This window comes from Gymnodraco acuticeps, unplaced genomic scaffold (genome assembly GCF_902827175.1).
Source record: "Gymnodraco acuticeps unplaced genomic scaffold, fGymAcu1.1, whole genome shotgun sequence".
In the NCBI taxonomy this organism is placed as follows: Eukaryota; Metazoa; Chordata; class Actinopteri; order Perciformes; family Bathydraconidae; genus Gymnodraco; species Gymnodraco acuticeps.
Window position 1 is genome coordinate 229,867 of NW_022992313.1, and position 71,102 is coordinate 300,968.

The 71,102-nt window shown below is 41.7% G+C and overlaps 4 protein-coding genes across 8 annotated transcripts in view; 1 reads left to right on the plus strand and 3 right to left on the minus strand.

The window, feature by feature from the left end:
• Positions 1-441: 441 nt before the first annotated feature.
• Positions 442-14,324, plus strand: fam151b (family with sequence similarity 151 member B). Of its 2 annotated transcripts, none has more exons than XM_034208330.1 (5): positions 442-908; positions 6,277-6,436; positions 6,512-6,729; positions 7,447-7,582; positions 9,296-14,324. In XM_034208330.1, exons 1-5 carry the CDS (start codon positions 788-790, stop codon positions 9,450-9,452), a joined length of 792 nt encoding a protein of 263 aa, XP_034064221.1. In that variant the 5' UTR covers positions 442-787; the 3' UTR covers positions 9,453-14,324. The 2 variants fall into 2 exon arrangements, with proteins under 2 accessions (XP_034064221.1, XP_034064223.1); XM_034208332.1 differs by having other exon boundaries at positions 442-853.
• Positions 14,325-14,994: 670 nt separating this feature from the next.
• Positions 14,995-36,306, minus strand: dhfr (dihydrofolate reductase). Its single transcript, XM_034208333.1, has 6 exons — positions 36,031-36,306; positions 35,857-35,906; positions 28,673-28,778; positions 19,056-19,179; positions 18,126-18,241; positions 14,995-15,114 (listed from the first exon to the last, which is right to left on the minus strand). Exons 1-6 carry the CDS (start codon positions 36,120-36,122, stop codon positions 15,024-15,026), a joined length of 579 nt encoding a protein of 192 aa, XP_034064224.1. The 5' UTR covers positions 36,123-36,306; the 3' UTR covers positions 14,995-15,023.
• A 56-nt stretch (positions 36,307-36,362) lies between these two features.
• Positions 36,363-47,346, minus strand: gtf2h2 (general transcription factor IIH, polypeptide 2). 3 transcript variants are annotated; one of them, XM_034208328.1, is made up of 15 exons: positions 46,939-47,343; positions 46,679-46,758; positions 46,516-46,593; positions 45,516-45,552; positions 44,970-45,056; positions 44,829-44,879; positions 44,252-44,306; positions 43,624-43,729; positions 43,449-43,539; positions 43,130-43,325; positions 40,108-40,171; positions 39,908-40,011; positions 38,475-38,577; positions 38,352-38,391; positions 36,363-36,922 (listed from the first exon to the last, which is right to left on the minus strand). In XM_034208328.1, the coding sequence occupies exons 2-15, from the start codon at positions 46,732-46,734 to the stop codon at positions 36,812-36,814; spliced, it is 1,179 nt and encodes a 392-aa protein (XP_034064219.1). In that variant the 5' UTR covers positions 46,735-46,758; positions 46,939-47,343; the 3' UTR covers positions 36,363-36,811. The 3 variants fall into 3 exon arrangements, with proteins under 3 accessions (XP_034064219.1, XP_034064220.1, XP_034064218.1); XM_034208329.1 differs by having other exon boundaries at positions 38,475-38,543; positions 46,679-47,346; XM_034208327.1 differs by having other exon boundaries at positions 46,679-47,343.
• Positions 47,347-54,513: 7,167 nt separating this feature from the next.
• Positions 54,514-71,102, minus strand: part of oclnb (occludin b) — an 18,193-nt gene continuing 1,604 nt past the window's right edge. For both annotated transcript variants that reach the window (XM_034208318.1, XM_034208319.1), the window contains exons 3-9: positions 69,102-69,813; positions 68,478-68,642; positions 56,595-56,710; positions 56,193-56,297; positions 55,858-56,029; positions 55,401-55,442; positions 54,514-55,303 (exon numbers count right to left, since the gene is read on the minus strand). In XM_034208318.1, the coding sequence (XP_034064209.1) occupies positions 55,205-55,303; positions 55,401-55,442; positions 55,858-56,029; positions 56,193-56,297; positions 56,595-56,710; positions 68,478-68,642; positions 69,102-69,813 (1,411 nt within the window). In that variant the 3' untranslated portion in view covers positions 54,514-55,204. The remainder of the gene's footprint in view (positions 55,304-55,400; positions 55,443-55,857; positions 56,030-56,192; positions 56,298-56,594; positions 56,711-68,477; positions 68,643-69,101; positions 69,814-71,102) is intronic.

The following is a 71,102-nucleotide window of genomic DNA, read 5'->3' on the forward strand; positions in this document are numbered from 1 at the left end:
TAATGAGATAATGGATCATTTGCATATTTAAACATGCTATTTCAGAAAACTTGTAATACAAAAGACAATTGCCTTATTGTAAGTAATTAACTGGAGAAATTTCTAGCTGATACCTTTAAGTTAAAAAAATTACCCTATTCACCTGGGGTGTCTCACCTTAAACAGTGAGAGGGAGGGGCATGATCGGGTTTTGTCCCACATGGCTCTAAACAGCTCAATAGGCACACACTGTAGACACTAATTAGAAGAACACAGACTAAAACAGCAATGTACAGACGAGTCAGATGATTAAACATGATCTTAAAATATAAAAACATTTCCCCCCCATTTTTTTGTAATTATTATTTTTAATACTTTCTGCTGACACTAGTGGCTGTGCCACTGGGTGGCGGTAATGCACCTTTCTCCCTTTAACGCTGGCTGCCACATAACACCAGAAGAAGAAGAAGAAGAAGAAGAAGAAGAAGAAGAAGAAGAAGAAGAAGAAGAAGAAGAAGAAGAAGAAGAAGAAGAAGAAGAAGAGCAGTTGTGACATTAAGAGAGGACTATTTTCTCTAACTTGAGTAGTAGGCTACCACGATAGTTTTAAACCGCTGTTTTACAGTGTACGTTGTATGACATGTTAATGGTAAAGATAGTGAGTGAACGTTTCCTTTAATTGCGCTTTCATAGCAATCTATCTGGCTTACATTACACTGCCATCATACACACCTGCACGTTTACGCAAATCATACTGTTAGTGCACTAATAAGGCGGCGACATTACAAGTTTTTTTTTCGTAAAGAGAATGTCTGAGCAGACGCTAGAGTATTTCTGGAGCCGGAGAGAAATAACGAAGAGGAACGCTGCCGAGGTAAGATGGTCGCACGCTGTCAACAGCAGGAGCAGGCTGACGGAGGCTCTCACAGGTGGGTGTATACAGTGTGTACTGTGTAGATGTCTTTTCATTCTATAGCCCTTTCCTTTCTCAATTCGAATTTCCCCCTCCTCGACTCCTCTCTTCGGCCCAATTCCAAATGACACCCTACCCACTCCGTGACTGAACTCCGTGTCGTAGTGACACTTGCAAGCTTACAGAGGCAAGCTTTGGAACAAACTCCCCTCTCTCCATCAGAAACAGGAAATGACATAACTGTATGTAACAACGGGTTCAAATCAGCATATCTTGGACAAAATTAAATAAAAAAATTAATAACTAAAATAAAACTCCAAACATCTTCAATTGTGTTGCTTTTTTGTAAAGCTCTTTTGTTTTAAACATGATGTTTATAAGCTTCTTAGTTTTTGCAACAGTCTGTAAATATACACAACTTTATAATAAAATGCATAGCCTAGGTATGATGACTAAACACAGGTCTGATCCTAAGTAAAGAACATATGAGGTTATCATGCGGTTGTTAGCATCGCAATTTATCAGTGAATGTTTGCAGGAACTGTTTGTAAACAGCGTGTTTCCTGACGGACACACACAGCGTTGAGTCCGGTCAGGTAGGGCAGCAGGTGAAGTCAGGTGCGATGCAGACTCGCTGTTGGAGGGCTTGATAACCCACTCCCCCTCCACACTCGTTGGTTTGGAACAGCACTTAATGTGGCGGACTCTCCGCGCAAACGGAGGGGTAGGGTGTAGGGGGTTTATTGGAATTGGGCCTTCGACTCCTATCCTCGATACTTAGTCCCTCCCGCAGGAGATGCGAGCGGAGGAGCCGAGGAGGGGAGCCGAGGAAAGAGGAGGGGAAGCAGCAGGTGGTTAGAGAAATGAGAACTCCTCTCCTCTGAGCGGTCATTTTAAAGAGACGTCCATTAATGATGACAGGAGGCACAGCAGCCCTCTGTCTGATGGACAGATGTGTTCATGACGACTTATATATTTACTTTGATTCATTCACAGTGCGGTATAATGAGACAATAACAGGCTACAGATGCAGACACATACACGTATATATATATATATATATATATATATATATATATATATATATATACACACGTGTATGTGCATGTCCTCACTGTTATTTTTTTTCACAACCTCAGATTTCACAATCAAACAAGTATGAGAGCACTCTCATAATAACGTGACACTATCAGAGACTGGATATATCCCCCCCGTCTCTCTGGTCGCTGAAATGGGGAAATCAAATGACGGGCCAAACGTTTTATTTACAATTATTAAAAGTAAGCAGAGGACACCAAACCAACTGAGACCTGTCTGTCCGCCGAATCTACCACAATCACACACCTACACCTCCTCTCTCCTCTACATCAGTGTATCCTGGGTTAGAGCTCCTCCAGAGAGCCTCCTCTCTCCTCTCCCCTCTCCTCTCTCCCCTCCTCTCTCCTTCCTCTCTCCTTCCTCTCCCTCTCCTCTCACCTCTCCTCTCCCCTCTCCTCTCTCCTTCCTCTCTCCTCTCCTCTCCCTCTCCTCTCTCCTCTCTCCTCTCCCCTCTCCTCTCTCCTTTCCTCTCTCCTCTCCTCTCCCCTCTCTCCTCTCCCCTCTCCCCTCTCCTCTCCTCCCCTCTCCTCTCTCCTCTCCCCTCTCCTCTCTCCTCTCCTCTCTCCTCTCCTCTCTCCTCTCCCCTCTCCTCCCCTCTCCTCTCCCCTCTCCTCTCCCCTCTCCTCTCTCCTTTCCTCTCTCCTCTCCTCTCCCCTCTCCTCTCTCCTCTCCCCTCTCCTCTCTCCTTTCCTCTCTCCTCTCCTCTCCTCTCCCTCTCTCCTCTCCCTCTCCTCTCCTCTCCTCTCCTCTCTCCTCTCTCCTCTCCCCTCTCCCCTCTCTCCTCTCCTCTACATCAGTGTATCCTGGGTTAGAGCTCCTCCAGAGAGCCTCCCCTCTCTCCCCTCCCCTCTCCTCTCTCCTTTCCTCTCTCCCTCTCCTCTCCCCTCTCCTCTCTCCTCTCCCCCTCTCCTCTCCTCTCCTCTCCCCTCTCCTCTCACCTCTCCTCTCCCCTCTCCTCTCTCCTTTCCTCTCTCCTCTCCTCTTCCCCCTCCTCCTCTCTCCTCTCCCCTCTCCTCTCTCCTTTCCTCTCTCCTCTCCTCCTCTCCCCTCTCCTCTCCCCCTCTCCTCTCCTCTCCTCTCTCCTCTCTCCTCTCTCCTCTCCCCTCTCCCCTCTCTCCTCTCCTCTACAATCATGTATCCTGGGTTAGAGCTCCTCCAGAGAGCCTCCTCTCTCCTCTCCCCTTTCCTCTCCTCCCCTCCTCTCTCCTTTCCTCTCTCCTCTCCTCTCCTCTCCTCTCCCCTCTCCTCTCTACCTCTCCTCTCCCCTCTCCTCTCTCCTTTCCTCTCTCCTCTCCTCTCCCCTCTCCTCTCTCCTCTCCCCTCTCCTCTCTCCTTTCCTCTCTCCTTCTCCTCTCCTCTCCCCTCTCCCCTCTCCTCTCCTCCCCTCTCCTCTCTCCTCCTCCCCTCTCCTCCTCCTCTCCCTCTAGCCTCTCCTTCCCTCTCCTCTCTCTCTCTGCCCCTCTCCTCCCCTCTCCTCTCACCTCTCCTCTCTCCCCTCTCCTCTCATCCTTTCCATCTCTCCTCTCCTCTCACTCCTCCTCGTCCTCTCCTCTCTCCCTCATCTCTCCTCTCCTCTCTCCTTCATATAGCATCTCCTCTCCTCTCTCCTCTCCTCTTCCTCTCTCTCCCCTCTCCTCTCCTCTCCTCTCCTCTCTCCTCTCTCCTCTCCCCTCTCCCCTCTCTCCTCTCCTCTACATCAGTGTATCCTGGGTTAGAGCTCCTCCAGAGAGCCTCCCCTCTCTCCCCCTCCCCCTCTCCTCTCTCCTTTCCTCTCTGCCCTCTCCTCTCCCCTCTCCTCTCTCCCTCTCCCCTCTCCTCTCTGCCCTCTCCTCTCCCCTCTCCTCTCACCTCTCCTCTCTGCCCTCTCCTCTCTCCTCTCTCCTCTCTCCTCTCCCCTCTCCTCTCTCCTTTCCTCTCTCCTCTCCTCTCCCCTCTCCTCTCCCCTCTCCTCGTCCTCTCCTCTCCTCTCTCCTCTCCCCTCTCCCCTCTCTCCTCTCCTCTACATCAGTGTATCCTGGGTTAGAGCTCCTCCAGAGAGCCTCCCCTCTCCCCTCCCCTCTCCTCTCACCTCTCTCCTCTCCTCTCCTCTCCTCTCTCCTCTTCCTCTCCCCTCTCCTCTCTCCCCCTCCTCTCTCCTTTCCTCTCTCCCCTCTCCCCTCTCCTCTCCCTCTCCCCTCTCCTCTCACCTCTCCTCTCCCCTCTCCTCTCTCCTTTCCTCTCTCCTCTCCTTTCTCCTCTGCTCCTCTCTCCTTTCCTCTCTCCTCTCCCCTCTCCTCTCTCCTCTCCTCTCCCCTCTCCTCTCTCCTCTCCTCTCCCCCTCTCCCCTCTCTCCTCTCCTCTACATCAGTGTATCCTGGGTTAGAACTCCTCCAGAGAGCCTCCCCTCTCTCCCCTCCCCTCTCCTCTCACCTCTCTCCTCTCCTCTCCTCTCCCTCTCCTCCTCCTCTCCTCTCCTCTCCTCCTCCTCTCTCCTCTCTCCTCTCCTCTCCCCTCTCCCTCCCCTCATCCCCTCTCCTCCTCTCCTCTACTCAGTGTATCCTGGGTTAGAACTCCTCCAGAGAGCCTCCCCTCTCTCCCCTCCCCTCTCCCCTCCCCTCTCCTCTCTCTCCTCTCCTCTCCTCTCCTCTCCTCTCCTCTCCTCTCTCCCCTCCCCTCTCCTCTCTCCTCTCTCCTCTCTCCTCTCCTCTCCTCTCCTCTCCTCTCCTCTTCTCTCTCTCCTCTCCTCTCCCCTCTCTCCTCTCTCCTCTCTCCTCTCCTCTCCTCTCCTCTCCTCTCTCCCCTCCCCTCTCCTCTCTCCTCTCCTCTCCTCTTCTCCTCCCCTCTCCTCTCTCCTCTCCTCTCCTCTCTCCCCTCCCCTCTCCTCTCTCCTCTCCTCTCCTCCCCTCTCCTCTCCCCTCTCTCCTCTCTCCTCTCCTCTCCTCTCCTCTCCTCTCCTCTCTCCCCTCCCCTCTCCTCTCTCCTCTCCTCTCCTCTCCTCTCCTCTCCCCTCTCTCCTCTCCTCTCCCCTCTCTCCTCTCCTCTACATCAGTGTATCCTGGGTTAGAGCTCCTCCAGAGAGCCTGCTCCATGCTTCATCCTAGATCCTCGATGGGCATTTAGAGAAATTAGATGTCCTTCAACACAAATTTCCGGGTCACTACCGGAGGACCGAGGAGGCGAAAATGTGACAATTGAGAAAGGGCTTATATCTTGAAATAGTCTATGATGTATAAACAGCTTGTGGGTCACTCTACACACAGTGTGTAGATGTCTTTACATTCTATATCTTTATCGTCTAAAGATGAAAATGCATTCTGTGGATTTTCGTTTTTTTACATTAAAGTAAACTCCGCACGATCGTTTTTTGATGAAGCTGTGCCACCAAGTAGTGCTGACTTAGCTGTTTTCGTCATTTGTCACTACATTTTGTGAGTGAAACTTAGTTCATTCATCGATTACTTGAAGTTTGAGAATAATTTCTGTGACTTTGTGTTATTTGTGTTTAATACCATTGCAAATCTAAAATCTTAGCGTCTTCAACTGTCTTGACTTTAAGAGTTGTTAAGACATCACCTTGGGCTCTTTCAAAGAATACCAAATATCTCATTTATGAATCAAGGAGATCTGCAGATGAGTCAGTTGTTAACCCGAGTGTGAAGGTTTATCAAAGCTCACTGGGACATGATTGATTAATAAGGTGATCCTGCTGTCACTTACAAATACAAATATATGGCTCATTCATGCTCAGATGCTTTGCCAGTCTTTCTTGATTTTTACAGAATGAAGTTTCTCCACCCATAATGCATACATATTCATTAAGAAAACATTCAACAAAGCTTTTAATCAAGTTTACTGGACTACATATAACACTTGAGTACCATTGTCCTCCAATAAGTGCTAGTAATTTGTAATGTCCATTTGTTGTTGAGGCGCTCCTAGAGATACATAGATTTTATTCCATGGTCATTTGTCAGGCTGAATTTGATTGCATTCCAATACATAAGCTATCATGTTTGATTGGTCCCATAAACACTCAGTTTTCCAGTTTGCTAGAAACACTATCCAAAACTAACATTGATTGCAATATGGTAGACAGAATATTACAAACATCTCATCGCACTGAAATACAATTCAAAAGCCTCCAAAATATGCATAAGGTTTCATTCATGCTTCCTTAAAGTGTAAACGTTAGAACCTTCATGAAGGGAGAATTTAGACATTATATTTATTGTTTAGTATATAGAGATTTTACCTTTGTGTTGACAGAGTTCTTCACTAACTTTTTTGACCATCAACTTCCATTCTAGGTCACACACATATGATTGAGGCTGACATAGTCATGAGAGGCCGGGATCCTAAAGAGCCCATCATGGCACATCCACCTGACACAGAGAGTGACATCACACTGAAAGAGTGGCTGGAAAAAGTGAAGGAGTATAACAAGGGAATAAAACTAGACTTTAAGAGGTAAGATGTTACTTATATCCCTTCTTTATAATATGTGGTTGTCTGTGATGTAAGCACTGTGGTGTACTCCAACAGCATGGAGGCGGTATTTCCGTCTGTCGTTCTTCTGGAGGAGATGCTGACTCAGCCAAGCTGCCCACTGTGGATCAACGCAGATATCCTCTCTGGTCCTGGGGGAAAGGCCACACCTCTGGAACCTCAGGCCTTCCTTTCTGCTGTGAGAACTCTTCCCACTCACGCTGTGCTCTCTCTCGGCTGGACTACAGGATGGACTGCTGGGATAGATAATGCAGGTGATGACACTTTCGTGCCACTGGCTGTGTTTATGTGGAGGTCTTGTTTCTATTCATTATCGAAGAATTTAGGAAACCTGAAAACCAACAGAAGGCAATCAAAGTCAAAGGTGAATGAAACTTCCCCTTTCAGCAGGACAATGATTCCTAGCACAAAGCCACAGTTAGGTTAATGTCCTAAGTGCCAAGTCAAATCCATATCTCTATCCCACCCAAAATCTGTGGCACTGTTTGAAAGCTGCGGTTCACAAGCATCATTCAACCAACCTGAACAACCTGGAGCAGATCTGCAGAGGTCATGGTCGGAAATCACTTTAACGACCCGGTAGATACTTACCCAAAGATACTTCAGGCTTTTGTTGAAGTTTAAGGTTGCTCTACCAAATTATAGTGTGTGAATACTGCAAGTAGCTTTTTCAATTTTCTTTAAAAGATCTCCTGATGGATAATTATCTTTGGCATTGGAAATATACTGTTTGAATATGTGAGTTGGCTATTAAAATACTGTTAAGTACCTAAGTAAGTCATGTCTTAAGTTTGACTGCACTACAGTTTGTCTGTTTATGGGTTACGTATTGCAACCGCGTGGCCCAAACTCACATGTTTGTTATGCTTTCATAATGATATCTTTATAAGCACAGATGAATAACATATATTAGAACATAGTTACATCTCAAATAAATTGCCTTTTGATTTGTTTTGTTTTAATATTTTCAGGTTACAGCTGGAATATGGTGCGTGTGATGGAGGAGATTTGTAGAGACCTTAAACATCCAGTAACCTTCGCAGTGCGTGCAGCTTTGCTGGCCCAATCGCTCTCACAGCTCACATGGCTACTGCAGCAGTCACACAGGTAGGGGTGTAACGGTTCACAGAAGTCACGGTTCGTAGCTCGGTTTGGGGTCACGGTTCGGTACGGGTTCGGTACAACAAGGAACAGCTCAAAAAAAGTCCCAAATGCATAATTCCAGGTTTGTTGTTATTTATTTTTGAACAGTAGTGCAAGTTTCAGTTTCAAAATAAGGAACTCTGACATATTGAATAATTAATTGTATTACACAGTTACAAACAAACCACAAACAGTAACACACACACTCAGATGCCCAGATTATATAATATAAATTATATATATATATATATATATAATAATAATAATAATATATATTATATAAAGTGTTTCAAGAGCGCAAAGTCGTTGAAAAACATATGCCAATAGCTTCCGTTATTTATTTTGGTCTCTCGGCTCTCATGTCTCTTGGCTTCTTAAAAACAGCGGGGATCAGCTGTTGAACTGCTGTTGTCTTTTGGGCTCCGGTGATTGGCAAATCTGGGTGATGCCTTCTGATATGATTTAGCATGTTTGGCGTGTGTCACCATTAGCATACCGCACCGCTGTCCGCCGACACACCGTCCTCGTCCGATCCACCACTCGCACTTCATCGTTATTGTAGTCCACAGGGAACCCGAAATGTTCCCACACAGCTGATTTAAAAGAAGCAGGTGGGTCTTCTAGCTCCTGTGTGTTATCTGAAACTTGTGTGTGAACCTGAGGTTGAATTGCTTACTTAAGAAATGCCATGTCACCTGGGAACTGTCATGGTGTTTTTGAGCAAGGCACTATATTCAAATTAAATTCAAAATTCTGATTCAAAGGCTTTATGTCATATGCACAGTAGCTACATTTTTGTTATGGCAATGAAACGTCCCAAGCTCTTCCAACAATGCAACATAATTATATATAAGACATAAAACAATAAAACAAATAAAAAAACAATAATAGTGCAAGAAAAAACAATACAAATAAAATAGTGCAAGATAATGTTGCAAGTAATGCAGGAGAAGTGAAATATATGCACGTAAAATAGAATAAGATGAGCTAAAAATGTCAAATGAGATAAAATACTGCTCATTGAAACAACAAATGAATGTGTGCAATGCAGACAGAAGAATGGAGTCGGAGAAGTCTAATGCAAGGCCGGATGTATAGACAGGGTTTACCCATTCAGGCTACAGAATGTTTTCGTTGGAACCATTATAGATGGGTGGGGGGGGTCTTTTTTTAAGAGTCTTGAAAACGCCTGTTCTCCACAGTGACGCACACTCAAATGTTTTTTTGTTTTAACATGTAAACAACGCATTCTGGTAAGAAAATAACAACATTTACTTCATGCAAAAAGGCCAAGCAACATTGCCGCATGTTTTTGGGTAATTTTAGAGTCAGTAGAATCAGGAGGAATTCTTTTTAGTTGACATTTATTCAGCAGGAGCAATGCTAGTTTTTACATGTTCTATTCAAAGTGTACTAACATGTCCAAATTGCACATCTTGACACTAAACCAGTGTTCTTGTTTATTACATTTCTTGTGCACGCCATTTTTCAAATACACAAGGAGTTCCATTTGTCACAAATATTGAGAATTACAAAACTAAAATATATAGTGAAATGATGTAGTTGCTCAACTAAGTGATCAGTTTATGTGATAGAAGATATCATTGTGTTTATTATTTTTCAACTGCACAAACCTACTATTTAATAAATGCTTATGTTTTATCATGTTCTACACAGGTACACTCTAACAGTATGGACGGGCCAGGAGGATACGTTAATACTTCAGGACTTACTGCCCTACAGAAAAGAATTTGACATCAGTAGGATCTACTATGACCTGCCAGACTCCCAAAGGACAGAGCTCAGTATGACACGACAAGACAAACATATTTGAAATGGTCTCGCTGCAGCAGGCCAAAGCTAGATAGATGAGAAAGAAAATAACTCAATAGTTGGTTTATCTGCAGAAATTATTCTTATGATTTTTGCATTTTAGTTTAGGCCTAGCAATATACTTCTTCTGGGCTCTAAAGTTTGAACAAAAATTCTGAAAATGGAAAATGAAGTCTGGTGGCGTTGCAGAGAGCATAATTGTAGTTTTTTTATGTTAATAAATTACAACACTTCCAAATCCCTGTTTTTATTTTTATAAAAGTCATTTGTCCCACCGCCTAATGCTGACAAAAGACCGATGTCAGTGTGTTTTTGTTTGGGGGGGGAATGGCTTTGTAAGAGGTAAGGAGTAGGCCTAGCTAATGATACAAAATGTCAACTAGCCACAAAAGTTTGAAATAAACTGTAACAGCTGGATTCAGAAAAAGGTGAAAACTGGCATACATTATTGATGTCTTGTTATTCTATTTAAATAGGAAGAAGTTAGCATGGCATTTTGTTAGTAGTCCTCAAAAGTCCAAACTATTTTGGGGCGGCAGTTGGCTCAGTGGTTTAGTGCGCTCATCTTCAGATCAGGGAGTACCGGTTCAATCCCCCCTTGACACACACTGCAGTCGCATGCCTTGGGCATACATTTTGCCCCAAATTGCTCCTGTGGGTATTGTCCACAGTATTGAGAACGGATTTGAGCACCTGTAAAAGCGCTATAAAAAATACCATGTATTATTATTATTTCATATAAGTAACAGAATAGTTTTCAGATCCCTTTCTTAAATAAAGTCAGCAAAGTGTCAAGGTTTTTCCACCTCTGTCATGACCCAGCATTACTGTGATGTGCTCTGCCTTGTGATTTGTTGACAGTTCCGGACCTGACTTGTTTTACCACTTTTTTTTTTTACTGTAAATGTTTTCACTTTTTACGACAGGTCGGACCTGTCCTTTTGCCACTTTTTTTGAAATCCAAAGTTATTCACATGTGATCACATGCACAGTGGAGGAAATTATTATTTGTCCCTTGCCGATTGTGTAAGTTTACCCACTTACAAAGAAATGAACAGTCTATAATTTTAATGGTAGGTTTATTTTAATAATGAGACAGAATATCCAGAAATGTACATCATGTAAGAGACATAAGGCAAGGCAAGGCAAGTTTATTTATATAGCACTTTTCAACACAAGGCAATTCAAAGTGCTTTACAAAAAATGAAAGAGACATACATTGATTTGCATTTGATCCTCTTGCAACCAACAACAGTCACTGTAGACAGTTAAGCCTTCTAATTGGACAGTCATTTCCATCCGATTGGAAGTCTACAGTCGTACTGTCCAATGGAGTTTGGAGGGGGGACTCCGACTGTAGACGTTTGGCAAATCAGAAGGGTTAACCGTCTACAGTCACTGTACTCGCATGTGATTGGAAGTCTACAGTCTTACTGTCCAATGGAGTGTTTGGAGTGGGCGGGCTGTCCGAGCGTAGAGAAACAGCGGCTCTCCGGAGACTGTCACTGTACAGTGTTAACAAGACATAATAAGCCATTTTTCTTAGAGAATTTGTGTGCAATGTGTCTTTTATTACTACCCGACAGTATTCATTCGTGTGTTTTTCGCTTTCAACTGAGTTTTTACCCCACCACTTCGTCGCTCGTTTGCTGGTGTATCGCTAGCGAAGACTTGGGTTGACAGGTACGCTTTCTTGTCTTTTTCTGTTTGAAAACTTCTTTAAAGTATACTTTACACGCCACATACTTCGGCAACATTTCTGTTGCGTCTTTCAGTGAAATATCCTTTCTAAGTCCTTCCTAAAGATCTACATGACAAACATTGTCCCACTGTACTCCGTACATATAAAAGGTAGGCCTACTTATCATCAAAAGCCTTGGATAACCAAGGGCTTACAAAATGCTTGCAAGAAGAAAAATAACCTTTATAAAGACTTCATAACATTTAGGACAAAGGCAGTTGAAAAGCAATACAAGGCATATACAAATAAATTGACAGTTCTAATGAGACAAGCAACAAGAGATTATAATAATATGTTAAAAGAAAAGAAAAATGATATCAAGGGCACATGGAAAATCTTAAATAATGTTATGTGAAATAAATCTGTATCCACTGGCCTGCCCAGTCACTTCATTGATGACTAAGGTTGTAAAAAACATGAATGAAGTGGTTCATGAATTCAACTCTTGTTTTGTAAATGTCGGACCTAATCTTGCAAAGACTATTCCAAAACAACACGATGGGCAAAAAGAGGATGGCGGAATTGGGGGAAGTAAAGTGTTGCAGTCAATGTTTCTGGGAGAGATAAACGAAATTGAAATTAGATCCATTGTAGACAAATGCAAAAATAAGACTTCGACAGATAGTGATGGGATCGACATGACAATAGTGAAAACGACTATTGACTGCATAATTAAACCGCTAAGCTACATCTTTAATCTTTCATTTCAGGTATTTTTCCAGATAGCATGAAAATAGCTAAAGTTATCCCACTTTTTAAAACTGGGGACAAAAGCCAATTTACCAACTACAGACCAGTGTCCTTGCTTTCACATTTTCAAAGGTCCTTGAGAAATTGTTTGTCCAAAAATGTGATAATTCTATTTGAAAAAAATGAGTTATTGAGTGAGTCAGTATGGATTTAGGAAGAATCGATCTACAGCTTTAGCTTTCATGAAAATAACAAGAAATTACAACAGCTATAGAAAGAAATACACAATAGGTGTATTTATTGACTTAAAAAAGCCATTTGACACCATAGACCATTACCTATTAATTTCAAAATTACATAGATACGGAGTGAGAGGAGTATTTCTAGATTGGTTAAAAAGTTATTTAGATAACAGACAACAATATGTAGAATTTGCTGGTAGTACATCGGAGTGTATGAACATAGAATGTGGTGTCCCGCAGGGCTCGGTTTTAGGGCCTAAACTTTTTATTTTGTACATCAATGACAAATGTGAAACGTCAACATTATTGCAATTTGTGTTGTTTGCAGACGACACTAATTTATTTTGTTCAGGAGATGATTTAAACATTTTAGCAAAGTGTATTGGACATGAAATAGTCAAACTTAAAAGATGGTTTGATGAAAATAAGTTAACCCTAAATTTGAATAAAACGAAGTTTATGGTTTTTGCTAATAGAAAAAAAGATGAAAACATTTCACTGTCCATTGATGGAGTTTTTATTGAAAGGGTTTCTGAATTTCGATTCTTAGGTGTGACGCTGGATGAAAACCTGACATGGAAATCACACATAGCACATGTTAAAACCAAAGTGTCTAGGAATATTTCTGTTCTAAACAAGGCAAAGTATTTGCTAGATTACAAGGCATTGAGGATGTTGTACTGTTCACTCATTTTGCCATTTTTCATGTATTGTATAGAAGTGTGGGGCAACACGTATATGAGCAACATAAAGCCATTGTCAATATTACAGAAAAAGGCAGTAAGAATAATTCATAAAGCTGACTCAAGAGAACACACCAACAGACTGTTTTTTAAGTCAGGACTCTTGGAACTCAAAGACAGCTGAGCTGCAGACATTATCAGTAATGCACAGGGCAAAAAGCAGAATGTTACCAGCATATTTACAACAGTTGTTTGTTTTTGGATCAGACAAGGAAGACCACAGAAGGAAATTAAATGTTAAGCATCCATATGCAAGGACTACTCTTAAACAAATGTGTATTTCGGTGGTTGGTGTACAATTGTGAAATTCTCAACACAAGGATCTAAAGACTTGTATATGTATTTTTCAGTTAAAGAAGTTGTATAAATGAAGAAAGATGGGACTATATGAAGCAGAATGTGAATAAGTCTATGTACTCTGGTCCTGCATTGCTAAATGTTTTTGATGTGATGTCTGTTCTTTATTTGCAGGTCCCATTGTTATTGTTGTTATTGTTATTATCATGCACCGCTTTCCACCTTCTTCTCCAGTAGGACTCAGATGAGGGTGTTGCACTTTTCTTTTCCTTATACATGTGATGTTTTGGTGTTTTGTTTATTTCCGTTAACCGTCAAGTGGGAAATAAGTATTTGTTTGTGTTTCTCTTAGTATCCTAAGATACTGTTATGTTTGGCTGTAAAAAAAACATTATGAAGGGCAGACCATCTATTTGTATTTATTTTTTTAGAAAGGGGCAGGTCACATGAGACTGTATTCTTCTCCCTGCTCCTTTTCGCTCAATGGTGTTTTGGTAGTCATGTTTTGTTGGCAATTATTGTACATTTGGTTTTGCGTACCATGAGCGGGACAAATACAAATTAAATGATATATATTCAAAATTAACCTGGAAATATAACGTAAAACTCTAAATAAATGAAATGTATAAGTAAAAGCCTCCCAGTAAGATTATTATGTAATCCGTTAGTTTAAACTAGTATAAACCGCTAGCTGATACTGAACTCATATAGACGCTCAGCATTAGCCATGTCGTTGTTATTGGTTACCTGCTTGCCCAAAATAAACTATTTTGCCTATTCGGGGCCCGTTGAGTCAAATAGTATGTGTTGTGCTTTTGCTACAGGCACTGTCCCTAATATCTCTGTATTAACTGCTAAGAAGCTCATTTTAATCTTGTCAATTAGGAGTAAGTGCACCCCCTTTTGTAATAACAGTATCGCAAAATATGTTTTAGAGCCCATTGATTAAATGCTGACCTTTTCAATTGAAAACTTTGTAATAGTAATAATGAACTTACCTCCAAGTACAAATTAATTAATTAATTGTTGAATTGAAGCTTGATTTAGATTATTTAACTTTATTATCAATTTAAAAATGGAAGTCTTTCAAAACAAATGCTTGAAATTGTATAATCTGAACTAAATCAGTTAAACCATTTTAACATTTTCCACTTTTCATTGTAAAGTTGGACTAAGATTCTGCGTCTCTTTTAGTTGCTGAATTTAGGAGTAAATTAATTAACCGAGTTCAACTCCAGCCCATCCTCCAGAGCCGCCTCGCCGTCCTGCAGCCCGGCATGTAAAGGGGTCCCGCCGTGGCCTCCCTCCAGCCAGGCCTCCAGAGTGGTCCCGACGTGGCCTCACTCCAGCCAGGCCTCCAGAGTGGTCCCGACGTGGCCTCGCTCCAGCCAGGCCTCCAGAGTGGTCCCGACGTGGCCTCACTCCAGCCAGGCCTCCAGAGTGGTCCCGACGTGGCCTCACTCCAGCCAGGCCTCCAGAGTGGTCCCGACGTGGCCTGAGTTCAACGATTTTTCCCTCAAAATGTACTTTAACGGGAGATTGTTTAGATATTTTCTTAGATTTTTTGTAGCAGCTTTTGCACATGACATGTGGACTGTAGTGTCTTGATTGAAAATGCATGCAAAGACTCTTTGAATCCCAAGAGGAGCAAAGCACTTCTTGAATATATTTTTCAAGATCAGTATTGATTTTATGATTTGTTGAAGATTCAGATGGTCTTTCATATTTACACAATTATGATCATCATAAGGATAACCCCAAACAAACAGTACAGGTGTTTTTTTAGATTCCCCCAACTGTAAACAACTACAAATAAAATAACTCAAAGTCTAGGATTAACATTGTTTGGTTTTATTTGTTCAAATGCATAGTTCATCAATGCTCTCATAGACTTCAAATCTGTACTGGATACCATTCTCCTCCTGTAGCTCGTGTGGCACTCCTGGAAACCTGAAGGAGAGGCAACATTTACTTTACGTCTCATCTGGTACATGCATGTGTAAAGCTGCCTTCACATGATACGATTTGCCCTTTTACTCGCCACAAAGCAGGGCGCAGGCAGTAAAACACGTCAAGTCTCGTTTCTCCTGTATGGTTACCTCACCTGCTGCTTTATACAGTTGTTGACAGAAATGGTTCAAAGTTTAAATAATTTGATCTGAGCCCAGTGCTCGCCGACAATTTGGAGCGTGTGTGACGCCAAGGGCAGCGCCTTCGCCTAGTAGGGCAGCACCGCACTCTCTATGAAACCAAAATGGAACTGCCAGCGCAGAGCAGTTTAACTGCTGATCATGTAAAGGCAGCTTAAGAGATGAGCTTGTGAGAGTGCAAGTTACAACTCTACAAGCCAAAGCCATATATCAACAACACCCAGAAACTCCTCTGGCTCCTCTGGGCTGAGCTCATCGGAGATGGACTGACACAGAGTGGAGAAGTGTGCTGTGGTCTGATCAGTCCACATTCCTAATTGTTTTTCATGGACGTCGTGTCCTCCGGGGTAAAGAGGAAAAGGACCATCCAGATTGTTATCAGCGCAAAGTTCAGAAGCCAGCATCTGTGATGGTATGGGGGGGGGGGTGTTAGTAGGGATGGGTATCGTTAAGGTTTTAACAGTACTACTACTTTTATCGATAGCGCTTATCGATCCGGTCCTTTAACGGTACTTTTGGAGAGAAAAAACAAGGTAAACTAACTAAACGGGCGGTGGTGGCGAAGTCGATAGAGACTTGGCTTGGCAACTGGAAGGTCACCAGTTCAAGTCTCGGCAAGACCAAGTGCTACCGAGGTGTCCCTGAGCAAGGCACCGTTTCCCACACTGCTCCCCGGGCGCCGTTCAAAATGGCAGCACACTGCTCCTAACACTAGGGTGGGTCAAATGCAGAGAAACAATTTCCCCACGGGGATTAATAAAGTATATCAATCAATCATTTAAACAAATTGTGAACAAAACTAACATTGATTTTTATTTAAATAAAATAAATAATATTTCACATCAAAAGAAACGACAATGTTTTAACAAATCGTATTATAAATAATCTGATGACGGAACTGTAAACAGAATAGCTGAAACTTTCACAAAATAAATAACTCAGTTTCCTCTAATCATTAACCCATGTTTGTATAATGTAGTTAACTGCGTGTGTTGCTGCTAGCATACATAACACCTGACGTGGAAACGTTACTCGTGGATGGGGCTACAGAGCTACTAGAAAGACAGTCGAAAACTCTTATTGCACTTTTGGTAACGAGCATTGTCCACATCGAGACGGATAAAGTTTAACCACACTTCGGAGCGCTTAGTTCTCTCCGCTATCTCCACCGTGTGTGTGTTGCTGCATGTAGCAGCTGCGTGTGTGTAAACTGCCCCGCCCCGTCGCACACAGACGGGGGAGAGAGATCTCGCCTGGATTGGAAAGATCGAAAATACATCATAGACGCATTTTGCAGTCATTTTTGCGTATTAGAAACGGAGTTGGCGAAACTAAAACTGCAATATGATGTTTATGTAGCAATAATACATATGACGTATATTTTGTACATGTCTCCAGTACCGATAAAAAGAGCGATAACGTCGGAGCTTAACGGTACCACGGTCTTTAATAATTCAGCCCCGGGGCCCGTTTAATACCGGGCTCAGTACCCATCCCTAGGTGTTAGTGCCCATGGCAACTTGTACATCTGTGAAGGCACCATTAATGCTGAAAGGTACATAAACGTTTTCAGGGACGTCCCTGCTTATTTCAGGAAGACAATGCCAAGAGAAAGAGTGGGGGTACATCCTCCCGTCAAGTTTGCTTTTTATAAATCGCAAAGATTGCTTAAAAATTGGCGTACGCCGTCTTTTGAGCGTACGCCACGTTTATAAATGAGGCCCCTGGTCTGTAGAGTGTATTCAATCGAATATAGGTATTTCAGCGGTCAAGCTGTCAGATGTATAGTAACTAAGTACATTTACTCAAGTACTGTATTGTACAATTCTGAGGCACTTGTACTTTACTTGAGTACTTCCATTTTTTGCTACTTTGTACTTCTACCAAACTACAGTTCAGAGGTACATGGTGTACTTCTACTCCACTACATGTATTTAATACCTTTAGTTACTTCACAGATGTGGATGAATGATATGAAATCTAATCAAGTGTTGAATCAGACTTTAGTTCCACCTGGAGTAAATCCACCAGCTACCCTGCAGTATACAAAGTCATTCAAACTAGCTGCACCTTTACCAGCTTTGAGAACACTTTCATGATCAATCATTATAAAACATATCATATATATTATTCTGGAATGGACCAATCTGCACAACGACTACTTTTACTGTCTTTCACTATATTTTGATGAGAATACTTTTCTACTTTTACTTGAGGAACATTTTGAATACAGGACTTTTACTGTAACAGAGTATTGCTACACTCTGGTACTTTTACTCAAGTACAAGATCTGAGTACTTCTACTTTTACTCAAGTACAAGATCTGAGTACTTCTACTTTTACTCAAGTACAAGATCTGAGTACTTCTACTTTTGCTCAAGTACAACATCTGGCCTCATACCTCCACCTCTGGCTGTCAGTGACAAACCTTTTGTTCAAAGGTTTTATTGTCATATGCACATACGCTACAGTGTAGAAATGGCAATGTTATGACCAGAGCTCCTCAAACGATGCAAAAATAAAATACAAATAAAAAATAGTGCATGAAGTATATATACACGTAAATAGAATATGATTTATACAAGAACAGAATGTAAAATTAAATATTGTAAAGCAAGGTGAAATTAAATAAGACCCATCTCAAGGGATGTTACTGGAAAATATACATTTGGGCTTGATACCATGATTTTTTACATGTGTTTGAATATGCTTTTGAAAAGCTGCTGGGCAAATGACGTTTTACATTGTGAACTAGTTAGTTCAACATCAAAAAATCTAAATATATCTTAAATGAATAAACCTGAATCTTACTGTGGCAATAGACGATATTTGTCCAGACTGATTTCAGGGAGGAAGGTGTCACACTCAAACTGCTTCATGATCCGTGTGATGAACAGTCTCCTGGTCCCTGGGAACTGCATCAGCTCCTGGGTAGCCCAAAGCAACCAACAAATAATTACAGAAAGACGAAGACTGTGTGTACAAAAGTGTTTGAAAGTTAGGCTCATCCTAAAGATGTTAACCATGACCATTATTCATAGCTGTAACCAGTATAATAATAATAATAATAACAACACCACTACATGGGATTTTTATAGCGTTTTTCCTTATGCTCAAAGACGCAATACATAAAATCAGAACAGAAAGAAAACAAAAAAAAAACATAAACAGAAGTCCTTATATATATATATATATATATATATATATAGTATAACTTTAAAATGATAAACTGGATCATTATTGAGCTATTATTTTCCATCAACCCTACGAAACCCTTTTTGAAAAAGGTCAATATCTGTAGCAGTTTCCCACTAAATGTTCAACCCAAATAAAATGACAAAAACAATTAAAGCTTGTATGGGGAATACTGAGACTTTCTTTTTTTACAGATTTTTAAAACATGCCAAAACATTTATAGATAGATAGAATCTGAGGGATGAAACCCTCTTTAATGCAGAGCACACAGTGACATGTGTTCTCTGCTTTTAACCCATCCTAGTACCAGGAGTCTAGTACTAGGAGCAGTGGGCAGCTATTGTACAGCCGGGGAGCAATGGGGGTGGGGGGGTAGTCCGATGCCTTGCTCAAGGGCACCACGGCAGGGCCCAGGAGGTGAACTGGGACCTCTCCAAGTAGCAGTCCACACTCCATATTTTAGGTTCGGGGACTTGAACCAGCAACCGTACGGCTCACAGTCCAAGCCCCTACTGACTGAGCCACTGCCAGACTTCAGTGTGTTACCTTGTAGAGAGAGCTGCCCCCTATAACCCAGACCTGGTCAGTGCGTTCTGCCAGCTCTGTTTCCACCAGCCGGAGAGCTGAGCTGAAGTCTGGCGCCAGGTGATGGGCTCCTGCAGGGGGCGCTCTGGAGAAGAGCATTCAGATTGTTAACTATAACAAGTAAAACAATACTTAAAGGTCACCTATTATGCAAAAGCCACTTCTTCATGTCTCTTCTACATCAACATGTGTCCCCTCTTCTTCATGTCTCTTCTACATCAACATGTGTCCCCTCTTCTCCATGTCTCTTCTACATCAACATGTGTCCCCTCTTCTCCATGTCTCTTCTACATCAACATGTGTCCCCTCTTCTCCATGTCTCTTCTACATCAACATGTGTCCCCTCTTCTCCATGTCTCTTCTACATCAACATGTGTCCCATCTTCTTCATGTCTCTTCTACATCAACATGTGTCCCCTCTTCTTCATGTCTCTTCTACATCAACATGTGTCCCCTCTTCTCCATGTCTCTTCTACATCAACATGTGTCCCATCTTCTTCATGTCTCTTCTACATCAACATGTGTCCCCTCTTCTTCATGTCTCTTCTACATCAACATGTGTCCCCTCTTCTTCATGTCTCTTCTACATCAACATGTGTCCCCTCTTCTCCATGTCTCTTCTACATCAACATGTGTCCCCTCTTCTCCATGTCTCTCCTACATCAACATGTGTCCCCTCTTCTCCATGTCTCTTCTACATCAACATGTGTCCCCTCTTCTTCATGTCTCTTCTACATCAACATGTGTCCCCTCTTCTTCATGTCTCTTCTACATCAACATGTGTCCCCTCTTCTTCATGTCTCTTCTACATCAACATGTGTCCCCTCTTCTTCATGTCTCTTCTACATCAACATGTGTCCCCTCTTCTTCATGTCTCTTCTACATCAACATGTGTCCCCTCTTCTCCATGTCTCTTCTACATCAACATGTGTCCCCTCTTCTCCATGTCTCTTCTACATCAACATGTGTCCCCTCTTCTTCATGTCTCTTCTACATCAACATGTGTCCCCTCTTCTTCATGTCTCTTCTACATCAACATGTGTCCCCTCTTCTTCATGTCTCTTCTACATCAACATGTGTCCCTCTTCTTCATGTCTCTTCTACATCAACATGTGTCCCCTCTTCTTCATGTCTCTTCTACATCAACATGTGTCCCCTCTTCTTCATGTCTCTTCTACATCAACATGTGTCCCCTCTTCTTCATGTCTCTTCTACATCAACATGTGTCCCCTCTTCTTCATGTCTCTTCTACATCAACATGTGTCCCCTCTTCTTCATGTCTCTTCTACATCAACATGTGTCCCCTCTTCTTCATGTCCCTTCTACATCAACATGTGTCCCCTCTTCTTCATGTCTCTTCTACATCAACATGTGTCCCCTCTTCTTCATGTCTCTTCTACATCAACATGTGTCCCCTCTTCTTCATGTCTCTTCTACATCAACATGTGTCCCCTCTTCTTCATGTCTCTTCTACATCAACATGTGTCCCCTCTTCTTCATGTCTCTTCTACATCAACATGTGTCCCCTCTTCTTCATGTCTCTTCCACATCAACATGTGTCCCCTCTTCTTCATGTCTCTTCCACATCAACATGTGTCCCCTCTTCTTCATGTCTCTTCTACATCAACATGTGTCCCCTCTTCTTCATGTCTCTTCACATCAACATGTGTCCCCTCTTCTTCATGTCTCTTCTACATCAACATGTGTCCCCTCTTCTCCGTGTCTCCTCTACATCAACATGTGTCCCCTCTTCTTCATGTCTCTTCCACATCAACATGTGTCCTCTCTTCTTCATGTCTCTTCTACATCAACATGTGTCCCCTCTTCTTCATGTCTCCTCTACATCAACATGTGTCCCCTCTTCTTCATGTCTCTTCTACATCAACATGTGTCCCCTCTTCTCATGTCTCTTCTACATAACATGTGTCCCACTCTTCTTCATGTCCTCTTTACATCAACATGTGTCCCCTCTTCTTCATGTCTCTTCTACATCAACATGTGTCCCCCTCTTCTTCATGTCTCTTTCTACATCAACATGTGTCCCCCTCTTCTTCATGTCTCTTCTACATCAACATGTGTCCCCTCTTCTTCATGTCTCTTCTACATCAACACGTGTCCCCTCTTCTTCATGTCTCTTCTACATCAACATGTGTCCCCTCTTCTTCATGTCTCTTCTACATCAACATGTGTCCCCTCTTCTTCATGTCTCTTCTACATCAACATGTGTCCCCTCTTCTTCATGTCTCTTCTACATCAACATGTGTCCCCTCTTCTTCATGTCTCTTCTACATCAACTTGTGTCCCCTCTTCTTCATGTCTCTTCTACATCAACATGTGTCCCCTCTTCTTCATGTCTCTTCTACATCAACATGTGTCCCCTCTTCTCCATGTCTTTTCCTCATCACCATGTGTCCCCTCTTCTTTACGTCTCTTCTTCATCAACATGTGTCCCCTCTTCTTCATGTCTCTTCTTCATCAACATGTGTCCCCTCTTCTTCATGTCTCTTCTACATCAACATGTGTCCCCTCTTCTCCATGTCTCTTCTACATCAACATGTGTCCCCTCTTCTTCATGTCTCTTCTACATCAACATGTGTCCCCTCTTCTTCATGTCTCTTCTACATCAACATGTGTCCCCTCTTCTTCATGTCTCTTCTACATCAACATGTGTCCCCTCTTCTTCATGTCTCTTCTACATCAACATGTGTCCCCCTCTTCTTCATGTCTCTTCTACATCAACATGTGTCCCCTCTTCTCCATGTCTTTTCCTCATCACCATGTGTCCCCTCTTCTTCACGTCTCTTCTTCATCAACATGTGTCCCCTCTTCTTCATGTCTCTTCTTCATCAACATGTGTCCCCTCTTCTTCATGTCTCTTCTACATCAACATGTGTCCCCTCTTCTCCATGTCTCTTCTACATCAACATGTGTCCCCTCTTCTTCATGTCTCTTCTACATCAACATGTGTCCCCTCTTCTTCATGTCTCTTCCACATCAACATGTGTCCCCTCTTCTTCATGTCTCTTCTACATCAACATGTGTCCCCTCTTCTTCATGTCTCTTCTACATCAACATGTGTCCCCTCTTCTTCATCAACATGTGTCCCCTCTTCTACATCAACATGTGTCCCCTCTTCTCCATGTCTCTTCTACATCAACATGTGTCCCCTCTTCTTCATGTCTCTTCTACATCAACATGTGTCCCCTCTTCTTCATGTCTCTTCTACATCAACATGTGTCCCCTCTTCTCCATGTCTCTTCTACATCAACATGTGTCCCCTCTTCTTCATGTCTCTTCTACATCAACATGTGTCCCCTCTTCTTCATGTCTCTTCTACATCAACATGTGTCCCCTCTTCTTCATGTCTCTTCTACATCAACATGTGTCCCCTCTGTGGAAAGAGACTCTGAAAGTTTCAGGAACAAAGATTCTCTCTCTTTTTGATCCATTTCGATAAAAACCTGTCTGAAAATGAGCTGATCAGATTTTGGCCACTTTATGATGTCATAACGATGTTTTGTTTTGTGTAACCATTAGCCAATGAGCAACCAAGGTATCCCCCCCCCTTATCACCTGAATCTCCTCCTAGAGCACCATTGAGTTCTTTGTAACCAAATCTCTCTCAGAGGGGCTCCTTATGGAAACAGGGCTGAAACAGAGGGGTTTATGGCATGCTACAATGCAGGCCCGACCCTCCCTACACGCAGACCACGCAGGAGGGGGCCTCACCTCGCAGAGGGGGCCTCACCTGAATCGCAAATGTGCCGCCACTAGCTTATATAACTTATATTGACTAAAGGTTACATTTTAAAAAGGACAAATATCTGTCCTTGGCTTTTTTTTTTGTCTCTGATTTATCTGCCTCTACACCAATACAATAGAGATGAATGGATTTCATTAGACAGACTACTTTTGAGAAACCTTGGGCTCCTTTTTGTAATTGTTTTAATGACTATGAAATGTGCTAGCTGCATTTGCATGTGTTATTCAGCTCCACGTGCCCCACATTATGCAGAAGTGCCCAGAATGTCTAGAGTTTAAAGAAAACGTTTACTTGGAATGGAATTGTGCCCCACGTCATTGCTTTTCTTTTTTCCTTTCCTATTTTGCAATTGATCTGAGGTTGCTGGATATCAGGAGCTATATGAATTGAGCAACCTTAGACTCAACCCTGTCATCCAAGTATATTCAACAAAAAAGGCAGTGCCCCTTGGGTTTTTGACCTGCAAAACGCTCTCTGTCTGCCTCAAATTTTGGTGACCTTTAAAAGCAGCATTTCATATCAGAGGTAAGTTCCGTCTTTCAAGAATACATAAAAATGTTATACCTAAAAAAAAAGGTTTCAGTGTGTCTACAGTGAAACATCCAGTGGCGACAGCCCCACCTAGTGTCAGCAGAAAGTATTACAAATAATGATTACAAAAAAATACAAAAAATTAAATTAAAAAAAAATATAAAATATATTTTAAGATCATGTTTAATCATCTGATTCGTCTGTACATTGCTGTTTTAGTCTGTGTCCTTCTAATTAGTGTCTACAGTGTGTGCCAATTGAGCCGTTTAGAGAGTATTTTCCTATTTAATGTGTGTGGCAAAAAAAGAATGACCATAGGGGCAGTGGGCTGCCATCCCCACCATACGTCATCTCACATAATTCAGAATTGATTGGCTGTAAGTACGTCACGTGTGCAGTGCTGCAAAACATCACGTGTAGTTTGAAGAGGAGACGAGAGAGTAGCATATAGCTAACATCACCAGCGATTAAAAGAAGTAAAAAACTGAAAGAAAATGAATGAAGTTGACCATTTACTGGAGCACACATTTGAGACACTAATGCGGCTTTCACACCAGCGCTTTTCCCTTTCTAGCTCCGAGCTAGAGCTTTTCTGGTTCAGCTCCGGTTTCCCTTTTCTGCTCCCGCTCTGTTCACACCGCCCAGCACCCGACTGGTGCTGCCGCTGCTGCGTCATGACGTCACCGTTTACATCGCTGATTTGCTCCCCAACGGCATTACGGCGCTCACAACAACAACGGGGAACTGCGTCGGGTCGATGATCATGTTGCTTTTAATCACACGAAGCCAGAATAAATTGAATAACGACTTCTCCAACCTTATACTTTGCTCCAGAGTGCCGTGGTTCATTGTTTATTAATGTGTTTCTGCAGCATTTACCGACCACTGCAGTGTTGGCTGCTCTTCCACGGGAGTTTATTCTCCTCCGTTAGCTCACGGTTAGCTCACACTGCTGCGGCCGCTCTAAAGTATTCACTGTCCGACTCACACAAGCAGCTGATACATATCCCCAGTTCCCCTTAAGTGAATGTGTGTCAGTCTGAATTGACGCTGTTTGGCATCACAACGCTGTTATGAAAGTTTCTCTGGTATAAAATGGGTGATGTTAGCATAGCAACCGAAGCTAAACTGACTACTTGCTATTGCTATCCTATTGTGGCATAAACCGTTTTCTACAGGCACATTTTACCGGCGTATTTTTATTATGATTCTACTAGTCGGACACGACAACCTGTGCAGCCCATGTATTGATTCCTTCCGATAGCTGCTATAAAACAAAACATCTGCCTCTCTCCACAATGATCAATAACAGTGAACGGATGGTCAAAGTAAGGTACAAATAAACAGAATCACACGAAGCCTGGTTAGTGTTGCCTGACTTTATAAAGTGTGTTTATAAGCACTACTGCTTGTAGGCAGGCATGACAGTCGACCCATGTTCAGGGGAGGTGGGTTTAGTTTCCTGCACGCCTCGACGTAAGAGAGACGTAAGCGACGCCACCTCTTAGCTCCGAAGCTCTTGCCTCTAGACCGACAATTTTTTGGAGCTGGAAGTGAACCGGATTCCGGAGCTAAGAGCCGGCGCCGCTGCGGTGTGAACAGGAAAAACCGGCGCTTTTCAGCTCCAGCTCCGAGCAGGAGCTGAAAAAGCGCTGGTGTGAAAGGGGCATTAGTCTCGGAGAGAAACTGGAGGTAAAGCGCCTCGGTGCCCACCATCCACCGGATTTCCAAATGGTCCAGACTGCGGGCAAAATTAAACGTGGGTTTAACGCTGAGTGGTTTGCTAAAAATAAATGGCTAACGGCGAGCATCCAGAAGAATTCCCTCTTTTGCTTTCCTTGCCTGCTTTTTGGTGAAGATCAAGGTACTTGGTCGAGGACAGGTTACAAGGATTTAAAGCATATTTCGGAGAGGACAATGAAGCATGAGAGCAGCAACAGTCATTTGGAAAATGCCGTAAAATTGGGATTACTGGGAAGGGTGAATGTTGCAGCTCAGACTGACAGCGCCTATTGATTGATCATAATAGGAAGGTGGAAGAAAACAGGTACGTGCTGGGTCGGATCATCACCTGTATTAAACTGTGTGGGAAATGTGAGACAGCACTGCGGGGCCACAACGAGTCGGCGGACTCTCTGAATCCAGGGATATTCAGGTCAATTTTCGAGACAATGTGTGAGGGCGATTCCAGGCTTCGACGGCACTACGAAGCTCAGCCCGTTTTCAAAGGGACATCAAGCACCATACAGAATGAACTCTTGGACTGCATGTATGATGTGTTCTTGGTCCCCTCCTCTTCTCCCTGTACACAAACTCGCTCGGATCAGTCATTAGCCCGCATGGTTTTTCTTACCACTGCTACGCTGATGACACCCAATTAATTCTGTCCTTTCCCCGCTCAGAGACCCAGGTTGTCGCACGCATCTCTGCTTGTCTAGCTGACATCTCTCAGTGGATGTCTGCTCACCACCTCAAACTCAACCTTGACAAGACTGAGCTGCTCTTCCTTCCGGGAAAAGATTGTCCCACTCTTGACCTAACAATCAACATCGGCACCTCAGTTGTTTCCCCGACTCAGACTGCAAGGAATCTGGGTGTGACCCTAGATAACAACCTGTCCTTCACTGCAAACATCGCTGCTACAACCCGCTGCTGCAGATACACGCTTTACAACATCAGGAAGATACGTCCCCAGCTGACCCAGAAAGCGACTCAGGTTCTGGTCCAGGCTCTCGTCATCTCACGCCTAGACTACTGCAACTCCCTCCTGGCTGGTCTACCTGCATGTGCCATCCGACCTCTGCAGCTCATCCAGAATGCAGCGGCTCGTCTGGTCTTCAACCTTCCTAAATTTTCCCACACCACTCCGCTCCTCCGCTCCCTTCACTGGCTTCCAGTAACTGCTAGAATCCACTTCAAGACACTGGTACTTGCGTACCATGCTGCGAATGGATCTGGCCCTTCGTACATCCAGGACATGGTTAAACTGTACACCCCAGCGCGTGCACTACGCTCTGCATCAGCCAAACGACTCGCTGCGCCCTCGCTGTGAGGGGGACCCAAGTTCCCAACGGCGAAAACACGTGAGTTTGCTGTCCTGGCTCCAGGATGGTGGAATGAGCTCCCCATTGACATCAGGACAGCAGATAGCTTGCACATGTTCCGGCGCAAACTGAAAACTCATCTCTTTCGACTCCACTTCGAGCGATAGAACTATTAACGAAGCACTTTTATACTAATAAAGGACTAGGAGTAGGAGTAGCACTTGAAATGTTTTTGCTCTATGAAACCTGATGTACTTATATGATTCTGTTTTCTTCAAGTTGTATTTTGTTGGACGAACGCACTTATTGTAAGTCGCTTTGGATAAAAGCGTCAGCTAAATGCAATGTAATGTACAGGGAGGAAATAGCCAAGCAAGTGGACAACACATCATTTGTTGCCGTGCAGGCTGACGAGACAACCGATGTCTCCTGTAAATCGCAAATGGTGATTGTGCTGCGATACATTATGCCTGACCTCACAGTTACAGAGCGTTCTTTGGAGTTTGTGGAAGTAAAGGACACAACTGGCGTAGGTCTCTCTAACAGCATCAAGGCTGTTCTGGAACCCCTGAAGCTGAAAGAAAAGCTAATTGCTCAGACCTATGACGGGGCGGCCGTCATGAGCGGTAACGTGCGCGGGGTACAGACGGTGATGAAGGAGACGTACCCAAGCGCTCAGTTTGTTCACTGCTACGCCCACCAACTGAACCTGACCCTGCAGCAACTGTGTTCAGCAAGGATGAGCATCCTGAAGGTGTTTTTTGCAGATCTAACTGCTTTTTCCACTTTTTTCTCCGGTGCTCCAAAACGTGTTGCAGCTCTTGCAGAGGCAACACAGAGACGCATCCCACGGCCACCGGCTGTGAGATGGAACTTTAAAAGCAGAACTGTGAACGCGGTTTGGGAGACCCGAGATGCACTACTTCAGTGTATGAAGCATATACGTGCACAACCAGGATGGGATGCGGTCACCATAAGTGAGGCATACGGCCTGTCAAAGAAACTGAGGGACCGAGCATTTATGCAGCTCCTGGAGTTTTTTTCGTTGCTTATGCCAGAAGTGGATGTTCTATACAACACTCTGCAAAAACGAAGCATCGATGCACCTGGGATCAACAGCGCGCTCTGCCGTTTCAAGGAAAATGTTCAGAAAATGAGGCAGAAAACTGATGCATTGGCCGCCACTGCTCATGATGGAACAGACGAGCCAGGCCGACGAGTCAGCAGCACAGCGCCGGTGATGAAGGAGGCTTGTGACACAGTCATCTCACAGGTGGAACAGAGGTTCTCACAGAGTGACCATTTGATCGCTGCAAAGCTTGTTGACAGCTCATTCTTCCCACAGCATGTCCTGTCATTTCCTACACCTGAGCTTGACTGCGCCGTGAAACTGTGGCCTGCGTTGGGAAACAAGGAGAAGTTGAAGTCTGAGCTGACCACGCTCTACCGCCACAGTGAGCTTCACACTGGAAACACTGCCCTGTCTCTGTTGAAATCCATTCACGAGAACAACTTGGAGGAAACGTTTGCTGAGACTGTTATTTTGGTCAAAATAATAGTGACAACTCCGATGACGACATCCGAGTCAGAGAGGAACTTTTCCACCCTCAAAAGGATAAAGACTTTCACTCGCAACACCATGGGACAGCCGCGACTTAACGCATTGGCCATGCTTTCAATTGAAAGCCAGTTGATCCAGCAACTACAGGACTTCATCCCCAAAGTGATAGACACATTCTGTCAGAGGAAGGACCGCCGTGCCGCTTTTCTTTTCAAGTGAGCCTTCAGCTTTGGTAAGTTCATTTATGTCATATATTTTGTTGATCTTCTGTGTTTTGCCTCTGCTGGATCGATTGATATTGTGACCTCGATGATGAGTGTCTGTGTTTTCCTTATATTTACAGTCTATGGTGTTTTAATGCTAAAGCATTACGGTTGTTGTTATTGTTAAGAATTACTTTGTGATGGTGACCTTTACTCCATGTATGAAGGTGCATTACTATGACATCCCCACGCCGTGTACGTAAATGTATGCGCTCAGTGTTGCTCCTGTGGTCTTCAGTATGTAATTTGACACTCCCCCTCTCTCTCCTCCCCCCCCCCCCCCCCCTCTCTCTCTCTCCTCCCCCCCTCTCTCTGTCCCCCCAGTTTTGTACACATAGAAACGCCACTGGAAACATCCCATTGATGTTGTTTGTACACCCTGCTTTATAGTAGCATGCACTGTGTGTGACACATACCTGCACTCCCTGCTGAGGACGATGTTGATCCTGTTGTTTAGAGGTCTGTTCTTCTCTGGGATGGAAAACCATGTTTTCCTGCCCATTATCACCACATTCTGCTTGCCTGCAGGACAGCAAGGTTTAAATAAATGAATTCATGCATTTTTACTCAATACTCTTTGACCGCTGGTGAAGATTTATCCAAGTTTTCTTAGATAAGTTATAGATCTGAACATTTCTCAAAGATAATTCCTTAATTAAGCCTAATGAGTATTGTAAGAGACAATCTCTGCAAGGGAATTCCCCAATATGTTTTTCCTTAGTTGCATTATTGATATTCTTGTTTATTTTACACTACTGCTAATTTTACATGTCCAACATTTCAGAGATATCCAAAAGTTATGGAATGACAAGATGTTAAGTTAGGACTCTTAACTAATTCCTTCTATGTGAAGGTGTGAGAATTATAGATACAGCAAGGAAGTGCTAGTCCAACTAGAAAATGCATTTCCTGCTGAAAATGCGTGTGAATGCTGTAGGCTGCGCAAATTCTTTGCTGAATTTAGCTGAAAATACAGAAAAAGCTGAATATTTTAATAGTTGAATGGTTTCTGTAGCTGCTTTTAGCTACAGAAACAAAGTAAGTGTGTTCCTGAACTTAGCGGAGAAATGCAGAAAAGTGAAATGATTTGAATCAAAATTGTTACAGCTCAAATGCATTGCAATGACTTTGTTGAAAACTTGAAAGTTAAATGTTAAACTGGAAGAGTAGGAAAAATAGTGAAGAAGCTTCATATTTAAAAAAGGTATAAACAACAACATGTATAGCCTCAATGTCCTGAAATAGCTGAATAATGTAATAGTTGAATGGTTTCTGTAGCTGAAAGTAGGCTGAAGGAGTTAGTTACATATTAAATGTAAGTAGTAGTGAATGAATGTGTATTAAGAAGAGAAAAGAAAGTAAAAAACTCTTTGAAAAGCAGCAGAATATTTTAACTGCAAACTTTTGAACTGAAACCATACGTCACCAATAATGTCTAAAATATGTGGAACATGTTGAAGTCAGTATGAAGTCTCCATCAGACAGAAAATAATAGGCTGAGACAGTCTGTTAAAGTCCAGTCTGTGGGTGTTTCTCAATGTCGAGGATGCTTGCTTGGTAGCACATGTCTTCTGTTGGAGATTTGGAGGGATAACTGGTCCGCTTTTCAAATCTCCGCGCGTTCCTATGAAGCTGGTTATAATACAGGAAGGAATCCATAGCTACAAAGTAACCGTTAACAATAATCTACTTTAATGGCAATATGACAATGCAATACAATCATTACAATACAACATGATATATTACAGTTATATTGCAATGCTTAAGGAGTAATGCCGGCTTACTCCTGCTCTAGTCCGCATACTACAGAGCTACTTTCACCCGAGGGCAGCATGTGAAGAAGAGGCCGAACGCCAGGGATCCACCGGATATATACCAGAGTAAGAAGGAGGGGTTTGGTGTTAGGTCAGCTGGTCATCTTTTCAGGTCATCTCATTGGGAGACGCAACGCAGCAGGAAACGCAGCAGGAAACCAAACAGGCTCACTTTACAACAAAAGGTCTCAAGGCCTGCATACCTACACCTCCCCCACAGAGCCATAAAACCCTGTTTACTCCAACCAGCCCAGAATGTTTATAGCCATTTGTAGTCCTTACATTTATGAAAGGATAAAACAGAGAAATCAATATAAAACACAAACACAGGTATTGTTTGAACAGTATTCACTTAACTGCTACTATTGATAACCACCAGAGAAACCCAAGAGACCTCTCTTAACATCACAACCACTGTAGCTAGATCTAAGTTGAATGCAAATCAGGACATGCTCTCACCTTCCCCCATCTTCCTTTGTCCTCAAAAACACATGTCAACAGGCCCCAAATGCAGCTCACAGTTTTACCCAAATTATTCCCATTTTAAGCTTATCCATAGTTTGCTAACATGAATAAATACAAATATAACTCTACACTTCCGAGTCACTTGCTTCAGAAGCGAGGCAAGAATCCTTCCTAGCCTCGGAAAACGAAGAATTGTGGAACAGGCTAACAGGTGTGCGTCATATGCGAGGCCCCGCCTTAAATGGAGGGCGATTTCCGCCATAGATTTGGAAATTGGTCCGTGCGCAAAGCATTGTGGGAATTTTAAGACCGCGGAGCAGGATAGGATTTTCACCGGCGGACATGACGGCCGTGCCGTCATTGCCCCTCGGTCAGGCCGTGAAGCCCCGAAAATAATTGTACGTCCTACGGCCACCATGGCCTGTGTGCCCCTGATACTGTAAAAAAAAAAAGAAAAAAAGTTGCTTTAAAAGCGTCAGAACTGTGGTTTCTGAACTGCATTATGCTGCGTTCACAACGGACGCGATGTGAATATTGTCATCGCTCTAACCGCTGGAGTTTCACCATGGCTGCCAGGGGCGGGGCTTATATCCATGTAAATACTGTGGTGGAAACCAACTACGACAACATTAACCTATTTTACCGTGATTTAATTGTAATACACGTTTCAAAATGATGCCGAGGTAACTAAATACTGATAACGGTTAGTAAAAACCATGCTTTGACAAGTGTGCAGACAAGACAGCAGGCGAAAAACTTTTAAAATGTGTGTTCTCTGAATGGAGCAATCTCCATTCGATCAGATCAGAAACTAACCTGTAACTGCTCCGTCCAAACTCACAACAACGTCCTAAAGACAGAATTAAAGCAGCGACTGTATTCGCCATAACAGACAGTCTGTGGTTTGTACATGTTTAACTTTTGTCCAGTTTCATAACAGATATGAAGAGCTGTGAGGAGTTGATTAAAGAGACACACACACACTTTTGCATTTCAAAGTATTGCTTATTCATACAGTTGACTGTTTGAGCTTCACTGTGCACTGCTGAATGATGTATGAGCAGAGTTTGACCCTTGAAGGCTGTTTCTTCTGCTCTGAAATGGAATATATTTGTTACATATTAATAGAATTTTAGATTTTTTGATTTGATTTTGGATTTGTGAATGGGAGAAGTAGTAGATGGAAAACATACCAAACACTAATTATTCAAAGCAGAGTATTTCATTTTGTATACGGTAATACTAAGGAGGCATAAGCCTATATGATGATATAATGTTTGACATTATTGATATTAAAAAAGTGATTTGTTTTCCATGTCATTTGTATGTTTTTCTTATCAGAAAGTGATGTTATTTATTTGTAAGCTCCAAATCCAAATGTTTACATCAATGGCCTTTGTGCCTTGGCATGTGGCCTTTGCGCCCTAAAGAAATGGTGACACCAAAGGCCAAATGGCCTGGTCAGGACCCTGAGGCAGAGTCCTGCACGGGTCTGATTTTCAAGACCTGCTCCGGCCCCGCGACGTGCAATACCGAACCCGCCCCCGCACATATTGCCAATCAGTTCCGCAACCCGACCCGACGGCACAAGATCCGCAACACACGCAGTTGCATATTTGTCTCAAAAAGCGTGGGATGTTGGTTATTTCCTCCATCTAGGATGACACCAAAAGCCTCCCAGACGTTGGATTTCGCTCTTGAGGAAGTGTTATTGAAAATGCTGTATTCTCCGCTAGAGAGCTTCACCTCAGCCATTTTGAATGTGGCGCGCTCAGCAGCAGATTGATGCGCTGCAGAGGTTATGATTATGCGCGGTCCCGCGGGGGAGAGGTCTGAGGATTTAAACATTAAACTAAATTATTATTATTTTAATATATTTATTATGCAACACCCGCGACCCGACTCGCATCATCTTTGTTTTACCCAGAACCGAACCCGGAGAAAAGCGTTTGAAAAAATACCACCCGCGAATCACCTTTTTTGCGGGTCACCCGTCGGGTAGGACTCTACCCTGAGGAGCATCTCAGTCTGCTTTTTGTGTATTTTCGGGTCAATAATATGGCTTTTTTGGCAGATTAACTAAAAGGTGTGGAGCTGGTGCTGTGATGAAAGATGAGGCTAAATTTAATTTTCAACGTAAGAGAGGTTTTCCTAAATTTTTCATGAACAATGATGTCCAAGGAGTGTAGGGTTTGGGAGTTATAGCAGGTTGAAGGCACATTTCAAGCTCTCCTCCACTCTAGCTGTGACATCACGCACTCTAGCCCTTAACGAGCTACGCAATACACAGTCATGTTAAACTCTGAAGAAGGCCTCTTTACCAAGCTCCAAATTAAGTTAAATATCTCAAAAAGTGTAAAAAAATATCAAAAATCTGAATACAAGTTTTATAGCTGAATGTCTTGTGACCGTTTTAAAGTTGGAATGAAGACTCTAGCTGAAAGTATGGAAGGAGTAGCATTTGGCGCAAGGTGTAGGTAAAAGAGGATTTGAAGGTTCCTCCCATTGAGTTACATGTTAAAGAGTTTAAAAAGCCCATCATGTGCTGAAAAGGATGAATATTTTGATATTTGAATGGTTTCTGTAGCTGAAGTTATTGAGAGCCAAACTATTTGGTGAAATCATTTTTTTAAAAGAAGAAGATGATTAAAGAAAAGAAGAACAATATTGGAATGCTGTAAACAGCATTCCACTAATTACAGATAAACTGAGATGCTGGTCATAAAACCCTCTTGATATACTGTAGGCACCAGTTTGATTTAGTAAAAGACAACTTTGATATCTTAAGTCAGACACCGAACAATGTTGGTGTTACATGGAATTCAAGCTTCTCTTTTGTTCAATACCAGGTGTTACAAAGATCGTCTTCCTTCACCTATAAAACATAGACAACAATCAAGCCTTTTTATACATGGCTGGTGCAAAAACTAAACCCTTTGTTTCATCCAGGATTATTGTAACATTTTGTTGTCAGCAGTGATGTAACAGAGAACAGAGTGGTACTTGGGGGTGGAGCTTTGTATTGCTATTCCGTAACGTCACGGATGCAGCAAATGTAAAGGTTATTCTCAAATTCGCATTAAGGTACGACACTGTCTCATAAGAACCCTTTAGTTATTGTTCAAATCCAAGTGAAATATATTGTATTGATTCAATATTATCTGTGATAAATACCAATAGATTAATCAATTTTGTAATTGGAATTCTATCAGCAGAGTATAGCGTACTACAGCAAATCAGGACGAGGCATAAAAACCTATTCCCGAGTGGTGACATTAAGGAATTATAGCGCTTTCATATGATAGTAAACTATACCCATAAATAGGCTTCTCTGGTGATCTATTTAGGTATGCAACTTGCACATATTTAGGAGCTAATTAGGGAAACAGAGAAAAAAAGAATATACAATGTTCCCTTATTCAAAATGAAATAAAATGATTCTTGATCAGATTTTCTGCATTACTGAGGGGAAAAAAGCAATCCGATGCATACAACATGTGCTACTGTAACTCAATCACGTTGGTCTCTGAAGACTCAGGCTCATGATGGAGACATGTCGGCCTAAACAGTCCAGAAGCCATCCAAGGAAACATTGTCAGTTAATCCTGGTGCATGGGTCAGACTATGTTTCCTTAAAGCACATTAAACTACACTCCAGATATTCCGTCTGACTCCTGGCTAGCGCCATCAGCTTGTCCATTATTATCCAGTGGTCTTAAAGATCTGAATTAAATCTCTAGATTAACTTGTTTTCATACATTTCAACACTGTGTGTGGACCCTTGTCTATCATATCCTGTTTTATAAGCCATCGACATTTGCCTAATACTGGAGTCCGATTGGCCGGTGTTCTTGGGTACTTTAGTCATTTGTAATAGCTAAACCATATACATCAAGAGACAGCACAGTTAATAAAAGTGTGCTCATTTGAGATTTGGGGTCATTCTCATGTGTCATCCACTAACAGAGTATGGATGATGTATTGTGTTGTACACGGGCGCAGTGTAGCAGTGAATGATCACAAATGAAATGCTATAGTGCTTAACCTGTCAAATTAACACATGTGGGGAAAGGGTTGAAAAGCGGAGCCTATTAAAAATGGGTCATTCCAGAAATTGAAGGACATGACATTTCAAATATTCCATGCCCAAAACGCAAAAACATGCACTTGTTGTGTTAAATATACTTGAACTTAGACAAAATGCAAATACAGTTGTAGAAAAATTGTTTTCAACATATTAATTTAAATGTTCCTCCTCCTTGTAGATCAACTTGCATGTCAAATTAAAATAGCCTTTTTTTCTATTATCTTGTTGATATACAGCTCTGAAAAAATGAAGAGACCACTGCATCATTATTAGTTTCTCTGGTTTTACTATATATAGGTTTCTGTTTGAGTCAAATTATTTGTTTCTATAAACTACTGACAACTTTCTCTGTGTTGGAATGCAACAGACACTGGAATGTAACGGCTGCCATACATGTAGAGATTGAAGAAACATTTGAAGTGGTCTCTTAATTTTTTACAGAGCTGTATGTATATCATAAACACCAGACATTTTACACTGAAGGTGTGTCCCTCAACATGTTCACACCTCTGTTACCTAAACCCATTACTCTTGGCAGAGGGAGTGAAAAGGCTGCAGTCACATGACACAGAGGTGCTGCTGCCATGGGTCGACCAAAGGTCAGTCCTCTGGTGTTTTTCATATTTGTTCAGTCTTGAACTAGTGTGGCACTCTAACTAATGCACCCGTTACTCATATCAGAATAAGACAAAAAAACATTTCAGAGACATCTTTCTTTAGTTAAATATCTTGTCCGTGTCTTTAAAGTAGCAGTACATTCTGCAGCTAGCAATAATCCCTGAGGTAAAGGCAAATATTATATTATATATATATATAATATAAGTATTGCTACTATAATTAGAGTAATTAAGGTTACAGGGTTGCATTTTCAGAAATGTATTTTATTTTGTTTAGTAAAATTGATTGTAAAAAAAAATATTTCTATTGATTTCAAAGTTCTAGCACAACATTGGGAACGTTTAAATAGCAACAACAACATATCTAATAAAATGTACCATTGAAGCCTGAGCTGTCCAAATCAATGTGATGGTTTACTTGCTGTAAACCATCACATTGCCCGAAAATTAGAAAATAAAGGGTTCATTTTGCGAAGGTTTTGATAGCTAAATGTCCTCCGACTCTGGACCCACATGCCTTTATACATAGAATGTGTGGTTGTAAGGGACAACAGCAACATCATGTAACTCAACATATTCACTTTGATTCCCCACAGAACATGGTGAACAGTGCTTACCTTCCACAGAGGGCGTCGCTGTCATCTTACGGAAATGTTTGAATTCGTTACTATAAAAGAAGAACATAAAGTTGTTAAGCTAACACACAGGCTACCTGTCACACTACGCCACTTATCCCCCACAGTCAGTGTATTACAACGTTAACGGGCTCCTCCGTCCATCAGGGGACTTACTTGAGTCTAACTGGATGCCAGGGCAATTGCCCGTCCATCCCGATGCCCAGGTCAGGACACACCGCCACGATAGCGTTCAGCATGCGGGACATTGGAGGGCCGGGGCAGAGCTCCGAGTGTCTCTGTAGATCTGAGAATGCTTCCTGCAGTCAGGTCAGGATGGTCAGAATGCACTCGAAGAAACCGCCGGAATTCTTCTTCTATGAGTTTTACTGCAGCGGACAGTCGTTTCGTTACATCACTGCCATCTTATGGAATAACCCGAACACTGTTGGAAATCATGAAGTACTAGGCGTTTCCATAATGCTAGGAATACCATTTTGGTGGGGGAGTTGTGATTATTTTATTTATTTGGTCCAAAAGTACACATTTAAATATGGAGAGTCAACATTGGTGGCATATGGACTGCATTTATATGGTGCTTTTATAGTACAAAAATAATAAGTACAAGTTCCAAGTCAAATTCCAACTACTGTGTCACAAACAGAACTGTAGCATGCTACCAAACGTATAAACAATTTGATCAAACTGTTTCTTATAAAAATAATGCAATGTGCCATTTAACAGCAGTAACAGAAACGCTAAAAAAGGAGAAGCTCTTTGGCCAGCATGGTCTATATCGCAACAAACTGCTTCCACCTTCAAAATGAAAGGATCAACCAAACCAAACATTTCTTTTTGCATATCTTCATGATACCAATATGATCGATGTGATGAGCCAATAAGGGCACATGACCCATGAGTTTATTTCAGTCTGTGTGGGACAGTCAGCCCCTCAGTATCAGGTGGGGCTCTGACTGTGAAGACAGCAGGGGCAGCAGTGTAGCGAGTCATGGATGAAGAGGTCACACTCCACACAGAATACACTGCGACACGATGGACAGGTGAATGCCTTGAGACATAGGGAGAGAGAGCAGATAAATAAAGATGGATAAAGGGATTTAACTAGCAATAATCAAATGAATGCAAGAACACACTTAATATTAAGTGTTAACCATTGTAGTTCCACATAGTTTGGGGACTTGTAAAATGTCTATACCAAATGTCTGGTTTGTAAGGCATGCCTTTTGTATCTGGAACTCTTGTTATAATGGACGTGATAAAGATTAGGGTGGACAAGGCACAGATGATGAACTGCAGTGCCAGCATTTCATCCCTCTACTGTACATACTAATAAAAAAGGTATAACATTTGTAATTGTATTCCTAAAAACAATGTGGATATACTGTGTATCATTTGTTGTTTTTCCAATGGTCTAATCAGTTACAAAGTACCCCTCTGTAACTGAAGAAGATCGGGTGTTTTACAAATGTTTTATACAAGCTAAACGGTACTTTCTGTGACGGGTAATCAAATCTTTGAAAAATAAGAGGCTGTCTACAGAAGCTGTGGAAAAGGCGCTTTAGGACCAAACTCCACTAAAAGGAATGCCAATGTATACTTGGAACAAGTCAAAAGTGGTTAGGATTCATCCAGTTGCATATATGATGTGTGAAGCCTGGAGTCCACTGGACTTTTCTAAAGAAATCTATCTGCTGTTTACACGGCCAGAAGGTTTTAAGTGAGGAAGACATCAAGCATGCAATTTATAACATTTCATTGCATTTAGCTGACGCTTTTATCCAAAGCGAATAACAATAAGTACATTCGACCAAGAAGATACAGACTTGAAGAAAACAGAATCATATAAGTACATTTAATCAGGTTTCATAGAGCCAAACATTTCAAGTGCTACTCAACTGGCTTTAGATAAGCCAGTCCTTTGTTAGTATATAAGTGCTTTGTTAGTAAGTGCTTTGTTAGTAAGTGCTTTGTTAGTACGTAAGTACAAAAATGTTTTCATTGTATCGCTCGAAGTGGAGTTGAAAGAGATGAGTTTTCAGTCTGCGCCGGTCAGCTATGGAGTAACAACCTTAAAACATTTGTTTTATAGATATGTTTTTAAAGAAAAACATGTGTTTTGGATATTGCATTTTAGTTTTAGTAAATTATCCAGTAACCTGAAACACTATTTTGGGATTAGTTTGAGCAAGTCCTGTCATTTGTTGTAGAGAATGAGAGTACTTATAAAGTCAATGTTTAATTAGGAAGATAGCACTATTGTAACAATATTTAAAAAGTATTTGTATATGTTCCACTATCAGTACTGTGTGCAATTTGAAAATTAAGAAAATGTCTACTTTGTATGCTTAGGACTTATTTTCTTTTTCTGTTGGCAAAGAGATAAAGTATCTTTTTTTACACTAATATTGCATCCAATTTAAACAATCTTCATTAGAACTATATCCGAATATGCCATTATATTAAGCTATTGTACTTACAGTTTTATCTTTCAGCTCCCCTTGACAAGCTTGACAGACCCTGAAACCAAATGAGATCAGGTTAAGATACAGAGAGACACAGTTTTAGCATGTGAGGCTAGTGTGTTTGTGTGTCAGAGCCACCTGTCGTCTTGGAGCCCATCCACAGGACTCTCTGTAAAGGCTGCGAGCGGGAAAAGGTGGTGGAAGGATCTGGCAAGATGGGGTGCCGACACCAGAGTCAAACCTTGGAGACGATACGTCACACACAGTCAAAGTTATGCAGCATTATGGAGGTCTTTTATTGGACTTTAATACTTGTAACCCACGGAAGACAATCCAAAACTACACACTAGGACCACCCATGATCCATACATATTTCACTATCAAAAAACATGTGTTGTTTATTTTGTTGTGTTAAGGAATGGCCACAAAAAATACAGAGCGATTTTTGGAACATGCGTAACGTAATCTGTAAATACCAGGGTTCATACACTTTTTCACCAATGATTTTCCATGACTTCTCCATGACCTTTACCTCATTTTCCATGACCAAAAAAATGACTCTTTCTCAGCGGTACCACTGAAAATGGTTTATTTTAACATGGAACAGGAAAATAAGGTTTGAAACATGTTGGTCCTATCTAAAACAAATCAAATAGGCTTACTAGCTTCTACACGCTAAAGCAACTCAAATCTCTCACCAGCAAAATACCTCGACAGTTAAATGCCATTTTACGTTTCATTACGATACAGTATTTATTATCATTACAGTATTACTATTTCGGCGATTAGATCAAATATAAATGATATTTGATGCAACTTTAGTTACATTTCCATGACTTTTCCAAAACTTTGGGAAAAATATTGTTTTCCATAACTTTTCCAGGGCCTGGAATTAGCATTTTGAATTTCCATGACTTTTCCAGGTTTTTAATGACCGTAAGAACCCTGAAATACATATATTACATTTCACATACAAATGTAATAGGTTTACAAGAAAAGTCATATTTATGCGCTTGTTGATCTATTGGTGCACATAAAATGTATTTGCCCATTTGTAGATCACCATCTTCATTTTTGGTTTGCCTAATTTGTGATGCAGCACATCCGAAAAGAAAAATACTCATATTAGATGCAGTAACTAGCTGCCTCGCAAGTTGGTGATGGCGGCAGGGAGCGACTAAACTGACTTGCTGCACTGGGCTACCCAGGCCAGTGAAGAGGGAGGGTGTCGTTGCCCTCCCTCCCTCTTCCTCTGATTGCCTCCTCCTTAACCTAGCCAAATAACTTATATTGATGCTTGTAGACCAGACAAGCTGAGCAGCAGAGCACTCAGACCGGAAGCCTGTGCTTTTTCCCCTGAAGTCCCAAAGTAGGATACCTGGTCCAAACTAACCTGTAGTCAGAGCACATCTGTATTTTTGAGTACATGAGCTTAAATAACACAAATAAAAAAAGACATGTTTGTGCATGCAGCAAAACAACTTTTGAGACTGCTGCAACTACAGCACCGTTTTAAAAAAGTGTTCTTATCTAATACCGACACACAGACTCAAATCTTGTATCACACATACCGCAGACTTTACACTCCACAGGTAGCTCTGTGTACTTTGCTTGGCACTGCGGACAAAAGTATCCTCCCAGAGACAGACCCGCACCACTGCTGCTGTCCAGGTGCCTTGGAGACACACACAAGGAAAAATAAACTTCACGTCAGTACACAGTGGCGACTCAGAGTCCTGACCACCCTGTAAAAACACCGCTTTCAACTTACGACATGCTGAATGAAGGCTTGGCATCCTGATTAGTGAGGGAGGCGATGATGTGTGGAGGAAAACCTGAGAAAACAAGTTGGCGAGGGACAAATATAAACATCAAACAAATATAAACATCAAACTTAGTATTTTAATAAGGAGAAAAAAGGAATATATTTTTCTGAAACAAAAGAAAGATTTGATTTGTTGCTTTCTGATCTTAAGGGGATGGACTGTTCTTTGTGTTCAAAAGTGTTTTGCTCAAAACCTAGAGGATTACTTCAACAAAGTGTATTTGTATATCAACAACTCACCCCTTGTTACTCTGAAGTACCCTTTAAGTATTCCTTTTATCACAAATTAATTTTTACATTTAAGAAATGTAGCTGGGCACGACAGTTTTGATAGAAATGTTACTCAAACGTTCAGTGTTGCAGTAATCAAACGTTGTCCTCCAGTGAGTATGTGGCATAGCAGAACGGTATATATTACATTGACTTCAGATAACCTAGCCGCCGACTCAGGCAGCCCAGCTGTCTTGGTGCTGTTAGACCTGACTGCTGCCTTTGACACTGTGGACCATAGTATCCTGTTGACACGGCTTGAACAGTCTGCAGGCATTACAGGCTCTGCCTTTGCATGGTTCAGGTCCTACCTGACAGACCGTAGCTTCTCAGTGCAGTTACCTGTGGGGTTCCCCAAGGCTCGATTCTGGGCCCCATCCTTTTCCTATTGTACATACTGCCCCTAGGTTTAATTCTCACGAAACATAATATCCCCTTCCATTGTTACGCTGATGATGCACAGATGTACCTGCCTCTCAATCAAAATGCCAACTCACTACAGCAGTTGAAGGACTGCTTAATGGAGATTAAATCCTGGCTGAGCCAAAACTTCCTTACCCTCAATGAGAGCAAGACCGAGTCATCTTTTTTGGACCCCAACCAACAGTCTCCCCGGTTGATATTCTGGGCTCCCTCAATACAAATATCCTCCCCTCTGTTATGAACCTTGGAGTGACCTTCAACAGCGCCTTTAAATTTGCCTTTGATAAGCAGGTTAGCACTGTAGTCAAGACCTGCTTTTTCAAAATACGACTATTGGCTAAGACCAAGTCGTTTTTATCTTTTAAAGACCTAGAAAGGGTTATTAACGCCTTTGTTACCTCGAGACTGGATTACTGCAATGCTCTGTATGTGGGTATGGATCAGGCCTCAATTAGACGCCTCCAGCTAGTTCAGAACGCAGCTGCACGTCTTCTTACTGGCCATAGAAAGCGTGACCATATCACCCCAATTCTGGCTTCATTGCACTGGCTTCCAGTTCGGTTCAGAATAGATTTTAAACTCCTTTTATTTGTTTTCAAAGCCCTAAATGGGCTGGCTCCTGCCTATATAGCCGAACTCCTCCATCGCTACACCCCAGGCAGAGCCTTAAGGTCGGCTGATCAGCTGCTGTTGATAGTGCCTAAGACCAGGCTCAAAACCTGAGGGCACCGAGCATTCGCAGCAGCGGGCCCTAGGCTCTGGAACACTTTGCCCCTCCATGTGAGGTCGGCCCAGACATTAAGGGTTTTTAAATCTACACTTAAAACTCACTTCTTCTCTCTGGCCTTCTAGCCTTTTCTTATCAAGCTCCACTTTTGTGGAATCAGCTTCAAGTTTGTGTTCGGGCGGCCGACAGCCTATCCGTTTTTAAGAGTATGCTTAAGACTTTCTTTTGATAAAGCTTACAGTTGATCAAATAACCTAATGAGAGTGCTTTGACGCAGATACGCTGTGCCTCTTCACCTACATTTTGGTTCTTGCTCTTTCACTTAAATCCTAAAAACTTGGATCTTATATTTAAAACCAAGGTTATTACTACTCTTTCTATTTTCTCTTTATCCACAACCTTTTCCCTCCATGACCTCACGAGGTTTTATTGGAGGGAAACAGGTTTTGCAGAGTGGCTTATCCAAGGCCGGGGAGTGTTATGCCGTAGTCCCAGCGTACCTCCTTATCTCTCACCAATTCCAACTAAGACCCCAGTGGGGACCTTGCTCCCTGCGTGTGCCTGTCTGTGTCTGCGAACTCTCATGTTCCGATTAACCCAGCCTCCCCCATATTTTCTTTCGTCTATATCTACGCCGGGATCCGGAGTCGAGGCTGATCCTCTTGCTGTAGTTCTGTGTCTTGGATCCTCTATCCTGAGTTCTGGATTAAGTCGTGGACTTCGGGTCGTGGCTGAACCTGTCTCTGCGGTCCTGCCTTGGGTCTCGTCATGCTGCTTCCCTGATGGCTTCCACAGGATTGTAGTTGACATCTTCGTAGATTCATCTTCTTATTACAGACACATGCATTTCCTAACATTCGGTCTATATGCTGTAAAATGTATTATCTCTACGATTTACACACGGCATCTATTGCACGTCTGTCCGTCCTGGGAGAGGGATCCCTCCTCTGTTGCTCTCCCTGAGGTTTCTCCCATTTTCCCTTTAAACTGTGGGTTTTCTCTGGAAGTTTTTCCTTGTACGATGTGAGGGTCTAAGGACAGAGGGTGTCGTTTTCTCATACTGATATTCGTTGTATTTACTGTATAGTGTCCTTACTGTAAGGTAATTATTATATGTACAGCACTTTGGCTCGACCAAAAATCGTTTTTAAAATGTGCTATATAAATAAAACCTGATTTGATTTGATTGGTGTGTTTGGTTCATGTTTATGAGTGACCACTTCAAATTGCTGTCCTCATCGTTCAAGAACAGGCCTCCTTTACTTGGCCCGCTAACAGGTCTTTTACCATTCTACCAGTGGGGTTTTATATTTGGAAGCCTGAATATTGAAATAAACTGCCCCAACAGTGTATGATTGTATGAAAGCTCTGACGTGTTAACCCCCATTCGGTAATATTGTATTACATTTTTAAAACAGTCCTACATATGTGATGGCAGCAGAACGCCTGTTTGTTACATCACAGCATGTTTACAACACTTTGGTGTTATCACTCGGATGTCAAGTTAGAGAAGGAGAAAGAGGAAGGAAAGAGCGCCTGCATACTGACCCATGCGTATTAAAGAGCATTCAGATGAAGAGCTGGCTGGAGGAGGTTTGACATGCAGCATCAGCAGCTCCTTGAAGTGACTCTCATCCAGGATAACGCGGTACGAGCCTCCCGTCTCTCTGGTCAGGACTGTGCACACCCGGACCTCAGCTGACAGGCCAATCACAGACACCCGCACCTTGAGAGCCTTCAGGGTCTGACAGGGCAAACACGGTTAAACTCAGATAAAAAATGAAATGTGAAATATCTAGTAAACTCAGAAGCCTAACTGCAGCCTTTGACTGCGCTCTCTTAGGTAGGGTTTAGGGTTCAACTTCACCTTAATCAGCTCACATATGTTGGCTGGGTCACATGTAGTGAGGCTGCTAAGGACGATGAGGATCTCCCGGCTCGTATGTCCAGGCATGTGCCTTCATACAAGGACAGACACCAGCTGAGTGACTTTCAGTAACATCAAAGAAACCAATGTAGAATATAAACATGGCATAACCTACTTGAGTGTCTGAATGGCCAGGTTGAGAGAGTTGTATAAGGACGGCTCTCCAACACACAAAGTGGCGACTGCTTTCTTCAGAGCAACAATGTGATTCTTTGGATTTCCTGGTGGTAAAACAAAACTACACAGTACATAAATGCAGCACGGGCACTTCATAGACCGTAGGCTGTAGTTTACAGGCAAACTAACACTAAACATTTATTGTTGCTGTTGACTGCCAGTAGACAAGTATGCTAGTACATCATAATTGTAACTCACAAATTGTTTTTTTCTTTTAAACTCCCAATCCAGAGATGGTGAGGGTTTAAACAGTTGATTTGACTTCTTTTGTTACTGTCAAGTTTGAGAAGTTTGTTTTATGAGGATCAGCAAGATAAAATGACTGTTGTCCCGTCCAAACTGTGTTGATCTTATTTGCGGTGTTGTCATTTCAATAAACGTCACAGCATGGCTCACAAGGGGTCATGTTTCTCCTTTGCACATTTAAGCTGGAGACGATAAGTACAGTTACTCCTGCAGAATCATTTCCCGGGAATGAATGATCATGGCAACGTTTTAAACTAAAGACAAAAGCTTTTTTTTCCTGTTGGAAAAGGCTTAATATTAGCAGTTCATGTGATGCTCACCTGCCAGGTCGGTCAGCTTCTCAGCCCGTTTATTCTTTGTGGTGATAATGCCCAGCTATAGTCACACAACACAAGTTGTCAGGTCAGCCACTGTGAAACTTGTTTGCAGATATTGTCTCGTTCTACAACAACAATTCAGTTATTTTGGTCTGACAGCAGCAGTGCTGTCTTTAATGACAAATGATTTGTCGTGTTGCTGATCAAAATGGTTCCTTTAACAATTTATTCATAAAGGAGGAGAAAAGATTCTCTCTCATGCTGGGCTTTAAAGCTCAATTAGCTGTTAAAGCTTAGACACTTGGTATTAATCCCTGTTAGGAATATTACAAAATAATTTAAGAACCTGTGAAATAAATTGTAGTCATTTTACAGCAACATCGTTGAATACGTTTTACTTATTAATCTTTGAGTTACGTTAATCATTTGTCAAAGAAATCTCAAAAATAATGAGAAATTCCTATCACAGATTTTGAGGCAGAAGCCTTTGCCAAAAGTAGCTTCCTGTTGAGCAACCATTACTCGAATAGAACACAACCAGTGTGTAAACATAAGCATGAAAGTATAAACTTAAACTTGCCTGACTGATGGGGTTTTGGTCAAAATACTCCTCAACAAAAGATTCCATGAGCTGCAGAGGACAGGAGAAAAGAGATGTAGCTTTACACCTCATGGCATCATATACTGCTGGTGCAGAGTGATGCTCTGCTGCAGGACGTACCTTCAGAGTGGAGGTGAGGCGGTTTGGTTTTAAGTCATGGTCATCCATACTTCTTGAACAGTCAATTACCACGTGGAGGTGACGCATCTAGGGCACATACAGTACAGTGTTGTGATACCAAATGAATTCCTGCAAGAGTTATTTCAAGCTACATTGCCCTCACGAGGCGGCAGCGGCTCAGTCTCAGGCCTGTATACTGTGTGTGTGTGTGTGTGTCTGTGTGGATACAAAATAAATACAAGAGTGCAAAACTGAATTTAAAGGTTAATCTTCTTCTCTATAGGACTTGTGTTATATTAACTATTATATTGTAAATAAGAAACAATAATTTGTTCTAAACTCTGCATTTATTGTCTGATAATAAGATTCCATTCAAACAGTATTGTATACACAAAAAGGTTATTTGGCTATTTTGGTCTTCACTAAAATGTATAAAAAGGTATTGTGGTGGAATAGGTGCCTTCATGTGATCCTGGAAACCTTGGGATTATTTGGAAGCATACAGAACATTGAAGGTTCTGTGGCAAGGATGCAGAACTCACTTACCATTCCAAGCCTCACTTGTCCATGGCTCTCTATCACCCTATGAGGAGAAAAGAGCAGCAGATACGATTATATTAACAATCATTTTGGATTAACGGCTTTCTTTTTGGAAGTGGCCAGTTGCTTTATATTCATTGATGTACTGTTAGTACATCAATGAATATAAAGCAATACAGCAGCCAGGGGAAAACATTCAACAGACAATATAGCAGTGCAAAAGACATTTGGTATAATCTATAGGAGTCACATGTAAGGTGTGGTTTTTTTCTATATGGTATTTACACTCATTTTTGGTGGTGGGCATCTTCTTCTGAATCATTTACAATGATAATCAGACACACAACCTGAAGAGGGATCCTATCTAATGTCAGCTCAATCTATGACCACTTAGGAATCTTGGCAACTATGGTCCTATCCGTCAAAAGGATTCTTCAAGACTTGTGCAGACAGGAACTTGTTTGGAGGATATTGTCCAGCCTTGGCTGCACAAGGATGGACAAGTTGGCTGAAGGAGCTCTACAAACTAGAAGAGTTTAAAGCTGATAGAGGCCTGAAACGGGTGGATTTGGGGAAGTGACATTGGCTCAGCTAAACCCCATTGCAGATGCAAGTGGAGCCAGCTCTGGAACGGTATATTACATGTAAGTACATAACATCAAGGTACAGGGCGCTGTGCCTTTTGTAATGGTGAAATCTAGAGCGGCCCCATCGAAACCACGGCTTACAGGCCCAACACCAAGGTTTGCTTTCTACGAGCTACAGGAACACGTAGCGGAGTCCTGAACCTCATAGACCTTTACCACACACACACACACACACACACACACACACACACACACACACACACACACACACACACACACACACACACACACACACACACACACACACACACACACACACACACACACACACACACACACACACACACACACACACACACACACACACACACACACACACACACACACACACACACACACACACACACACACACACACACCTCTTCCTCTTAGACTGGAACAGGATCTCCTCCACTGTGGCTTTCAGGGATCCAGATTCGTCCTCCTTCAGCACTTCCCTGTAACACATCCATTAAACAATATTGCGTCAAATTATAGCACATACATGATACATCTACAATAATCTCCCTAGATACATCTTACCAAGTCCTCTCATAGCCCCCTTCCCAGCGCTTGGCTCTCTCTGGTTCTTCATCCATGGTGTCCGTCAGACGCAACTTACGCTAACAGCAAAATAAAATCATCTTCATATAAAATACACACATCTGTCCCAGGGAATACTTTACTACTAGCGGTCTGTGAATAATGTGCTGTTCACAGCATCATGGACCTCTTCAGAAGCTGCAGTTACCCTTAGATAAAGGCCTACAAGTTAATAGTCGCAGTCATTTACGGTATCTCACCTAGGGGTTGACTTTTAAAGCGATGCGTTACCGGGTGCCTGTTAACGGTAAAGCTGCTAATATGAGCCAGCAGCCAGGTTATGAATGTATTATCAACTTAATACCTCATTACCGTGTATGGTACAACTTATTATCCTACTTTGCAAGTCAAACAGTTGTTACATTATCTAGAAAACGGGTCCAGTGCAACGCCAGCTGGTGCAGCCTAGTTTTCTTCCGGAAGGAATCATGGTTTCCAGAGAAAAGGTTCCGCTCAGTCAGCCTGCGCGCGATCAGCCGTTCGACCAACTTCTATACATGAAACACGCGCGAGCCCACTAGCCCAGGGCTGCAGTGGAAAAGTCAAAAAATCTGCTCCTATCGTCTATTCCTATCGTCTATTCCTTAACCTCTGTGTGAAACGTCACGGGGTTAAGGGTAGTTAGTGATGTTACGTATAGAGCTGGGACGTGCACAGACATTTTGGGGGGCGGGAGCTCAAGTGAGAAAAAGGGCACTTCCCATAATCATTTATTAAAAAAAAGTTTTAAAACAAAAAGTTAAATATAGTTGCACATCTCTGACTTACTGACCAGTTTATTTTTAATACCCTCACACTCACGCAATTGTTTAATACTCAACAGAATTCTACAAAAATAATCAGCTAACACGGAGACAATGGTCTTCTTTAGTATTCACTACGCACAAGAGCAGACAACAAACTAGTAAAATAATAGTTATTAAATGAGCAGCCAACAATCAAAATTATGAAGTTACTGTTTAAGGACATTTCAGGCAAAAAGACAGTTTTTTCATGTACTCGTTATTTTGGTCTATTTTGCTTCAATGTTTTCTTTCACTCTAATGGAAATAAAACTTCCAAGAAACACATATAAATGGTGTTAGTTTTACTAACATGTCTGAATTCATCTATAGATTTAAAGCTAATCTGCATTTAAACACAACATTTCAGGGGAAATACTGACTTGACGTAAGTAACTATCTGGGGAAGTTGTGAGGTGATTTTTGGTTTTATCCGTTTCACCTGCAATGCCTTGTTCACTGCATGCAAATTAGCGCATTTTAATTAGGCCTAGTTAACGCCTAATTTGCATATCAATGTGCCGATTGTGATGGCGTTATTAGATACACATTTTACTGTATTCACAGTATTCAAGTGTTCAAGAATATTTTTCGAGCCCCCCCCCCCCCCAAATACGACACACACATCTTTAGCTTCTGAACTCTTAACATTTATTTTTAAACAGTGTGATTCATACTGCAAATTATCATTTAACAAAACAAAATAAAGAATACATAAATAATAAAGTGACATCACCTTTAAGTTGAATTATGAACTGTGTAATAAAATTTCTGCTTTCAACCATGCAAAAAATGACCTCTCTTTTAAAATATAACCAGCTTCCAAAAAACTAAAACCTGAGCATTTTCTTTTCAAACACCACATATCACCACATATTAGTGACTGGTCTGGGCTTGCTTAGTGCTGCAGGTCTTTCCAAACCGGGGTTGTATCTGTGAGACTGCTACTCTTAGTTCATTTTCAATGTCCAGCTTTGACCTGTATTTTGTTTTGATTGAGGCCACAGCAGAAAAACCTACCTCACAAAGGTAGGATGTGGCAAAAGGAAGGAGTGTGGCCATGGCTCTCCTGCAGTGGGTAATCCTTCTCAACTCCAATCCAAAAAGCAACCAGTGTCTTAGACTTGAACTGCAGCCTCGTTGTTGAATCAGAGGAGAGATCAACGAACTGTTCCTCCACTGCAGTGCTGAAGTCGGAAGGTGGTGTTGCACTGAAGGGGTCTCGGATCCAGTCGTATTGTTGAGGATCCTGCACTGGGAAATATTTCTGAAAATACTTCTGTAGGGCAGAGATGTGAGCTGTCATGGGATCTCTGTGTTCCGCAGCTTGTTTACCTCGATGAATGATTTGAGGTTCTCAAATGAGTCTATATTTCTCTCCTTAACTCGTTGCTCCCACATCTCCAGTTATCGTGTGAATGATGTTATTTTATCTGCCAGATGTGGAAGGTGTGTGTTGGTCCCTTGCATCTGCAGATTGAGTTCATTTAGTTTTTGAAACATGTCACTCAGGTATGCAACTTTTACGAGGAAGTTTTTATCACCAAACTCCAGGCTTAGTTTATTACCCCCTTCCTCCAAAAAGATGCGGATCTCATCTCGCAGTTCAAATACCCTGGATAGGACCTTCTATGGAAGCAAACAAGAGACAGAAGTATTTGAATTTTATTAGACACCGAATTTATAGCATTGAAAATAATTACTTTGAAAATCATGTATCTGAATGTTTTTGCTCCGAATTTACCTATGTGAAATAAAAATGTAAAAATTCAAGTGAAAAAAATTCGAATGTTCAAATTCAGATCCCAAAAATTCGACGTCAAAAAATTCGATGTAAAAAAATTCGGTGTATAAAATTGGATGTCCAAAATTGCGATGCAGCATCATCCGGGCTACTCAGACAGGATAAGCAATCGAGCCCTAATGCAATCAAACTGACTTGGCCTATCAGAGCACGGCTTTGTCAGTCATGTGATCACAACACAAGTTATACTATTATATTATATCATTTGATTTATTGTTATTACCGATGCACGAGTTGACTTAACTGTTGTAGTTGGAGCTCATTTGAACAATGAGCTAACTAATTATTACTTTCATAATGGTTTAATGTGCCGACTATTTTCTACATTAATAGATGAAGGTCTGGTTTGTTCAAAGTCTCAAACTAGTAGGACCAGAGCCCGAGAGACTCTAGGGCTCTGAGTAGGACATGCTGTCATAATTACCCAGAGTCCGAAGTGACACCTTTACAATGTTAAAGCTGTTAGATAAATGTAGTGACGTAAAAACTAAAGTATTCAAGATAGTGTAGTGGAAAAGAGATAATGTTTTTTTTTATTTAAATGTTACCAAAATAAAATCTCTTGTTTTGGACTGACAGTAATGATTCAAGAAATAGTAGATAAATAAATACACACACATCAATGTGTTGTGGATGGAACACAACAAATGGTGCTCTTACCTGTGATGCCTCCTCCACACATTATAACCAGACTGTATCATTCAAACTACAAGTAACAGTTCTAGCTACTTGACTTCAGACAAACAATTCAAAAGACAAAATCAACACAATTTATTGAAAGACCAATCTTTATTTCTCTCCTTTTGTTTGTGTTATTAAACCCTGTCAATCTAAAAAACTGAGCAACTCAACAGTTAACTTTATATTTCTTATTGTCCAAAGCATCTATTACACTATTTGTTCCCCTCTCATATTCACAGGATGGATGATTAGAGACTTTGGGGGAGACCTCAGCTTTATGAACGTCCTGTCTGTTGGTTTGGCCGGAGAGGGCTGAGGGTCTTTCCCTGCGAGGAGTCCTCCTCGCAGGGAAAGACCCTGCAGACCTGATGGAGGAGGACCAGACCTGATGGAGGAGGACCTGCACCACCTACAGAACTTAGCCCATGCTGGGCATAGCTGTTACCACCTGCACAGGCCTAGCCTGTCAATTAACAGATTAACATTGAGTGTAACTTATGTATATTATTTCGTTTTTATTTAAAAAAAAAATGGTGATGGTTCATGCTTGATAACTTTTAGTTCACATTTCAATAAATTGTATCTGCTCTCCTTTTGTCCGTTATTCTTACTGAAAATGTTAGATTACACATTCACATCTGACTGAAGATTGGCACCATTTATTTATGACGTTCCAAACTCCGCGGTACAAGGCACAAGTGATGTGAAGCTCAAAGTGAGGCAAATGCATTTGATCAGCTGACTTTTTTTTTGCCAAACTTTATAGGCCTGACAATAATCACACTGTCTCTGAGGTGCAACGTAAAACACAAAACAACACAAATGAAGTTCCTGTTAGACTACAAATCTAGTCAGTGTGCAGGTCTTTGTGTTACAATATAATTGTCTCTTAGTGAATGTCCTGTACTGCTCTTAAATCTCATCAGCTTTTCCTTTCCCTCTTGGATGTTCTTCTGGACCCTCAGAGAAAGAGAACATGGTGAAGCAGTCCTGTCTCTCAGGCATGTCCTCTCCTAACAGAAATATCAAAAAACATATTATTGCAGAGCAAGTGTGTTATTTAAGAAAGAGGTGTGTTTGTTTGTTCATAAATATAATGATTTTTTTATTTGAATGTGTTTTTAAATCCAACAGTGTACTACAAAGATAATCAGATTATGAATAAACCGTTCTAAATTCATCAACATTGAAATAAATGTATTATTAAAATAATATTTAACTGTTATCAAAACTTAGTGCAACTGTAGAAGCTTGCTCTGTTCGGTTGTCTCACTGAAAGACAAAGGGTCGCAGCTCTCACTATGTGATGTTGCTTGGTAAAATGTAAATGTAACCTTTTTCTAAGAAAGTACACTCAACATCACTGATGTGTGGGGGATCTAGTATTCAGTCATGTTTAATGGCATGTCTATCAGTGTATTGGAGTCATTACTTTATGCATTCTTTGTAAAGCATGAAAAAGGTGTACCATGGAATCCGTGCTGAAGTTCTCTGCTGCTAGGACTCCAGATCTGTCTCTCCTCCTCTGGTCCAGATCTGTCTCTCCTCCTCTGGTCCAGCCTGTGTGGATCACCTTGAGGAGACTTTGAACAAACAGATGTAAAGTTACATGCGTGGGTTACAGACTTCTTTACATGCAAACAACTTTTTATCTTCTTTTAAAAACAGGTCATAATCTTATTGTTATACTTAAGAAATTGCTGGATATCACAGTCCTTATACTGTATCAGTTTGATTGAGTATTATTGTGTAGGTCCTTTTTATTTTACTGTTACTTTGGATGAGGTTTTCCTGAGTCAGTCAAATTAATTTGTTTTCATATGCCATATTCATATGTATCACACACGTAAGGGTAAGACACAAACCTATTGAACAAATGCAATGTAATGGATAAGCTTCATTTCCACTGAAGTCACAGATAACGTCATATCTAATATTTAAACAAATCATTTCCTTGTCACTAAAGCATTGACTACGCTATTCATCGTCCTTAAATGCAGGCATTAAGTTACATGTTCCGTTCTACAGCCACGATGAGGCTGTTTCTCAAGTGTGAGGATAATACAATTAAAAGAGGCATTGGTAATAATATTAAAAACAACAATGTTTGGGTCGTTCGTCGGATAGACGGTTAGCTGCAATAAATAACTCCAGTTCAACAAACCATATTACAATATCTAAGGGAGCGTTATTTCTGGACCATCTTGAAATGTGACGTTCATATTTAAAAAAAGGTACACATATTTCATTGTGAGGTTGATTTAATATACACTAAGCCTCTCTCAACAATACGTTGAAGTTAGCTAGTCTATTTTATGCTATAGTAGAGCATAGCGAATTTAAATGAACCTTAACAATGCATACAGTAACCTAACTATCTAACGTACAAGGATGACCTTATTTTAGCAACCTCGCACAGAAGCCTTTTGGTATACAGTAGCATCCCACTTAATGTTTTACACTCTTGGATGCTACGCATAGCATCGTTAGCACAGATGGAGCTACAATTGCTCAAATGCTAACCCAACTCTAAACATTCATTAACGTTAGCTTAATAAAAACACCAGTAACATAACATAAAGTACGCAGGGTTGACTTACCGAAGAAACTGCATTCATGGACGGTCTGTTTCAACGGCAGATAAATCCTATATTTGCATGACGAATAGTCCACCAGGAGCCAACACAACAAACACGGCCGAGTTCAAGTAGTGTTCTCCTCATGAGCTGAGCCGCTGTAGCATCACGGAGCTAACGGAGCTAGCAGAGAGGAGCTAGGAGCAGCAGCCCCGTTGTCATGAAGGGGGAATCTAACTATATACAGAATATGTTTTTGTAGATCCAGGCTAGAAACATGTTCATTTTCTGATGTTAAGTTGGACATTTTAACAAAGGGTCTACGGGAATTGCTCCCATCTGCATCCATCGCCTACAGTTTGCAGCATTGGGCTTCACCGCACTGTCCCGGGGTTTGCCGCTTGGCTCTGATAGGCCAGAAGTCGGTTTGATTGCATTAGGGCTCGATTGCTTATCCTGTCTGAGTAGCCCGGATGAGGCTGCATCGCAATTTTTGACGTCGAATTTTACACACCGAATTTTTTTACATCGAATTTTAAACACCATAATATTTGACGTCGAATTTTTTTCACTTGAATTTTTAGGATCTGAATTTGAACATTCGAATTTTTTTAACTTGAATTTTTACATTTTTATTTCACATAGATAAATTCGGAGCAAAACAAATTCAGATTCATGATTTTCAAAGTAATTATTTTCAATGCTATAAATTCGGTGTCTAATAAAATTCAAATACTTCTGTCTCTTGTTTGCTTCCATAACCTTCCCACGTGACAGCCACGGGGCCTCGCTGTGAAACAAAACAGCTGTGTGCAGGGCCAGGCACGTGCACATTGACATTAAAGTGGGCTTGAGCCCCTGCCCTTTTTCTTCCTCCAGAGAAAGTGCCCTTTTCCCACCCTTTTTTTATTTTTTATAAATGAATATATATCTACTGCTGTTTGCGCACAGTTTCCCTTTCCAAAAATATATTGATTGAATACAAGATTAAAATATCTGTTCGGGAGATTAGACTGTGAAGTTCCGATGCTCTCTCTACCCTCCCCCCTCCCTCCACGTCTCCTGCACAGCGGTGCGGACAGTCATCGGCAGTCCCTTCAGACCGACAGGTAGCAGCACCTCCCACTTTACTGTCCCTTGTTATGCCGGCTTTTCTTGGCTTGTTTTGAAGGTGAGTGGTGATGAACAAATGACTAAACTGGCAGGGCCTCGAGTTTACAGCTAATTAGCTCAAAGACAATGACAAATATGGTTCACTATAAGGTAGGCTGTATGGGTTTCTTAAACTTTTAAAATATGTTTTAATGGTGATATACAGTGATAGATGTTAAGGACTAACGTTTATAATAAATACATTTGTATTTATTTGAAAATATTTTCATACAATCATACGTATTGGGATTCATGTGGATTAATACCTGTGGACCGGAGGGAGAGGGTGACGACGAGCATAAGTTTCACTTTCCTTTTTGATTTCAATTCCAACTTTGGTCATGAAGAATATGTTTCTCTGTTGTCCACGTTCATAAAGCATAAAGCAACAGCATCAGAGCACGGTGCAGAGTCTCTAGATGAGTTTACAGTAGTCCCTCGTTCTTATTAAACATCCATGTTGTAGTCCGCTGTATAGAGAACTGTAGTTTCCATAGTTTCCCCACAGCAGCAGACGCAAATGTGTGACGTCCGCAAGCCAATATCCACTAGTGAACGGTGCATACATTATGCTATTATCGTCATACATTTTTTAACAATTGAATGTTTATATCGTTTTTTTCTTAGGATCCTACCTGGCCGTTACTAGTCTAGAAAAGGGTAAACGTGTGCATTAGATTGTAAAGTTGTGTATATTTACAGACTGTTGTAAATATACAAAGCTCTCGTAAACATCAGATTTGAAAGCAAAAACATATTTACACAAAAAAAGAACACCACTAATGACTTTTGGGGTTTATTATTATTTGATGTCCTGAGAGATGCTGATATGAAGCCGTTGAAGAGAGTTCCCGTTTCTGCCGGTGGGGGGCGCTCGTTCCAAAACTTTCCATCCGGCAAGGCAGGAAGGGTTTTATTGGATTTTGAAAATGTTATAACAATAAAAGGAAAAATTAAGATAAACATTTGTGGCATACCTTAAGTGAACTAAGCCATCATGAATCATTAAGTTACACTTTTACTTTTAACATCCACCATGAAAATCAACAAGAACCTTTAAAACGGATTCACCTTAAGCACTCAAAAGTAAAAAAAAAATTAAAGAAGCTCAAGTTAAAGAAGCTTATTTTAGCTGTGCCTTTATTGTATATGACAGTGTCAAAAATATCTTTAAAAATATTAAAAAGGTTATAAAAAGAACCAAAACAACTGCTCAAGTTTTAAGTTTGCTACTTAAACAAAAACATGTAATCTCACATCAACTTTTAAAACAAAATATATACATTTCATACAGCTAAATAGTTTATAATGAAACTCACAGATGTTCATTAATTGATCAAACAAAATAAAAATGTCCTTCACCCTTTCTGTCATTGAAAAAAAAAACACAGTTCGGGGGGGGGGGGGGGGGGGGGGGGGGGGGGAGTGATTTTAGATGTTTCAGCTGAACAGCAGGTTCAGAGGTGGAGGTTCAAGGCCGGCGGTCATATTCGCTGATCTTCCTCTTGATGTGGGACAATTTTAATCTGAGATATTTACATCTCTTCTTCTTGATCTGGTAGCCAGAGGACTGCAAATTAAAGAGCATAGTTGAAAAAATGTGACTGTAACATATCTGTATTACCCTGTAAAGAACAAAACAGGTGGAAATAACTGCAAAGCCTTACCTTCTTGAGATTCTTCAGTCTGGTGTATTCGTCCATGGCATCCTGAGAATAGAAAGATAGTGGTCACTCATCTGATCCACTCAGAAGAAATCTTCATCCCATATTCACACAGAAATTGGTTTTCTCAGCTCTTGACAAAATGTTTAGGTCTAAAGTAACATTTTAATAGTCTAATTTAACTATGGCATGAGCAACTTTTCCCTTACTGCAATTGTATTTTTAGCCACAGTAGGTAGGGGAAAATAACATTTTAATAAGCATGAATCAAATATATCAAGGTTCATTTTTGTCTGTAGTTTCCATGTACCCATTACTTTGACCACTTTGTTATATTTAAATTATCTTAATTCCATTTTGAATCATAAGCATGTATGTATGTAGACGAGTAATTTGAAGGGGAGTGGACTGTTCATTGTCACTTTAAATAATCAAATCTCAAAGTCACCACCACACTCACCAGGAACTGTGGACTGCCCTCGGGGTGTTGGTTCAGAGCTAGGTCAAGCTCAGCCAAGTCCTGGTTTATGCTGTCCAGCTCAGCCTGCAGGCTCTTGTACTCCTGGTGCTCCTTGTCAAATTCCCGTTTGTAGTTTAGACGTTCTTGCTCATCCACGATAGAAGGAAACAAACTGCAGGTGCAAACAGAATGACATTTGGGGACTTATTATATGACATCTAGCCTTTTTAAGATACATGTTATCACCCCAGATGGATTTATTCGAACATCATAACAAAATAAGTTCAACACAGCTCTTTCATTACCAGCTACCAGATCCCTTCACATCAACTCACACATAGAAGTCCTCATCCTCCAGGTCCTCTCCGGACTCCACTCCAGTGTCATAGTCCTTCAGCCTGGGCTTCAGGCCGCCTACAGAACTGCTGATGTCTGAGTCTCTGCAAATGCAATAATTGATTTGGGCCATTTATTTCACATGCATCACCACCATTACATTCTATGTATTTTCATATCTGTAAAGCTTCTAAGATCTAACTTGACGTGTTACGATTACCCACATTTCTGCATCATTATTTGCACAATGCCGTGTGTATATTTTAGTTAAAGTTTTTTATGAAAGGTTTAATTTTAGTTTTTATAATTTTAGTCCTAGTTTTTTTTGTTAGGTTCACTAGGTTTATTTTAACAGGGAAGTTTAAAAAAAATGACAAACCATTGTGCGGTGCACAGCTTACCCTGGCAAGTAAAGAGGCTTGTTTTGGTCCAGCTGGTCCAGATAGTCTCTGGACCCCCTGACTTTGGGATTATGGTCATTCACCAGCACCTCTGGGTCACCAGACACATTCTTCACCTGAAACAAGAGACGTATCATTTTTTATTTTCAGTTTGTTCAAGTTGATTACATTTTGCGTGGAACAAATGATAACTTTCCTTCTTAAAAAAGGGACGCTGCTTATTTACAAATGAAGATCAGTTTAAAAGTGAAGGCGTAGCTCTTTAGTCTGTGAAAAGTAGTTGCCTCTGTCTGCTGTGGTTCTTGAGAAAACGTGTTAAGTCTCCGAAAATAAGCCTGTTGATGTCCTCAAGCCTTTGTTACAAACTGGGGGTATGAAAGGGATGAGCATTTACCTCACATGTTGTGAGATGAACCATCAGCAGCTGAACCTGACAAACACTAAGGCCGGACACCAACAGACTCAACAAGCTGATCCACAGAGCTAGTGATGGTGGGGGTGGTGCTGGACAGAGGAGGATGCGGTCCAAGCACATTTTAGACAATGTCTCCCAGCCACTCCATGACACGCTGGTGAGTCACAAGAGTAGCTTCTGCCTGTAGGCATTTAACAGAAAGGCCCAATTCCAAATCACACCCCACCCACTCCCACTCCGTCACGGAGTGGGAGTGGGTGGGGTGTGATTTGGAATTTGAAAATCAGGTAGGGCAGCAGGTGAAGTCAGCACCGATGCAGACTCGCTGTTGGAGGGCTTGATAACCCACTCCCCCTCCACACTCGTTGGTTTGGAACAGCACTTAATGTGGGGGACCCTCGGCGTGAATGCGCAAACGGAGGGGTAGTGTGTTGGGGTAGGGTGTAGGGCAGGGGTGCCCAACCTTTTTTGAACCGAGAGCTACTTTTAAAGTTGCCAGTCTGCCGAGATCTACCAGTCCAAATAGAGAGGCGTAGTCATTACTGACAGCCTACTCCCAGCTAAATACACACTTCCACTTGTATAAAACTGACCTTTGTACGATTAATACTTCATACAATACTGCAGATCCTTTATCTTACCTCTTTCTAATCTACACACATACAAGTATTTAACTGAAGTTACACAACAGTGTTGTTGATACAGAGTTGGAGTTTATTCACACATCACTACAGTGGGTAATGTTTTCAAGAAACATTGAACAGTGCTGCCACATATGACACAGGGAAAAAAGAAAAGACTCAGAACCCTTTCTTTGCCATTATATACAAATAGTGTTGCTACAAAAGTATACATTAGGCTTACTAATAAGACAACTCAGATCTGAAGCTACTCAGGAATCTGCTGCCAAAGTGCAATAAAAAGACAAAATTAATAGAATCAAACCCTTTTTTGTAGCATTTTAGTAGAGTATCAAAAGAAATGCCTTTAAAATAGGATGCAAGCAACACTAGTTTCTTAACCTGAATTGATAATGGACTATAATCAATTTAAACAGAACAGATCTTAATGTTTGCATTCTTATACCATTTTGTACAATAATTATAATGAATAAGTTCAAACAAACTAAAACTTACAGCTGATTAATAACGGTATCTAACTTGAGTTTGTATTATATTTATATCAAAAACCTGTTGAAATGCTACTGTTATTTTTACTGTCCCCAAAAAGCGCGTCGGCAGCCTCCAGGAATGCTTCTTTCACAACTTCGCCGTCTTTGAAATACTTCATGTGTTTCGCAAGAACGTGACTGACACGATAAGATGCTATGGTAGCAGCCTTGCTCTTGTTGTTGGGCCTGGTGAAAATGGACTGCTGTGCATTTAGCTGTCCTTTCAGGCCCCTCCCCTTTTGGGAGCGTAGGGCAGAATTAGGAGGGAATTCCGTCTCGTAGCGTTTGTGCACTGTTTTGAAATGCCGCTCCTAAATTACCCTTCTTCGATAAAGCCACGCTCGCAATGCAGATGAGACAGGTGGACTTTGAATTGGAATAGATAAAAAAATAATCATCCTCCCACTTGGAGTGAAAATGATATATTTGAGGCTTTTTTGCTTTTGCCATAATTGCGGTCTTGTGTGTGTGCGGACTGTCACTCCTGTTGACACGTACAACGTCAGCGAACTAGTGCCCACTGCCCACAAGCCACGCCCCGACACATGGGGTCACGCCGGCCAATCACAAAGCTTTGATGCGTTCAAGTGCATTATTCTGGCACAGGAAGATTATGTTATAGGACATTAACGATAAAACTGAATATTGTTGTTCTATTTTTAGACACATTTCGCGATCGACTGGGAATCTCCCCGCGATCAACCGGTCGATCGCGATCGACTGGTTGGGCACCCCTGGTGTAGGGGGTGGATTGGAATTGGGCCGAAGTAATTCCTGCCTGTGGGCATTTAACAGGAAGGCCCAATTCTAAACCACACCCTACCCACTCCCCCTCCGTGATGGAGTGAACTCCGTGGCGGAGTGACACTCGCAGCTAAACGAGGCTCCCTTCTTTCAGATGGGAGTAAATACAGCGGTTAGCTTTGGGACAAACTCCCCTCTCTCCGCCAGAAACAGGAAATGCTGTAACTGTATGTAACAACGGTTTCAAATCAGCATCTCTTGGATTGAAAATAACAAAAATAACTCTTTTATGGCATATGTTTTTTGTAAACATATTCCTGACAGACACACACAGCATTGAGTCCGATGCAGACTCGCTGTTGGAGGGCTTGATAACCCACTCCCCCTCCCCACTCGTTGGTTTGGAACACCACTTAATGTGGCGGACCCTTGGCGCGAACGCGCAAACGGAGGGTTAGTGTGAAGGGAAGTGACCTCCAACTGTTCCCTGGCTCCGTACAGACTGGCAGCCTCTTTGCTTTGGCACCTCTTTACAATGCACCTATACCTGTATTCAAATGTATGTGTGTATTTGTACTGTGTGTATTCAACAAATATAATTTTAAAGCTAATATTTACCTGCTATTTTATTTCATTCTAAAATGGACTAAACTAACTAAATAACCCTAACCCTCCTCTCATAATTGACCTAGTTTATGTTTCAACAACCTCTTCTATTCATCCTGGTTGTTTGCGTTGTTCACCAGGACCAACCGGTTCCTCTACTTTTCCCTGCATGCCTGAGTACACCAATACCATCAGTGCCATCAACAGAGAGAAAATGTCTCTCAGCCAGAACTGCTGACACATTGCTGGGAACGGGCACACACCTAAAATAAAAAACTATGTTGGCATGAAAGTAGTTTTCAGTTTTTTCATTTTCATTTGTGCCCCAGTCCCCAGAATGCAAACTATGTTGTTGTCCTTCATAGAAATGAAGGAACACTTTTTGTATTAATGTTTGTTTTCTACAGAGCCCTGGAGGGTTCATAGAGACAAATAAATAAAACGAGGCCACTGCAAAACAAACCATTCCTGCCTTCCCCCAGACTTACCTGACAGCTGTTGAAAACAAAACATTTTCCCAAGGTGAGATGAGATATAATTCAAAGCTTTATGGGGGTCTGTTTACAGATCACACAAACAGCTTCACAGTCAAACTATTAACACACCAGCGGACAAACAGCGAGAGTAATATAAGTTACTGTCAACATCCACTGAGCTTTGAGGGTATTATAACTCTGTCCGACAGCATCATGGGGCCTCTTGTTCCACTCCTTGAGGCAAACTGACTCTTAACCTGAGTGATATATTCAAACCAAAGATTCCATGTTTTTTATTTTTCATTTCATTTCAAACCTTTATTTAACGAGATTGGTCCCATTGAGATCATAGATCTCTTTTTCAAGGGAGAGCTGCAGCATATAGGTTCCACATGAAACATAAAACAATAAAGGACATTATACATTATATTTACAGGATACATTTACATAGTTATAGACATTTACAAGTGCCCATAGTATCAACGAGCATTTCATTTAGCCTAGCTTTAAAAACATGCAGAGGAATGAGATTGCTCAGTTTCAATTCCTGCTGAAGACTGTTCCAAGCAAGTGGCTTGCTCTTGGCACATCTAACAATACTACATCATGCGATCTCAGACAATAGCTGCTTGCAACTCTCTGTGTTATCAGAGAGCAGATATAATATGGGAGTTTACCCAACAAAGCTTTATAAATAAACGTGTACCAATGACTGAGCCTCTTTACAGTAAGTGATGGCAGACCTGCCTTGGCATACAGGGTACAGTGATGAGTAAGTGCTTTACAATTTGTGACAAATCTCAGTGCGCTGTGATAGGCGGCATCTAACTTGTTCAGGCAATAGGCAGGTGCATTCATATACAACAAATCACCATAGTCCAGCACAGGTAAAAAGGTCACAGTGACTAGCCTTTTCCTGGCTTCAAAAGAGAAACAGGACTTGTTTCTGAAAAAGAAACCTAGCCTAACCCTCAGCTTTCTAAGCAGGTTATTGACATGAAGTTTAAAAGTAAGACAATCATCAAGCCAGATACCTAGGTATTTATAACTGGTAACCACTTTGAGTACTTGTCCTTGCATAGTAACAATATCCAACACAGGCTCTGGTATCTTTTTAGCTTTAGAAAAGAGCATTACCTTGGTTTTATCAACATTTATAAGAAGCTTAAGCTCAGCAAGCTGAGTCTGAATAATGTAAAAAACAGCCTGTAATTTAACACCAGCCTCCTTAATGGAGGGACCTGCACAATACATCACGGTATCATCAGCATAAAAATGTAAAGTAGCTTCATCCACATTTTCACCTAAACTGTTGATATATATGGAGAATAAAATTGGACCTAAAACAGAACCTTGAGGAACACCATTAGCAATGTTTAACCACTCAGAAGACAGCCCATCAAAATGAACACATTGGGACCTTTCAGAGAGGTAGTTCACAAACCACCCCACTGCATGGCTGGATATGCCGATACTGAGTAGCCTCTGCTTTAAGATGCGATGATCGACGGTGTCAAACGCTTTGGAAAGGTCAATAAATAGAGCTGCACAACTCTGCTTATTGTCTAAAATACTAGTAATGTCATTCACCACTTTCATTGTGGCAGTGATGGTGCTGTGTTGCTTTCTGAAGCCTGACTGATGTTTAGACAGGATATCATTGTTACATAAAAACTCCTTTACCTGCTCACTCACTAGGCGTTCAAGAACCTTCGCCAGAACTGACAATTTAGAGATTGGTCTATAGTTATTTAAAATAGTTGCCTCCCCTCCTTTTAGTAGAGGCAAGACATAAGCAGACTTCCATACTTTTGGAATTGCATTTGTGCTGAGGGAGAGGTTAAAAAGAGTAGTAAGAGGAAGAGCAATAACATCTGCAGCTATCTTTAAAAAGAAAGGTTCTACGTTGTCCGGGCCAGCCGGTTTCTTAGGATCCAACTTAGATAAGGCTTCATGAACAACATTGACAGTAAAAGGAGTAAAACTGAAAGGGTTTTCCAGACCACATTGTTCAGAGTCACGGATTGGGGTGTTCACAGAAGCAGAGTTAGTCACAGAATCAAACAGAGAACCGCAGGACACAAAATGCTCATTAAAGCAATTTAACATAGTGGCCCTGTCCGATATAGTGCCAGATGCTGTGGTAAGGCATGGAGGTAGCTCATTACGGATCTCACCGGTGGATATCGATTTTATTGCTTTCCAAAATTTCCTAGGATTATTTAGGTTTTCTGTGGTAACTGACAAATAGTACTTCGACTTTGCACTTTTGACATTTGAAGTGAAGCTATTCCTTAGCTGCCTAAAACGCAGCCACTCTACCTCTGAGCCTGATTGCCTAGCCTTTACCCAGGTCTTGTTTCTCTCATGAAGCAGACTATACAGCTCAGCAGAAAACCAAGGATTGTCTCGTCCCTTTACTAAATTTACGCAGGGGTGCATGTCTATCAATGATCTCCATAAAACCAAGATAAAAATAAGACCATGCGGTTTCCACATCAGCACACAGATCGATTTTACCCCAATCAAAATTAAACAGATCATGCACAAAACCCTGCTCAACAAAATGTTTTTTGTCTCTCTTAATGATAATGCGAGGTTTAACCTTTTGGACCTTAGTGTCCCTAATTGTGGCTACAACACAGTGATCGCTCTGATCATTTGCAAATACTCCCACAGCTGAATATTTATGAGGAACATTAGTTAAAATGAGATCAATTAGGGAGGATTTATTAGGGGACTTAATATTTGGGCGAGTAGGACTGTCAACAATCTGAGTAACATTCAAAGGTTTTTAAAATCCTCTGACACTGCAGTTAACCAGTCCCAGTTAAAATCTCCAAGTAGCACTATTTCCTTGTAGTCTAGTTGTGATAAAAGATTTGCTAGTGAAGACAAGGAGTCTTTGACAGCTGAGGGGGGTCTGTAACAACTCACTACCATGACCTGTTGCCCCTTTGCCACTTCTATATTTATGGCTAAAAATTCAAATTGCTTACTGATCGATTTGGAAACTAATGTGGTTACACTGAACTTATTCTTAACATAAATGGCAACGCCACCACCTTTATTAGGCTGGTCGGTACGATACACATTAAAACCATTTAAGGCAATGTCAGAGGCCAAAATAGATTTGTTTAGCCATGTTTCTGATAAGACAATGACGTCAGCGTCAGTCGATTTTGCCCAGATACGGACAAAATCTAGTTTACCTAACAGACTGCGCACATGCGCACATTCAAGTGGATGAAACCCAACCCAGACCTAGCTTTAAAATCAGCAGGAGTAGGGATCTGACTACTACTACTGGGCGGACCAGGGTTAGGTTGTACATTTCCTGACCGTAATAACAACAACAAAACCAGGCATCTTTTCCTCTTAAACGACACAAATACATTGTCATCTAATTTAGAAACACCGGAAAAGTCTGCGAGAGTGTGATTAGAGCTTAAGAAGCAGTCCTGAAGAACCATCATCGCAGGAAAATAAAAAAGACAAACATATTTTGTCGAGCAGATTGACTGTGACAAGGCAACCGGTAATTGTTTGAGCAACACATCCGAACCTTTGCAGGGGATGCCCACTGCGGGTGGCAGAACAGACCTGAATCCAGTAGTCTTCTCAGAATGACTAGAGATCTTCTCATAGTCCAAAACAGTTAACAGGCACAGCAGAATCCAGATATGGGCCATTTTCCCAGACCAGCACACAGTATCCGCGATGTTCCTGGAGCAAAATCAGCACAGCAGCAAAGGACAGGCGAAAACAGCAGCGTGGAAGTGCTCGGGTCCCTCCGTGGTATCCCCGGGGTGAAAGCAGGCCTCTGCGACAGCAGAACCAGGACAGGTGGAAAGCAGGCCCCAGCGGTGGTAAAATCCTCCTCCGCACAGCAGCACACGCCCGGTGGAAGCAGGCCAAGCCCGAAGCGTGGATCCACTCCGTCTCTCCGCGACGACTCCGGGGTAAAAACCTCTCCAGTACAGCCGTATTCTACAGGTGGGAGTAGGCCTCCGTAGATCGCAGATCGCAGGCAGCAACAGGTGGAGCCGCTCCGTCTCTTCGCGACGAGCAGGCCTCCGTAAATCGCAGATTGCATGCAGCAACAGGTGGAGCCGCTCCGTCTCTTCGCGACGTCTCCGGAGGAAAAACACCTCAGTACAGCCGCACTCGACAGGTGGGAGTAGGCCTCCACAGTTCGCAGACAACTAAAACTACTACTTGTATCAGCAGGGATGGCTAAAATTTTGTAAGCAGGAGAGCTAGATGCTGCTAGATGCTAACAGATGCTGCCAGATGCTAACAGGTAAGTGCGAGCCTGTAGAAATTGCGACTGCCTCCAATGACAGCGTAGGTGTGAGTGACAGCGTGGCTGACCATCCCATCAAAATAAAAATGTTGTAGATGTATAGTGCATTAATTTACTCACATTTCTCCCAAATTCAACCTTAAAGGTCCCATGTCATGTTATGGAGGTTTTTATGCATGTAAACGGTGTGCAGAGTCAAAACCCTCAAAGTACACCCTGTAGCGAGTAAAACTCTAACACAGAAAATACCTCCCCAAAACGCCTCGTTGGAGATACGTCATTGTCCATTTGATTCTTCCGGGTACGCATGATGTCAACCGTACCCGGAACGAAATGGACCAATCCGTGGAGCCGTTACGCTACGTCCGCGGAGCCGTTACGTTAAGCCCCCGCTGATTGGTCCAAATTGACCAATCCACGGACTTCCTCACACACACACTCAGTGCAAGCAGCTCTGCTGATCTCTCCTCCCTGGCTGCAGGCTGATAACAGACAGTTGGGATCGCGGTGAAATTCTCTCTGCAGACCCATTCTCTCTGCAGACCCATTCTCTCTGCAGACCCATTCTCTCTGCAGACCCATTCTCACAGCGTTTATCAACCTTTTTCTTACTCAATATCAAGCCACACTTATTGTTTTTACTTAGGCTGTGACTTTGTGTGTGCTCAGGATGAGTTTGGCTGTGTATCGCTAAACAAGGAAACAACACCTCCACGGAGCTCAGCACGATTCACAACGTCCCGACCAATCAGAGCACACTGTGCTCACAGGGAGGGTGGGGGCTGGAGCTATTGGAGCTACAACGAGCCGTTAAAGGCAGAGAGTGAAATTCAGTGAATACACGTAGTTTACAGAGATGCTGTTTGAGAAACCAATGTGAGTTTGGAAAATTGCACAATATAAATGTATTCTAGTAGACCTCAACAATGGAATTATGATCAGTGGAAATGGCCATGACATGGGACCTTTAAATATTCGGTATCTTTGGAAATGTAATGATCTATAGACTTCTTAATTTCTGACACAGAAGTGATTAAAGGAGGTTTCAATACAACATCAAATGTTGATTGCACAATTGAACGGGCACTTAAAAAGCGCATGCAAACACTAAGCATGTGTTTTGAAGTACTCATTTTCACTAACTTTACTCTTAACTACTTTGTTGAAATGACCTGATGTACATAGTTTAGTCCAGGGGTATTCATCTAAAATTCAACGAGGTCCAGTTAGAGAAAATGTCCCCATGCAAAGATCCGGAACATCAAAATGTCTAACTTGCTTTATGAATTAGTGTGATATATATTGAAGTAGCTGTAGCTTTATCAACGTCTGCATGTAATCAACAACTGACTGCCAATCAAATAAAGAAAGTACAATTCAAAAACAACAATATTTATTGTCAATGAACATTGAACTACAGATATAGAGTAAAGACTGTGGATATGTGTAATGTTCCTCTCTGGCTGCATTTAAAAAATAAAATAGAGAAAATAAATAAAATAGCTTTTGAAAATATGTGCATCTTAAAAGTGCTTCATTTTAGATAAATCAAATAAAGTGTAGCAGCAGCTTGAGTTTCCATTTTTCTTTGTTAACCGTTTCACATCATGACTTAACAGTTTCAGACGATTATAGAACAATATCAGTCTTTACACATCATAACAATTGAACAGTTTTAAAGTTTCTCTTTCTTTCCTTCTTATATTGCAGTCCCTCTCTCACTTTTTTTTATTCAGTGTGAGAATTGAGCTGGAGCTTGTCCTGCCAGGAGTTTAGATCTGGGCTGAAATGGTGTCAGGGCCATTCTCATACACATGCAGGTGCTCATTGGTTACAGTGATGCAAACACAGGTATGGTGAAAAAAGAGAGAACTATTCGAAGCAGAAAAAAACAGCGTAATATACCGTCTGACAAAGGCCTGTGCTATAATGCTTCAATTAACTGGCTATTCTTTATAATATACTCAGATCAATAGGAGACAGAGATGTTACGTTATAAATCAAGGGTTTTTATTATTATTTACAGCAGGGGTGGGGAACCTTTTTCCTTTCAATTTTTACAACATCCTCCGAGGGTCGAACAAATGATTGAACTCAACCTCTGCTTAAAAAAACTAAAATCACAGCCCATTCATTTCACCTTTTTTTCATGCTGTGCAAAGAAAAAGCAACTTCTTAATCCAGATATCTCACCATGACTCACGTATGCATGCATGTGTACGGTGTGGCATGACCACCAAAACAGAAAGATATGGACACAAGATGTGTGCAAATGTATTTAGTATCCTATCCATGTGAACATGATTTAAGTGGGGGGGGTACCTAACCTCCTCTAGGGGGGTCCGGGGGCATGCTCCCCCGGAAAGATTTTTTTTTAAATATTGAAGTTAAAAGCATCAATCTGGTGCACTTTGAGAGCAACATGAGGAGATCTATGGATACATCTCTCAACACCCATATGAAACAGAACTGAAAACAGATTTTTCTTTTTGGATATTTTACAAATCACTCCCCTATTAAACACTATTCTTGTTGTTTTTGTTGTTGTAACAAAAACAACAACTTTAACAAAAAAGTTGTTAAAAATTGTAACAACTTTTTTGTTACTGTCATATAGTATTTTATACCTGTTTTTCATTTAGTCTCATTAATAACTATAATGATCATATCAAGGTGTGCCTTAACCTCAGTGAGCCAGTGACGTGCGGTGAAGTTCATGGCTGGTGAGGCACTGACTCTTTCAGAGTCAGATTTACAAATATTATATGTTGACCTTAATCGAAATATTCGGTTATTTTCAAAAGCTTTTTTAGTCTGATGCTTCGATTCATTTTAAACAGACCGTTCAACAAAAGGATACCCAAAATCTAAATATTGGATTGTTCTTTCTTAGTAAGATCCCATCGTTAGCATAGCTAGCTAACCAGATGCTAATAACAACAGATCGCCACTGTGCTTACAACTAAAGACACAGCCACGCAAACACTGCGGCATGTGTACGGCTCCTTATGGGTACTGCAATATTTGAAGGGCTGGAGCATAAGGCGCATTCACACCGCAGTACTTTTTCCCACAAAGGTTCATGAGAACTTAGTTAGTAAGTACAGATCGCGTTCACACCGGAATAAGTCCCTGGGGGAGGATTAGGCAAATGAAGCCGCTGACGTCACTTCTTCTTCTTCTGCTTTGGGTTTACTGGCAGGCCGCAAACCACTTCACGGCGTATACTGCCGCCCAAAGTCCCCGGCCGTAAGTAAGTCCCCGGAGTTGGGGACTGGCAGCAGCGTCTACTGAAGCCTTCCGAGTAAATCGCCAGAACGCCGACACCTCCTCATCTCCACCGCTCCCACGTTTTATTTTGTGTTGCCATAAATTAGTCTCTCTGCGTTTCTGCGCTGGGCTAATGCTAATAATGCTAATAATGCTAATGCGAGGATAATAAAATGGCGGCTTCACAAAACTTTTTGGGAGTTTTACGGGGCGTGGTTTGCAATCCGCCCAGCCAATCAGACATAGGAATCTTTTTCTCCCACGAAAAGGGGATGAAAAGGTTCTCATGAACTAATTTTAGTTCCGGCTCTTTTTGGTGTGAACGCAACATTTCGGAACTATATCGGAACTAAAGTGGGAAAAGTACTGCGGTGTGAACGCGCCTATAGACTGGCGTTCCGGTGCTCTCTGTCAGCACTCCTTTCAGACGAGACATATACCACGTGAAGACACGTTACGCTTGTGTTGTGTTCAAGGAACCTGTCCTTGGCCAGGAAAAACAGGTACTCGCTTGTTTAATTATTTTTGCGGTCTAGATTTCTTCTTCTTTTTTGAAGTGAGAAGTTGTCCGTCAGTCGGACTGACGGACGGACTCACTCACCACCCCCAAAACGAAAACTCTTCGGTTCTCCACGAATTACACAAGTCACCCAAATCAGCGTTAAAAAAGCGGGAGGCACCGAAAAATCCCCTATTAATGTATTGATTATAGCTCCGGGTCCGTATAGGTCGGGGTCTGGGTCCGGATCCGGACCGCGGTCTGCCTGTTGCCAACCCCTGGTTTAGTCTTAGTTTGTTGAAAAAAGGCACATTGAGTTGATCCAGTTTGTTCTCCTATGCAAACAAGTCACTCATACACAAACACGTACAAACCCACACAAAATCACACACTCACCCACTCCCCAACGCTGTTGTGCAGACCATTATTGACCATCTTCACTTCCTCCCAGAGAATGCGATCCGGGCCCCAGCGCCTGATCATGGAGCGAGTCTTGACTGCAAACACCAGCAGGATGATGAGACCAACAAACACCAGGAAGCCCAGGACGATAGCTATGGCCTGCAGGAAGAACAGAACTTAATGTCAGTGGGCTGAAATTCCACCTGCTAACAGACATTGTAAATATCGGGGCTGTCAGGAAGCAGGAGCTAAAACGAGACTCAGACTTTACACAGGATCTGAGTGGACAGCCCCAATATAATTGCTGTCTCCACAGTGGCCTTTGTTACACCCCACCACCCCATCTAAAAAAAAGAAAGTTCTGCAGGAAACATATACATTTCAACATATAATGCCATCTCATATAATCTCTTCATAAATTATATTACTTTTCAGGTATGTTTAAGAAATTGGTATAGCTGTCAATGGAAAATTACTGTTGACTATATTGCTGAACAAAATAATCTATATATGCAAACAAACGACTGCATTCCTGTTGGAAAAGGAGCTAAACAGTGTTTACCCCCCATTCAATTCAAACGCCCTATCATCCTCCCTGGAAAAGAAAGCAAATCACACCTCTTGGGGCTCCACCACACAGTAATGGTAGAGGTACTGGTTGAGGAAGATGCCTTGGGCCTGGTCCTGGTTCTGGTACTGGGCACACAGTTGGCGGATCTGGCTATAGGCCACAGATCCTGTGGACTGGGCTGTTGGGTTCACGGCCACAAGGTACACAATTGTGGCGATGACCATGAGAAATGCCAAGATGGCACAAATGATGATGGTTGCTAGGTAAAACTTTGGTGAGCGGGCAGCATTTTGCCTTGAAATGACCAGCACAAATATTATAAGCACGGCTATGAAGGTGATGGCAGAGATGGCGATGAGGAAGGCTTTTCCAGCTTTGGGGTCCATTTGTGTTTGTCCATAGCCACTGGAGCCGCCACTACCTCCTCCATAGCCACTTCCGCCATATGAACCACCGCTGCCATATGAACCACCGCTGCCATATGAACCACTGGAGCCACTACTCCCATATGAGCCACCGTAACCTGGCAACATGCCAGCTCCACCTCCCATACCCATGAGGCCCATATCGTAGTCCCAGACCAGTGTGGAGGCCACGCAGGCAAACACAGCAACACACATGATGATGATGATGATACACAATATCTTCATGACACCAGGTGGGGAAGTCCAGCGGTAGAAGTCAAGCTTTTTATCTCCTGGGTAGTAGGAAAAGGTGGGGTTGGACATGGGCTCACTGTGCCGGTGTCTGCTGCTGTGGCTGCAACAGAAGAGGACAGGGAGCAGGGCTCAGGGTGAGTTCTGTTCACTGCAAATACAGTGGGAGCAACAATTCACATTCACATTATATACACTCACACTAAATACGGATATAAAAAGAATACAGTTAATATAGTAGTACTGGATAAAACTGATATGAAGCTGTTACAACATACAGTACATGTTTAAATGACCAGCGAGTTTGCTGAAAATCAGGTCATTGCAGATACCAATATTTCTGGGTTAAATGTATTGATTAGTCTACAAATTGCCACAAAAAAATACCCATCTTAAATTCCATAAGCCAAAAGTGTTTACTTTGAATGTATCTAACAAGCAGTACAAAAATTAAACCTATTTAATTGACAGTGATATTTAAAGCAAGAAGAACTTCGATTTCAGCAGATGGATTCAGAAAGTGTTTGACGCCTTGGTTCGATCACTAAATTGTTCTACATTGATGTTTTTTCATCACTAATTAATTTAGCGAAAAAACTAAAAAAAGACTTCCAATTTAAGCAGTCTTTTTTCAAACGGCACCTTGGATTCCAATACAAGTTGCCACAATTCTACTGACACACATTTTTGCCAACCTTTTCTGCAAACAGCTGTGGGTCAACAAATAGCTCCATTGCGCAGCTAATCCAATACTACTTTTTTTATAAAGCACTTTAAGCTAAGTCTAAAACCAAAGTGTTTCCGTTTAATTGCCACACTTGTTACATAAACGAGGCAACACATATAACTATAGCCAGACCGCTTACATTTCAGTTCTGGAATAAACAAGGGTGTTCCCAAAAATAGATATTAAATTTGTACAAAGTATTAGTGTGACATATGTGTTGCCCACCAGCCTACATATAAAATTGCTAATATTACGACAGCTATTCAAAGCCTCTGAACTTCTTGATAGCTGTGACTTCTTCATTTTTTGGACTGTAACCTTGGCTTTAACTGATGATTATTTTCATTATTGATTATTTGCTAATAAATTCATCATTAGTCAATCCGAATATAGTAAAGCATGTCCATCACAATTTCCTAGAGGAAAGGTGACATCATGAAATGCTTTAAGTCCAAAACCCCAATAATATTTATATTGCATATCCTTATTCAATCGACAATTATATAAGTCAAGGAAAGGAAATGCTCATTCTAGTTATTTGAGTTATTACATGTTTGGTACTTTTGATTTTAAATTCACATAAAGAAATATTCACTTGTCAAAATAGTTGCCAGTGCCAGTGCCAGTTCTTTCAATGGATGGTTGCAGCTCTATGAAGCTTTTTT

What these genes read in the sequence shown, in the direction of transcription:
- dhfr (XM_034208333.1), bottom strand. Translation starts at nt 36,122, where the DNA reads ATGTCCCGCATGCTGAACGCTATCGTGGCGGTGTGTCCTGACCTGGGC. An exon ending in TGGCATCCAGTTAGACTCAA is followed by an intron (nt 35,907 to 36,030) that starts GTAAGTCCCCTG and finishes CTTCTTTTATAG; the next exon opens with TAACGAATTCAAACATTTCC. An exon ending in AGCGACGCCCTCTGTGGAAG is followed by an intron (nt 28,779 to 35,856) that starts GTAAGCACTGTT and finishes GCTGTCCTGCAG; the next exon opens with GCAAGCAGAATGTGGTGATA.
- fam151b (XM_034208330.1), top strand. Translation starts at nt 788, where the DNA reads ATGTCTGAGCAGACGCTAGAGTATTTCTGGAGCCGGAGAGAAATAACG. An exon ending in GCTGACGGAGGCTCTCACAG is followed by an intron (nt 909 to 6,276) that starts GTGGGTGTATAC and finishes CTTCCATTCTAG; the next exon opens with GTCACACACATATGATTGAG. An exon ending in ATAAAACTAGACTTTAAGAG is followed by an intron (nt 6,437 to 6,511) that starts GTAAGATGTTAC and finishes GTACTCCAACAG; the next exon opens with CATGGAGGCGGTATTTCCGT.
- gtf2h2 (XM_034208328.1), bottom strand. Translation starts at nt 46,734, where the DNA reads ATGGATGAAGAACCAGAGAGAGCCAAGCGCTGGGAAGGGGGCTATGAG. An exon ending in GGGGGCTATGAGAGGACTTG is followed by an intron (nt 46,594 to 46,678) that starts GTAAGATGTATC and finishes GATGTGTTACAG; the next exon opens with GGAAGTGCTGAAGGAGGACG. An exon ending in AAGCCTTCATTCAGCATGTC is followed by an intron (nt 40,012 to 40,107) that starts GTAAGTTGAAAG and finishes TGTGTCTCCAAG; the next exon opens with GCACCTGGACAGCAGCAGTG.